The sequence below is a fragment of the Lissotriton vulgaris genome, chromosome 7, assembly GCF_964263255.1.
Source record: "Lissotriton vulgaris chromosome 7, aLisVul1.2, whole genome shotgun sequence".
Lineage (NCBI taxonomy): Eukaryota > Metazoa > Chordata > Amphibia > Caudata > Salamandridae > Lissotriton > Lissotriton vulgaris.
The window spans coordinates 25,617,099-25,689,187 of NC_141695.1; the positions used below are offsets into that span (position 1 = coordinate 25,617,099).

The 72,089-nt window shown below is 46.9% G+C and overlaps 3 pseudogenes; all 3 read left to right on the forward strand.

Moving 5' to 3' along the window:
* Nucleotides 1–417, forward strand: part of LOC147700561 (18S ribosomal RNA) — a 1,914-nt pseudogene extending 1,497 nt beyond the window's left edge.
* A 27,174-nt stretch (nt 418–27,591) lies between these two features.
* Nucleotides 27,592–27,738, forward strand: LOC147700562 (5.8S ribosomal RNA; annotated as a pseudogene).
* Nucleotides 27,739–28,121: 383 nt separating this feature from the next.
* On the forward strand, nt 28,122–36,053 carry LOC147700563 (28S ribosomal RNA; annotated as a pseudogene).
* The last annotated feature ends 36,036 nt before the right edge of the window (nt 36,054–72,089 follow it).

Genomic DNA, 72,089 nt, shown 5'->3' on the forward strand with positions numbered 1-72,089 from the left:
AACTTCTTAGAGGGACAAGTGGCGTTCAGCCACACGAGATCAAGCAATAACAGGTCTGTGATGCCCTTAGATGTCTGGGGCTGCACGGGAGCTACACTGAACAGATCAGCATGTGTCTACCCTTCGCCAACAGGTGCGGGTAACCCGCTGAACCCCGTTCGTGATAAGGATTGGGGATTGCAATTATTTCCCATGAACGAGGAATTCCCAGTAAGTGCGGGTCATAAGCTCGCATTGATTAAGTCCCTGCCCTTTGTACTACTACCGATTGGATGGTTTAATGAGATCCTCAGATCGGCCTCGCCGGGATTGGCAGCGGCCCTGGCGGAGCGCCGAGAAGATGATCAAACAGGACTATCGAGAGGAAGTAAAAGTCATAGCAAGGTTTCCGTAGGTGAACCTGCGGAAGGATCATTAACGGTGGAGCGGCCCGAGCGACTGACGGCGCCAGCCTGAAGCCCTTGGCCATCTCCTGCAAGCACGCATTGTAGGAACAGGGCCCGGCCCTGCCCTTGCACGCCCTGGCTGGTGGAGCGGACCGCGGCCGCATGGGGCGCTCGGGTGAGGACTGGGCCTTCAGTGGGCTTCTTCCTCTGGAGAGAACCCGACTGACGCGTGAGGGACTGGGGACGGGCGGCCCCTGTTTCCTGTCCCTCTCTGGGAGGGGCACAGCGGTAGGCCCTCCTAAGATGGAACTTTAGCTCACCAGGCACCACCCCCGCGGTGGGGGAAACCGAATGGCTGTGGGCTGGTGCCACCTGTAGGAGAGTAGGGTCTGCTTTCCTATGGTCACCCTACTTATTGCTTTTTGCTTCACTGGTTTTAGACTTAATGTGGCTGTGGGCCTGCTAATCAGACCCACAGCCCAGCTGTTCTCTCTCTAAATTCACTACAATGTACTTTAGGTACCAATTGGATACTGGGTCACCTTATGAGCCCCTGTACAGTGTACCATAGGTACCCAGGGCATAGGTGCATCCAAGGCCTACCAGGGGCTGCAGCATGTAATATGCCACCCCTGGCTGGCCACCCAAATCGACACAACTGGCTGATCACTCAGCTGGGGCAAGGTGGTGTAATCACCCCTTGCTTAGATATAGTATACCTATATCTAACCTTATGTCTGGACACATATACACCTATAAGTCACTCCTATGGCAGGCCTTAACAATCCTGAAGGCAGAGTGCTTGGTTTTATGTGAGATGGTGCTCTAACATGAGCTGAGCCTGTCTGCAGCTTTCGGAACCATGTCCTTTAGCTGTTCTGGGATATTGCCATACCATATACTCTTAAATGCATTATAATTAAGTATGGGCGAATTTTGCGAATCTGGCGTTCGCGAATTTAGCGGATTTGCGAACTCGCAATCCGCAAAATCCGCGAATTCCCGCGAATTTGCGGATTTTTTTTTTTGTGTTCGCAAGTGTTTCTGCCAGTTCGCGAGGATTTGGTACTAGTTCGCAATTGCGAACTTACTTGTCGGCTCGCAACGGTCGCGACTATGTTGTTTCTACGTCTGGTTCATCATCACAGCCTCCCAGCACCCTCTGTTTCACCACTGCCACCCTCTGTTACATCAATGCCACCCTCTGGTTCATCATCACTGTAGAAGATGGGGGGGAAAAGCAAGCCCACCTGCCCTGCTTGAACTGACATGAATTAATTTGGGGTTAGTTTATTAACAACACCTGCCCTGCCCCAACTGACAATAATGAATTAGGGGCTAATTAATGTGTCACTGAATTTGAAGTTCCAGCCTGGCACCTGCTTGTCTGCTCCCTTAGCTGTAAATCAGGACCTTTGTGGCATACAGTTGAGGTCAGAGCAGGGTCACACAATAGTTGCAAGCAGGCAACCGAATTCTGGAGGGCCCCCTCAGGAAGCACTACAGGGAATCGTTACAAATCATGAGGTTGACCTTTTGCACCTGCTCATTGCTTTTGCTTTTGCAAAAATCGTTTTTCGGTTTTTTCGCGCTATTCGCGAGGCGCGGCGTCGTGCGAAACCGACCGCGGAAGCCGCCAATTCGTGCGAATGAGCTTTATATTTTTTTGCGGCTTGTTGTTTCGCGAGTTTTTTTGCAGTATTCACGAGCCGCTTGCAGCGCAACACGCGAATTTACCCCAAGGTCGAGTACGGGCGCGGCCATTTTGTTTGCGTGACGTATTTCCGTTTCCGCCCGCTATGTATAATCTCGCGCAGTAAGCGCATTGCGAGTACAAGTTCGCACGAGATCGCGAGGAAAATCTCGTGCGAACTTACTTTCGCGCTCGTGAACGGGCGCCGGCCATCTTGTTTTTCATTCATTTCCTGTGTCTGGGCATGGTGTTTAATCCTCTTGATATCTTTGCCATCCTTTGCTTGTTTTCAGTTTTTTTGAACGATTTTGCTTCTTATCTATCCCTCTCTTTTCCTAGCTGTATATTTTTGTCTTTTCTGCTATTTTTCTTTACTTTTAAACTACTTTTTTAAACTCTTTTCTTTTCTTCTTCCCTATCCTATTCCTTCTTAATTTTCTACTTCCTAGTCCTACCTTACCTGCCCAGACCATGGTGAAGCCAGGCGCCGTGAAGCTGCCCAGGCACTTGAGGGACGCAGCGGCGGCGGAGAGGAGGAGCCCTGGACCCAGTGCCAGGAGGACAGCATGCGGGCGATTGAGGGGGGAGCAGGTGACGCGACGGGAGATTTTCAGCCCGGAGGAAGTGGGCGCGCTGGTCTACTTCGTCCAGCGCCGCCTGCCCAGGACCATCGCGGGAGGCGGCAGGATCGCGGCCGGCGGCTACAACATCCGGGAGCACCGGAAGCGGTGGGAGAAGGTGTGCTGGGCCATGTCCCAACTCTACGGGGTCCAGCGCACCTACAGCCAGGCCACCCACCGCTGGACGGACCTGCTGGACCGGGAGCGCGACCTGCCTGACCAGCTCGGCTTGGAGATCCCCGGGCTTGGTGAGTAGTAGTAGCTATTTCATTACTCACTACTATGTTTTCTCCTGCTCTGTGTTGTTGTATTGCAAATATTTGTTTTTTACATGGAGCAAGCCAATAATGCCGCTGATGACGATTACATTGTAGTTAAATTATATTTCAAAATCTTCTGTGCATTTCAGGTGCACTGCTCTCCTTCTCAGTGGCGTTGCTACTATGCTTATTTGTTTTCTATTTTGTGGTCTCATTGGCCTGAGTAACTATTATGTATGAGTGTACTTTACAGAACTGCGTAATGCTAGACACTAGGGGGCAGATTACATTTACAAGCCCCTTGCGCCACGTTTACGTTGCCTTGCGTGACGCAACAGCGGCGTAAACGTGGCGCATCCCTGAGAGTAATTATAGCATGACGCATCTAGGGAGATGCGTCACGTTATAAAGCCATGGGCCTGCACCACAATGGGTGCGTTCCTAGTACGCAGGGTGGGCGGTCCGGCGGCTGTGCGCCTCGCAAAATTGCCTGCGTGAAATCTACAAGATTTAACGCAGGCACTTCTGCGACGCTGCTACGTCAATTCAATTCCTTATGTCTGCTCGAAGCAGGCGAAAGGACTGACACAGCATGTTAAGTATTGGGTGGCCCTGAGCATTACTAGAGTTGCATTGCGTTGGCGACGTGACTCCAGCGATGCGCCGCTCTTACGTGACGAGATGCGTCACGCAAGTGCCTACCCTTGCGCCAGGGCGTGCCGCATTGTAAATGAGGCGCATCTGCCGTGTCGCAAGGGTAGTTTTGCGTGACGCATTTGATCTGGCGCATCTCTGGAGATGCGCCAGAACGCGTAAGTAAGTATGCCCCTAAGGGGCAGAATTGCAATTACCGTCGCATCCCTGCAAAGTAGCAGGGATGCGCCATTAATTGTGCGGCCCGCTACCACCACCAAACATGGTGCGCCGTATTTGCAATGCGGCGCACCATGGGCCCAAAACGTCACCGAAGCTTTACTGCTGGAGTTGCGTCGCAACGATGGCGCAGCTCCAGCAATGCTCTGGGGTACCCTATCTCCCCAATGCTGGGTCAAGCCGTACGTCTGCTTCAAGCAGGTGCAGGGTTTGTGTGACGCATCATTGTCCTAAAGGTGACTGATTGAAATTTTGTAGATTTCCCTCAGCCACTTTTAGGATGTGTTCCAGCGCAGGAATGCCCTTCCTTGCGCCGGAACGCCCCTGATGGCGCAGGGCTTTATAACGGGATGCATCTCCCAAATGCGTCACGTTGTTATAATATTATACGCCGCACCATGGCGCCTCTTTTGTTCAGCTGCTGCGTCACAAAAGTCACGCAAGAACAGAGCAAAAGAGCCGCAAGGGGCTTAAATCTGCCCCTTCCTTTGTACCCCTGACAATAAGAAAAATAGTGGCGGTGGATTGATAGTTTGACTATTTAAATGACTGGTTATGTAGCAGGCAACTGTTAGTGTTGTCACTGATCTGACTGAAATCACAATGGAGTTTGTCTGTCACTTTGCGTCTTGCCTGCGGACTGCTGCCTGCCAGTCCTAGGTGAACCTTTCAGTACTTTGTTTAGTGAGTTACGTGACTTTCGAAGTCGCAGGTCCGCAAATCAATGAAAACTAACCCTAATCAATATAATTTTGCAGAAATATTTTGTTATTGTTGTTTTGAAATGTTTGATTTGGTTGACGTTGACAAGCAACAATCATCCATGTTTTCTGTTCTTTCTTTCATGTTGTACTTCAGCTCCCCCCAGGGGCGAGGGGAGGACACAGGAGCAGCAGGCGGCGGATGCTGTTGAACAGGGCCAGGATCGGGCAGGCGAGGGCTCCTTTGCTGGCCCCAGTAAGTTTTCATTTTAGACTAGTACCTATTTTTCCTAGCGTTCCTCATTTGATTTTTTCAAAATCGTCTTTGATCTTCTTGTAGACTGTATCTAAATTCTTATCCTGCCTCTACTATGACTCCCTGTGGTATTACTAGATTATTCTTATTAGTCTGTCTGTGTAGCTAACTAAGATTGCACGGTTGGCGAAACTCCCATTCTAGTCAGCAATAGCTCTATCAACTTAGTGCAGTGCAGTCCTCTGGGATTGTCCATAATGTCTTTTGAAGTGTTCTATCTGCTTTGAAAATTCCCAACTATAAAATGTGAATGACCACCAAGAATAAGATACTACCTTTTGGTTTGGATAGGAGGACAATCCATACCACTACTGTTGAGGGGACAATTCTTCTGCAGAAACAACTATGGACAATAAATAGTGCATTGCTTATCAATTATAATAGGCGCTGTTAGAGTTTCCACATACCTCTGTGATAACAGACTTTGAACCCCCAATGTCCTTACTGAGTGACAGTGTGGCACAGTCATTTACCTCCCGAATTCATCCATGATTGATCCCCAGTCTGGACCAAAAAACACAGAGTCTATTTAAGTTTAAAAGCTTTATTAAAAGTAAACACATTTATTAAAATGAAGTCATAATAAAAAAACTAAACGTTTAACTGAGACTGGAAAAGTGGTTAGTGCTGACGATTAATTGAAGACATTTCTTGTGGTCGAGCCGAGCTCTCACCTTGTTTCAACTTGATCTTGTTGTTAGAAGTCCATCTTCTGTCTGTGTGGAGAAAAATGGTGCGTGTTAAAAAGCCAGCCTTCATCAGTTGTGCCAAAAAGTGCAGCAAGACAACACCCTTCCCTGGAAAAAGGGACATTTTTTTTTAATTTAGAGTGCACAGTCACAAATTACATTGTTTTCACATGTCTTCATTCCTAGACCAAATACTAGTGAGTGGTTTATTCTAACATTCTTAAATGTACTTTGTAGGTGGAACATCTGGTGGCGGGGCCAACGCGGAGGTGGTGGTGCTCGACACGGAGGCGGAGGGCAATTCCTCAGGGGAGGATGCGGCGGTTCCAGTGCCGGCTGTGAGAGTTCAGACGGTGGTGGTGGCGGGCAGAGGTAAGCTCTTATATATTCCTTACTTATTGAGATTGAAGACGTGGCTGGGAAGGAAAGAATATGAGATGCATGGCTGGGTGAATGATGAAGCAATGATTGGTGGAAGGACAACAGCCTGGGTGGGTGACACAGAAACTGTATGTGTCCATAATATACCTGGATCATGCTACTATCTGACTCTTAGATAGCATATGTGTATCTAGAGCAGGGGTACTCATAGTACGGCCCGCGGGCTGGTGGCGGCTCGGCAAGCCTTCCTTGGCGGTGCGCAGACCTTGCAGACAATCACTGCTCCCCCGGCCCCCACAGAGCAGAGGCTTTGTTGTATTTCACCTGTTAGCGCCCCTGCATCTCCACTCTGACAATCACTGCTCCCCCGGCCCCTACAGAGCAGAGTGGAGATGCAGGGCCACAAAGAGGTGAAATAGAACAAAGCCTCTGCTCTGTGGGGCCGGGCAAGCAGTGATTGTCAGGGTGGAGATGCAGGGGCGCTACAACAAACAAAGCCTCAATAATATGTTAATGGTCTTTTAAAGACCTGTTAAGTACTTTGGTGTGGCTGTCTGTGTGTGCGCGTTGAGGAAGCTGTCTCAGCCCGGGCTGAAGGCTGACACAGACAGACACACACACAGTGAGATGACAGAGGGGGAGGGAGAGGGAGGGCAGGAGGGAGAGAGAGATGGAGAGGGAGGGCAGGAGGGAGAGCATGAGGGAGAGAGATGTATGTAAATGCTGGGTCTGGTGGCTCAGTGGATGAAGGCATCTGCTGCAGGGACCTGTGTGCAACCTCATGGTCACAAGTTTTCGTTTTGCTTTAGCCCCGCCCCCTCTGACTCCGCCCCTACCAGTGCGGCCCTCGGCCACAAACTACACTGTAAATTTAGCCCCTGAGAGAAAGTTTGTGAGTACCCATGATCTAGAGAGAGTAGACGGTCAGTGGATGAACTAAGTGTAACTTTGAAGAGCATGTAACACTGCACCCGCACGTCCGTTCCAGTGTAGGAAAGGCAAGGAAAAGAAGTTTTAATTTTGTCCAAATACTACCATCAATAGTAGCAGTAGTTTGTATTGCAAGCACAGCATAGATCCGGTTATTACGGTGGCCACTCCCTACCTCTCTTAATAAGTTTAGTAGTACTCAGTCATTCATGTGTGGATGTATCACTGGTCACTCAATAAAAAGCAAAGCACCTAAAGTCATCCCATATATAAGCAAAAACATCCCATGTGAAGTGATAGATAATCAAATTATTTATCTTCTTCAATTTTCCATTTCTAGTACTCATTTGCACTGTAGGGTGAAAGTTAAATTAATTAAGCAGTAGCCCTTGTAACAGAGTATTCTCAGTGCCACCCGTAATAGAAAAGTAAGAGCTTCACCACCTGCATGTACTGGACGGGTACAGTAACTCAACGCAAGTCTAGGTCACTCATCATGGCGTGCGTCTCTTTTTCTCGGGTGCAAGTTTACTGCGCTGGCATTATGCCGGCTTGCAGAAGATAACGTACCAATTTTCCTAAACAAGAGACAAGAAGAAGAATAAGACTGGTGTACTTTCATAGTTGACTCCAATGGAAGTCCATAGTGCTCTTAGAATTTGTTCCTTAAACTCCCACTAATGTTAGAGCAAGGATGAAGAAGTGTGAGGTTAGATAGATACTGGCCACAATAGTTATGTAATGCGCTTGCAAGTTGCTAGTTGTACTGCAACACAAATTTCTGCTGAATGATTGAGTTAATCTTAAAGAGCATTGGTTACAGACTATGTCTTTCTTTCTTCATATAGATGCTCCTTCCAAACAAACAAGGAGGAAGGAGCTGGCTAGAGCGGCCCGGCAACGGAGGATCGATGCCACTGTGGCAGAATATCGGCGGCTGGTGGCCCTGGAGGACGAAGAAAGTGTGCAGTCGACCACAACAACAACGTCGTCTGCATCGGCCTCCGTGCCCCCACGGGCTGCCACCCAGCACAGTGGTCCACCCAGACTGAGCCGGGCTGCCAAAGCCAAACGCCACCGCCAAGCAGCAAGGACAACAGCTTCCTCACACAGCCGTTGCACCTGCAAGGCAGTGAAGGCACGCCTGCGCCACAGTACCCTGATGGTGTCCCGCCTTCGGCAGGAGCTCCACCACTTTACAAACGTGTTGGAGGGGCTCCGCGTAGAGCACGCCTTGCTCCGCCAGGAGCATGATGCCCTGGCCCAAAAAGTAGACAGCATCCACCCATAGTGTCCCTTGCCCCTTTTTTAGAGACTTTTGGGGGGTGGGAATTGGGAGTTGGGTTTTTGGGGACTTTTGAAGGACAATCGTTGGGGTTAGGCAGGGTCTTGCAGGAGATTATTTTGTTAGGGATATAAATATACTTTTTCAAACTTTATCTGAGCATACCTGTTTTTTACTGCTTGCCTGGTGGGTGGGGGTTTAACAGTGACTTTGTTTTCCTGAAAGTTTAGTTCCATTTTCTTCCTTTAAGTGTAAATGCCCAAATGTTTTCAACACTAAGTGCCTCTCACAGAGTAAGTGAAGTGAATTCAAGAGTCCTAGGACTTTAGTAGTACTACCGTCAGTCTCTCATCTCTCCTCCTAATACTCCATTATACCCCCAAACCACCAAACGCTTATCTTACCTGTAATTTGTGTTTGAAAGTAGGGCTAGACCAGGGCTGGCTCCACGGGAAACAGCGAATAAGGTTGGCAATCCTGGTCGGATAAAATTTCCTCATAGCGGTGGTACTAGTGGTGTGACACAGTGGCAGTTGCATGCCTATGAAAAAAAAGAAAATTAAATCTGGTTTGTCCTCCTGAGCAATTCAACGGTACAATAGAGAATATAGCAGGTGACAGAAGTACACTAGAACAGTGCCACATTGTAGCCTAACAAATGGTAAAGTATAACTACTAATTCGGTTGAAGTTCTTTGACATTAGCCATGGGTCTTTGTCAAGCAGAGTAAGAATATATCCTCAGATTTCTTCACCAGCCTGTTGCTATCACCTTATCCTCCCCAGCAAGTGTGTGGATTTATTGCTGTAATTTAGTCACACATCAATCAAAACCACACAGCCCGGGGGAAGAGGGTTAGGGTTTGAAAAATGGATGGGTACGGGGGTTTTTGGGAAAGGTTTTGGGAGACAAGAAAAAATAGCACAGCATGGACAAACAATTGTGAACATAAACAAATCTTTGGGTACAAACCTATCCATCAATCTTTGAAAGTGCATGCACTACTGCATGCATGTCAGTGAAAAGTAAGTAGTACTTTCGACAACTGTGGAAGAAAGAATGCGACAGTACAGGGTGTGTGGAAATATTGATAACTATATTCAACATAAGGTCTCTGTTGCCAGATACCTGAGAGCCTTGCTGGTCACTATAAATCCATTCACAACACTCAATGGGGTTGGTCTGGAAGGTATAGTAGATAGAAAAGGAGAAATTGCTCTTTTTCTAGGTGTCCCCTCACTCACCAGGGTTGCCCCTTGGTGACATGCTTCATCATTGGGGCCATCCCAGTCCTCTACGGGCTGGGGCGTGCTGCGACTTGCGAATTACGTAGGAGCACTTACAAATGACTATGTGTGGTGCAGATGTGATTGTGGAGTGGACTAAGTGATGTGTTAAGGGATCAATTTAGAAGCAGAGAGAGATCCAAGAAATGCAGTCACAGTCAGAGAAAAACACAAGGGATACTGTATCTGTATGTTGTTGTAGTTGTCCTGTTGAAAGTGTTAAGTAAGTTGCCTGCAGAAAAAAAATCCTCTTATTAGCGGCACTCCTCCATTGCAGCCGACGCTTCGTCCATCGATGTTGGTCACCAGAAGACACCCTGTAAAAAAAGCACAGCATGGACAAACAATTGAACATAAACAAATCTTTGGGTACAAACCTATCCATCAATCTTTGAAAGTGCATGCACTACTGCATGCATGTCAGTGAAAAGTAAGTAGTACTTTCGACAACTGTGGAAGAAAGAATGCGACAGTACAGGGCGTGTGTGGAATTATTGATAACTATATTCAACATAAGGTCTCTGTTGCCAGATACCTGAGAGCCTTGCTGGTCACTATAAATCCATTCACAACACTCAATGGGGTTGGTCTGGAAGGTATAGTAGATAGAAAAGGAGAAATTGCTCTTTTTCTAGGTGTCCCCTCACTCACCAGGGTTGCCCCTTGGTGACATGCTTCATCATTGGGGCCATCCCAGTCCTCTACGGGCTGGGGCGTGCTGTGACTTGCGAATTACGTAGGAGCACTTACAAATGACTATGTGTGGTGCAGATGTGATAGTGGAGTGGACTAAGTGGTGTGTTCACTCCACTATCACATCTGCACCACACATAGTCATTTTTCCTTTTTCCTGATTGCATCTCTCCTGAGGCGGAAGCCGGGAGGCCAAACCCACGCTTACAAAATATTGCAACTCGCATTTTACAAGCGCCGCTTTTAATAGCGCTTCGCGCCTTTTAAAATTATTTCACTCGTTTATTGTGTCACTGCTAAATTCTGTGTAAAATTGTTGTTGAAGTTAAAATTCACCTTCTGACCGTAGCGAGCCGCTTCCTCATGCAGAATAATTGCATGACTTGAAGCTTCTCAGGCTCCCGGTCTCCCAGAGCAACACCCCTCAAGGCGCAGACTCCACGGGCGCCATCTTTGAAGGGGGATTGGACAGCGCTCTAGTGGCTGGGCGACTTGGCCCCAACCACTACAAAAAGAGCTCCCAATCAGCATATCACCTTTCCCTGATTGCATCTCTCCTGAGGCGGAAGCCGGGAGGCCAAACCCACGCTTACAAAATATTGCAACTCGCATTTTACAAGCGCCGCTTTTAATAGCGCTTCGCGCCTTTTAAAATTATTTCACTCGTTTATTGTGTCACTGCTAAATTCTGTGTAAAATTGTTGTTGAAGTTAAAATTCACCTTCTGACCGTAGCGAGCCGCTTCCTCATGCAGAATAATTGCATGACTTGAAGCTTCTCAGGCTCCCGGTCTCCCAGAGCAACACCCCTCGAGGCGCAGACTCCACGGGCGCCATCTTTGAAGGGGGATTGGACAGCGCTCTAGTGGCTGGGCGACTTGGCCCCAACCACTACAAAAAGAGCTCCCAATCAGCATATCACCTTTCCCTGATTGCATCTCTCCTGAGGCGGAAGCCGGGAGGCCAAACCCACGCTTACAAAATATTGCAACTCGCATTTTACAAGCGCCGCTTTTAATAGCGCTTCGCGCCTTTTAAAATTATTTCACTCGTTTATTGTGTCACTGCTAAATTCTGTGTAAAATTGTTGTTGAAGTTAAAATTCACCTTCTGACCGTAGCGAGCCGCTTCCTCATGCAGAATAATTGCATGACTTGAAGCTTCTCAGGCTCCCGGTCTCCCAGAGCAACACCCCTCGAGGCGCAGACTCCACGGGCGCCATCTTTGAAGGGGGATTGGACAGCGCTCTAGTGGCTGGGCGACTTGGCCCCAACCACTACAAAATGAAGTCCTCATCTCGTCCGCGCAGCGGGCGGGCGCAGCGGGCGCGCCGATGGCGCGCCGGAGGCGCGCCAGAGGCAAGCCCGTCTGGGCCTGTCCGGACCAGGCCGGGCACAGGGCCATCCACTATGTCCAATTTCCATAATCATCGCATTGTTCATTCCCGGGACTACCTCCTACAATTCGACACAGCCACACCTACCTCTACCCCATCACTCCCGCTGCCGGGCCAACCTCCACAGAAATCCATCTGCCACTCACCTTACCTTGTTAGCCTTGCTCTCCTCAACTGTAGATCCGCGTGCAAACACTCTCTAGAAATTAAAATCTTAATCCAAGATATCAATTTGGATATACTTTTCCTTACGGAAACCTGGTTTACTCCTCATTCAGAGGCTGACATGGTTAATATGCTACCCTATGGTTACCTAATACAACATCTTAACAGACCAAAAGGAAAAGGAGGCGGTATAGCGATTGTTTACCGTAACTCCTTTACATGCAGGATACAAGAAGGAGGAATCGATGACTGCGAAAGTGCCTTCTTTTCCCTCCAAATTAATCCCAACAAATCTCTCTCGGGTACCCTCGTATACCGACCACCTGGCAACCTAGGAAACTTTGCCGGCTCTCTTCTTGACTCAACGATCTCCCCCTGCACCTCAACCTCTAATTTTATCCTGCTGGGAGACTTGAACCTCCATTTTGAGGACAGATCAGACAGCACCGTAAGCGACCTCATCTCTGAACTAAAAGCACTGGACTTACACCTCTTAAATTTGGAGGTAACCCACACTAAGGGTCATCTTTTAGACCCTATCTTCTCTAACCTGTCGAAAATAGAAACACGACCAACTCTCCCGTTGCCATGGTCGGATCACTTCCTTATTCCTTTTTCATGGCAAATCGACCCTAACACCCCCCAAACTGTATTATCAAGAGAACATGACAGAATCTGGTCCAAACTCTCATTCGAGCGTTGGACCCAAGAATTGATAAGCTCTGCCCCCTCTGCTCTTCCGGACCCCATAAAAGCAGACGAAAACTTCACTAAATGGCTCACATCTACTCTTGATATAGTTGCTCCCAAAAAAAACATAAAGAAAAAAAGCACTTCCTTCAAATCCCCATGGTACTCCCAAGAACTGAAAAACCTTAGAAAAATCTGTAAGATCAAAGAGCGGAACTGGAGGAAAAACTGGGACCCCATCATCAAAGATGAACATAAAAAAGCTATGAGAACCTACAAATTAGCACGAAAATCAGCACAAGCATCCTTCTTTAATGAAAAAATAAAAAATGCATCCAATTCATCCAGAGAGACTTATAAAATATTCAAAGAGTTACTCAAACTCCCCAACCCACCCTCCACTGAGCAACCCACGATTTCCAGATGCAACCAAATAGCATCCTTTTTTCAGAACAAAATCACCAATATTTTACAAACCCTCCCACCCACCACGATCAATGAACCCCCTGAGGAACGAGTACCCTCCATAACTGGCCCGATTTTAGATAGCTTTCACCAACTGTCCAATGAAGACTTCCTGAAAACTCTTTCAGGTATGAAAAGTGGCTCACCCACCGACCCAGCCCCCATCCGTATCCTCAAACAAATCGGCCCTATCATTTCACACCTAGCAACAAATCTTATCAATGCCTCTCTTACTCAAGGAGTAGTCCCTCCAAACTGGAAACACGCGATTGTCAAAGCCCTCCAAAAAAAGCCAGGCCAGGATCCCTCAGACTTTTCTAACCTACGCCCAATCTCTCTCCTACCAGGCATGAGTAAGATCGCAGAGAAACTGGTCAACCAGCAACTATCTAACTTTCTTGAAAGTAACAATCTTCTACGTCCATCACAAACAGGTTTTCGTCCCGGACAGGGGACAGAGACCGCCTTAGTAAAGGTAGTCGAGGAAGCCAGATGCATCTTGGATTCAGGGGGATCGGTCTTACTGATCCTCCTGGATCTAAGCGCTGCATTTGACACGGTGGACCACAAGATCCTGATCCAGCGACTACTCAACTTAGGAGTGAGGGACAAGGCACTCAGCTGGCTTTCATCCTTCCTGAAGGACAGAATCTTTCAGGTCTGTGAAGGGAATATACGATCAGACCCATTCCACCTCCAGTGTGGGGTTCCACAGGGCTCTTCACTGAGCCCCACACTATTTAACACCTACATGGCCCCCCTGGAGGATGTGGTAACTCCCTTTGGGATAAAAGCTGTAACATATGCTGACGACACCCAAATGGTTGTGTCCTTTTCCCTTGAAGGTGAAAAGATAAAAAACCTTCATGACTGCCTTGAGGGAATCTACGAGTGGATGTCCAAATCAAGGTTGAAACTCAATGGCTCCAAGACCGAGCTCATGCTGCTGGGTCACCAACTGTCGCCTCTCCCGTCCGCCATGTGGCCCTCATGCCTAGGTCCCCTTCCTCAGCCCAAGACGGAACTCAAGAGTTTAGGCTTCTGGCTAGAACAGGATCTATCTATGAAAACACAGGCCAAAAAAATTGCCTGCACCTGTGTCGGTCTACTCCGCTCAGCCAGGAAGATTCTCCCTCTACTCCCTGCACAATCACAAAAGCTGCTTATACAGGGCCTAATACTATCGAGGTTAGATTATAGTAACACCCTCTTCCTGGCAGCTCCAGAAGCTACCCTTAATGTTCTCCAAAGAACACAGAATGCCGCTGCTCGGATACTGACAGGAACACCCCGGAGATCTTCTGCTAAACCAGCACTAAAGGCACTCCATTGGCTGCCGATTCGAGAAAGAGTCAGATTCAAGGCCCTATGCACCACTCATAGGGCCCTGCAAAACCTAGGACCACCAATGTTGAGGGCCATAATTTACCCATACAAACCCAACAGGCCCCTCCGTTCCTCCCATAGGGACCGGGCTACTGTCCACAGAGCAAAGAAAGCCCGCACTGGAGGTCGCCGTTTCTCGGTCACAGCTGCTACTCTATGGAATGCCCTACCAATTCAGCTTCGGGCCGAACCCAACTACATGAAGTTCCGAAAACTACTCAAAACACACCTCTTCCCACAATAAAGCTTTTCTTTCCTTCTCTATCCTTTGACCCCCCCCCATTCCTCCCCTCAGCTGTTTATGCAATCTCAGCGCTGGGACGCTTTCGGGCAGCCATGCGCTATATAAATACTGCTTTCATTTCATTTCACTAAGTGGTGTGTTAAGGGATCAATTTAGAAGCAGAGAGAGATCCAAGAAATGCAGTCACAGTCAGAGAAAAAGACAAAGGATACTGTATCTGTATGTTGTTGTAGTTGTCCTGTTGAATTTGGTAAGTAAGTTGCATGCAGAAAAAAATTCCTCTCATTAGCGGCACTCCTCCATTGCAGCTGACGCTTCGTCCATCAATGTTGGTGACCAGAAGACACCCTGTCCACTGCCTTCCTGATGCTGAATTGTGGCTCGCTAATGTGAAGCCTGACTCCATCCTTTTTTCCCCATTGCACAGACTGAAACCCGGCCTGTAATTATTCAACGAAAAACAGGAAGTGATATAATATTACAACACCACTGATAAATAAATATAAGGTATGTAGGCTGTGGAGTGCAAAAAGTCACACTTTGATTTTCCTAGTAGACAGTACAATATTTTTGAAAGTGCGTACTCTGTCTGAGTCAACTTTTGAAGGATAAATAAGTATGGGCAAATTAATGTAGCGGATCTTTCCCCTCAAGCTAGGTGTACTGTAAACTGTGTTTTAGAACAAAATTAGATCTTCCCAGCAGTGCTCCCACCCAGACCCTTACTAAAGCCAGTCGCAAAAATGTAGAAGACCCCCAATCAAATCTCAAAAAACGAGGCCTAGCAGAAAACTGGTGACAAAACGTACTTTGAAAGTAAAAGTAGGCCCAAGTACCCCCTTACCCACCGTGGATTGCATTCAAACCACTTGCAAGCAACCAAGCAAAAGTATCCATAGCCAGCATCGCTCCAAGACTCGAAAACCCCCCCACCCAAACACATGCAATAGAAATACTGCTAACCCTAACGAACCCTAAGTTAAGAATAGTGGCAAAGGCTTTCTTTAACTATGCCAAATCACCCCTTTCCCACCATGGATTTTCTTCAAATGACTTGCAACCAAAATTACACATTCTCACGAGTGCTCTAAGACCCCAGAACTCAGTTGCAAAAATCTAGAACATCCCGAAACACATGCAATCCTGCTGCTAGGGCTAACCCTAACGAACCCTAAGTTACAAAAAGTGCCAAAAGGCTTTTCCGCGAGGATTTTGTCCCAACCACTTCTACCCGGTATTAGACCTTCCCAGGAATGCCCCAAGACCCGCCAACCCACCCGCCAAAAAGCATAACACCCCCAAACAGGCCAAAAGCAAAATCTCATACTTGCAATATTTCTCGGCCTTCGGTCCAAACGCGCTGCGTAGCTAGGCCATAGGTCCGGTTTGCCACCACGGATTTCCTGAAAAGCAAATGCAATCAAGATTAGAGTGTCCCAGCAGTGCTCCCAGAGCCCGAAACTCACCCACAAACACCAGGAAGCCCCCCAAACAGGCCCCCGAAAACGCTACATTGAGCAAAATGTCAGAAATAGCAACAACAAAAAAATCGGCGTGGATTTTGTCCAAACCACTTTTATCCGGTATTAGAGCTTCCCAGCAAAGGCCCCAGAGCCATCAACCCAGGAGAAAATGAGTAGAAGACCCCTAAACAGCCAAAGAGCAAAAGTACAAAAATGGGGACTTTGTCATTTTTTCCAAATTTCCCAAATCACTCTGCGCGCGCTCTGCAGCTAGGCCTTAACTCCCCTCTGCCACCATGGATTTGCTTCAAACCTCTTGCAAAGTAAAGTATATATAGCCAGCAGTGCGCCCAGACCCCGAAACTCACCCACAAACACCAGGAAGCCTTCCAAACAGGCCCCCGAAAACGCTACATTGAGCAAAATGTCAGAAATAGCAACAACAAAAAATCGGCCTGGATTTTGTCCCAACCACTTCTACCCGGTATTAGACCTTCCCAGGAATGCCCCAAGACCCGCCAACCCACCCGCCAAAAAGCATAACACCCCCAAACAGGCCAAAAGCAAAATCTCATACTTGCAATATTTCTCGGCCTTCGGTCCAAACGCGCTGCGTAGCTAGGCCATAGGTCCGGTTTGCCACCACGGATTTCCTGAAAAGCAAATGCAATCAAGATTAGAGTGTCCCAGCAGTGCTCCCAGACCCCGAAACTCACCCACAAACAGACGGAACCCCCCCTAGGAGCACCTCAAAGGCAAGCAAGTCAGCAAAAACACAAAACAAATTCCGCCTAGGGTTTGGTCCAAACCACTTTTATCCGGTATTAGAGCTTCCCAGCAATGGCCCCAGAGCCGTCAACCCAGGAGAAAACGAGTAGAAGACCCCCAAACAGCCAAAGAGCAAAAGTACAAAAATGGGGACTTAGTCATTTTTTCCAAAATTTCCCAAATCACTCCGCGCGCGCTCTGCAGCTAGGCCCTAACTCCCTTCTGCCACCATGGATTTGCTTCAAACCTCTTGCAAAGTAAAGTATATATAGCCAGCAGTGCGCCCAGACCCCGAAACCCACCCACAAACACCAGGAAGCCCCCCAAACAGGCCCCCGAAAACGCTACATTGAGCAAAATGTCAGAAATAGCAACAACAAAAAAATCGGCCTGGATTTTGTCCCAAACACTTCTACCCGGTAGTAGACCTTCCCAGGAATGCCCCAAGACCCGCCAACCCACCCGCCAAAAAGCATAACACCCCCAAACAGGCCAAAAGCAAAATCTCATACTTGCAATATTTCTCGGCCTTCGGTCCAAACGCGCTGCGTAGCTAGGCCATAGGTCCGGTTTGCCACCACGGATTTCCTGAAAAGCAAATGCAATCAAGATTAGAGTGTCCCAGCAGTGCTCCCAGACCCCGAAACTCACCCACAAACACCAGGAAGCCCCCCAAACAGACCCCCGAAAACGATACATTGAGCAAAATGTCAGGAATAGCAAAAAAAAAATCGCTGTGGATTTTGTCCCAACCACTTCTACCCGGTATTAGACCTTCCCAGGAATGCCCCAAGACCCGCCAACCCACCCGCCAAAAAGCATAACACCCCCAAACAGGCCAAAAGCAAAATCTCATACTTGCAACATTTCTCGGCCTTCGGTCCAAACGCGCTGCGTAGCTAGGCCATAGGTCCGGTTTGCCACCACGGATTTCCTGAAAAGCAAATGCAATCAAGATTAGAGTGTCCCAGCAGTGCTGACAGACCCCGAAACTCACCCACAAACAGACGGAAGCCCCCTAAGAGCACCTCAAAGGCAAGCAAGTCAGCAAAAACACAAAAAAATGTGTGCCTCGGATTTGGTCCAAACCACTTTTAGAGCTTCCCAGCAATGGCCCCAGAGCCGTCAACTCACCTGCAAAGAGGTAGAACAACACCCCCACAAGTGCTGAGTCTTTCTTCATTGGGCGTAAACCAGCCCTCTGCTTTGATGGAAATAGGAGTCTGGAGGAGGAGGATATAGAGGAGCATGTTCTTCTGAACTTGTGAACCTGAGGAATGCAGACTGCGGCACCTTCAAATCAATTAGCAAACAAGTGAAGACAGTTCTGCTGATCGGCTTGTTTTTGTGATTATCTGATTAAAGTTTGAATTTTATTAACTGTGCACAACAAAGAAAGACAGACACACAGGAATAAAAGTGAATAAGGACGAAAAAGAAAGTTATTGATTCGTTGTCTCATTTTCAGGGCTCGGTATCACGGTCCAGGAATAAGAATAAGGCTTCGTCATCATACTCTGCGAATTCAGACAGGGTGAGCTCAGTGTCACCTGACAGAGTAGAAATTCCCTCATCTATGTTGCTGGCCACCTCGTCTTCATCCGGCACGCTTTCTCGTACTCTGAAATCTGGTGGTATGAGGTGCTGATTCATCTTGATCATTGTTAACCTCTTCACATTTTTGGGCGAGAGGCGGCTCCGTTTGGAAGTTACAATGCCACCAGCAGCACTGAAAACACGTTCTGAAGACACGCTTGAGAGTGGGGAAGACAAGTAGTTTAAAGCCAGGTTGGTGAGCTGTGGCCACAAGTCTTTTTTCCCATGCCAATACGCCAATGGGTCAGCATTAACATAGACCTCTGTTGAGTCATTCAGATAGTCCTTGACCATCGAATCAAGGTTCTCCTGCAAGGTTCCTCCTCTTTGCTTAGCTGTTGCTGTGACCTTTTGAGAACCAAACCCAAGCCGAGCTAGCCAATCCTCTTCAGCCTCCAATGTTACTGTTGCGTCTGGTGGTGGTGCAGATGATCCGGTTGCCGGTCTCTTTAACGGCTGAGAGGTCACTTGTGCCGCAGCCACAGGTGCAGAAGAGGATTGTTGTGACTGGGGATGGCCTTCTGATGCTGATGTACTGCCTTCTCCTTCAATTTTCTGCCGTTCTCTTTCAAACCTCTTGGCTGAGGAGGCTATCCACCGTTTGTAAGTTGTAACATCTTCATCAGCAAAAGGAAAGAATGCTTGGCCTGCCAGCCCCTTTTTGTAGCGTGGATCCAGAATAGTAGCACAAATGTAATGCTGCTCTGAGTGGATACTTTTAAGACGTTCATCACCTTGTAGGTGCTCCAATAATTTCTCAGCCAGAACAAAAGAGTCTTGGTTGTTTGGATCTTTTTGAAACACAGAACACACCTCCTTCAGTTGGTGCTCCAGCATGTACAACAATGGGATAGCTTTTCCCAAATTACAGTCCTCCTTGCTGACTGCACGCGTGAAGAACTCAAAAGGACGAAGCATGCGTATCAGGCTTTTAACTATGTTCCATTGCGCCGCACCCATCCTCAGGTCCTCCTTCTGAGCTGTACCCTCCTGTGTTAAGAAATAGTGATCGAGTACCGTATACTGCTCATACAGACGCTCAAGCATGTAGAAGGTTGAGTTCCAACGTGTTACCACCTCCTGGATGAGTGCTTTCACTGGCAATTGACGTTGATATAGCAGGGTCCTCAGCTGCTTCCGGGCCTTAAAAGAATGGCTGAAATGGTTGCACATTTTTCGGCAGGTGTCCGATACTCTGTACGCTGCACTGGCTTTATTACCCAAGAATTTTTGGACAACTTGGTTTATACAGTGCGCCAAACACGGCACTCTGAAATAGTAACCCTGCTTCATGGCCTTAACTATATTGGCGCCATTGTCCGTGGAAACATAACCAACCTGGCGTTTTTTTGGGGACAGCCAGTTAAGGACCTTTGTGTTAAAGACCTCCAAAATGTTTTCTGCTGTGTGACGTTTCTCCAAACCAAACATGGCTAGTGTTGCATGTTTCCGAGCAGCTTTAAAAACAATGTCCGCGTCAACACCTGAGTTTAGCTTTGCTTTAGCCCCTGAAAAAGAGACCCAGTGTGCAGTGATGCACATGTAATCAGCGCCTGCGCCACTGGTCCACATGTCTGTTGTCAGATGTATAGTGTGAACAGCACTCTTCTGCAAAGCTGCCCCAATCACCTTCAGAACATCTTCATGTAGTGCTGGAACCGCAACTCGGGCAAAATAGAACCGGCTAGGAACCTTCCATTTAGGGCAGAGCGCTGCCACTAATTCTAGAAAACCAACCCCTTCTACAAAAGAAAAAGGGAGAAGGTCCAGAGCTAGCATTTTAGCCAGCTTAGTGTTATACAGACGCGTCAGTGGGTGGTTGCGTTCATATTGCGCTTCTGTAAACAACATCTTTTTAATGTTGACCTGGACCAAGGATTTACGGGATGATGATGATGATATCTTCGACCCAGTTACGCTCGCTGATGACTTTTGCGCATTGGTGTCTCACTCTCTCCCACACTCTTAGTGTGGCTCACATGGGGTGTGCTGCTGACAGGGGTACTGGGTGTAAGTGAAGGGTTTGACACGTCTTCTTCCTCCTCGTCATCATCAGATGAAACAGCATTACGTGCAATTCGGGCTTCCTTGATCGCCTGTAGGTGCGCAAACCATTTGACAGCGTGCTTTCTTTCAAGATGACCTCTCTGGCCTCCGGTACCATAGTTTGAACCAAACTTACCACGACTAACTCGAAGCTTACACATGCTACAAATGACTACGTTTTCATTTTTGGGGCAAACACTAAAGAAGTCCCAAACTGCAGACTTGAAATGTCTTTGGGGGCCGGAGGAGACGGAGATACTGGTGGTGGTGGTCCTGCTGCTAATGCCAGATGAAGTGGAGGATGTGGATTGCCGAACTTCAGTACGTTTTGCACTTTCACCACCACTAATTGAGGTCGAGGTGGATGGAGGTCCCTTCTTGCGAGAAAGAAATATGGAAGCGGTAGGTGTTGGTGTACTAGTTAACTCCAAATCCAATGATTGTTGTGTTTCCATTGCCTCCTCGTCGACATCATCATCACGCTCAGCAGCTTCTCGGGATAGGGTCAAAATGTCTCTTTGCTGCATGCCCGCTGGGGCTGCAGTGACCTTTATGATGACTGCCTCGTCATCGTGAGAGGCTTTATCAGCAGGAGTATCCGTCACTTCTTGTTGAGCCTCACCACACTCCATAGCTATGAGTTTTTCGACGACCTTCCTTTTACGCTTAGGTATCTTTGTCAGATCATGGTCTGCCTCACTCTGAGACTGCCGTGATAATGGTTCCCAATCTTCATCCAGAACGGGATCATCAGAAGGAGGTGGGCTTGAAGAAGATGTAGACACCCTCCTTGATCTTTTCCTTGCTAGGGATGTGGAAGACAATGAATGATTATCAGGAGGAGTGGCTTCCTCAAATGATACCTCAGTTTGATTGTCAATTTCCTGATGTGCCCCTACTTCGGGAGGAACAACTATTGTGGGCACTTGTGACCCTCCATGCACCTCTGCTTGCGCATCTCCTTGCGCTGCCTCTCCTTCCACATGTACTTGGGCTTGTACTTGCACATGTTGTTGTTGTTGCGGCTGTGGTTGTTCAACACTTGTCAGATGAGTTACAACAACCTGTGTTGATTCAGGGACATTGCTGCTACTTTCTTGCGATGAGCCAACATCACTGGTCGATGGTGATTGAAGAAGTACACTGACTGCCTCTGAAGCAGTCAAGGGCTTTGACTTAAGTTGGCGTGGTGGTGGAGGCACTGACCCCAATGGAGCGGGGGTGCTGCTCCCAGCTTGGTCCCCAGCAGATCCCGCTGCTGCTGCAGGCGTACTTTTTTTTTTACTCCCAAAAAACGCGGCGACCGGCACACCAGCCTCCTTGGTAACTTGCTTCTTCTGCTCCTTACTAGCAACTTTCTTGCTAGAGGAGCTACGGAGACCTTTTTTTGGGGCCATCTTCTTCAGAGCAGGTCAGAACAGCAGGCCGCAGTTGCACGAGTTAGTTGTCTGAGGCCAGACGTGACGTCGCGTGACGTTATGCTGCACACACACCGCTGCAGGACTTCTACCTGGCACTGGTGGTTCTCTTGAGTCTTGTGCAGCTAAAAGCAATGGAAGACAGAGGAACATCAGTTCAGTTATACACCCCCCAAAAAATCGAAAAAAAGCAGAAAAATCAGCACAATCCCATGCCCTCCATGATGTTTAAGTTCAAGAGACCCCACAGAAAGACTAGGCCCATGCAAGACTCACTACCCCTGGGCATAAAGGTTGAAAAGTAGGCAAAATGGTTGCAGGCCTAACAACACTGCCTGGATTCAAAATGGCCACTTGCCTCCCAGCACATGCCCAGGGCCTGTAGCAGCACTCAAAATGGCCCCCACCCACATGGCCTGTCCCCATGAACATCCCCAAAAATCGAAAAACACAGAAAAATCAGCACAATCCCATTTCATCCATGCCCTCCATGATGTTTAAGTTCAAGACACCCTACAGAAAGACTAGGCCCATGCAAGACTCAATACCCCTGGTGACAAGGCCACAAGTGCAGCCCCAAAAAACGAAAATCACTGAAAAATCAGCACAATCCCATTCCATCCATGCCCTCCATGATGTTTCAATTCAAGACACCCTACAGAAAGACTAGGCCCATGCAAGACTCAATACCCCTGGTGACAAGGCCACAAGTACAGCCCCAAAAAACGAAAATCACTGAAAAGTCAGCACAATCCCATTCCATCCATGCCCTCCATGATGTTTCAATTCAAGACACCCCACAGAAAGACTAGGCCCATGCAAGACTCACTACCCCTGGGCATAAAGGTTGAAAAGTAGCCAAAATGGTTGCAGGCCTAACAACACTGCCTGGATTCAAAATGGCCACTTGCCTCCCAGCACATGGCCAGGGCCTGTAGCAGCACTCAAAATGGCCCCCACCCACATGGCCTGTCCCCATGAACACCCCCAAAAATCGAAAAACACAGAAAAATCAGCACAATCCCATTCCATCCATGCCCTCCATGATGTTTAAGTTCAAGAGAGACACCCTACAGAAAGACTAGGCCCATGCAAGACTCAATACCCCTGGTGACAAGGCCACAAGTACAGCCCCAAAAAACGAAAATCACTGAAAAATCAGCACAATCCCATTCCATCCATGCCCTCCATGATGTTTCAATTCAAGACACCCTACAGAAAGACTAGGCCCATGCAAGACTCAATACCCCTGGTGACAAGGCCAAAAAAAGTACAGCCCCAAAAAACGAAAATCACTGAAAAATCAGCACAATCCCATTCCATCCATGCCCTCCATGATGTTTCAATTCAAGACACCCCACAGAAAGACTAGGCCCATGCAAGACTCACTACCCCTGGGCATAAAGGTTGAAAAGTAGCCAAAATGGTTGCAGGCCTAACAACACTGCCTGCATTTAAAATGGCCACTTGCCTCCCAGCACATGGCCAGGGCCTGTAGCAGCACTCAAAATGGCCCCCACCCACGTGGCCTGTCCCCATGAACACCCCCAAAAATTGAAAAACACAGAAAAATCAGCACAATCCCATTCCATCCATGCCCTCCATGATGTTTAAGTTCAAGACACCCTACAGAAAGACTAGGCCCATGCAAGACTCAATACCCCTGGTGACAAGGCCACAAGTACAGCCCCAAAAAACGAAAATCACTGAAAAATCAGCACAATCCCATTCCATCCATGCCCTCCATGATGTTTCAATTCAAGACACCCCACAGAAAGACTAGGCCCATGCAAGACTCACTACCCCTGGGCATAAAGGTTGAAAAGTAGCCAAAATGGTTGCAGGCCTAACAACACTGCCTGGATTCAAAATGGCCACTTGCCTCCCAGCACATGGTCAGGGCCTGTAGCAGCACTCAAAATGGCCCCCACCCACATGGCCTGTCCCCATGAACACCCCCAAAAATCGAAAAACACAGAAAAATCAGCACAATCCCATTCCATCCATGCCCTCCATGATGTTTAAGTTCAAGAGAGACACCCTACAGAAAGACTAGGCCCATGCAAGACTCAATACCCCTGGTGACAAGGCCACAAGTACAGCCCCAAGAAACGAAAATCACTGAAAAATCAGCACAATCCCATTCCATCCATGCCCTCCATGATGTTTAAATTCAAGACACCCCACAGAAAGACTCAGTCCACCCACCACTGAGTACCCCTGGGCAAAAGGCCCCAAAACAGCCCAAAAATCGAAAATTCCAAAATTGTAGTTGCAGCAACTGTAATGCCCCAAACAAACTTACTTGTGAAATTTCTAATCCAAAAGTGATCCAAAGAAAGTCAAAAAGGCCTCAAATCCACATATCCAGCAGCATCCACAAAAAGTAATCCTTCCAGCTCCATCTCCAAATGAAAAGTGACCAGGAGATGGACAAAGCACTGGGAGGAGCCTGCTGGACAGGAACAGGAAGTTGGAGACTGTGGGGCACTTCCTTCCTCCCACCCCCCCTCCCCAAAATGGACTCCCCGCAAAACAAGTGCAGGCAAATGTCAACCTGAGGAGTTATTCAGAGAAAAATCATCATTTCCAGAAGGTTTATGCTGCTTGCTGGTGGATTTCTTGTGCAGAATTGCAAATTTTATATTTTCGCGAGTGCGAGATTATTCCTGCGCGCCGCATCTATAAAGTCGCAATTGCGAATTGCCGCGATACTTGAACACGGCGTACTAGCGTTGACAAACTCTCGCGGCAAGCCGCGATGACGTAATCGCGCTCGCCAAATTCTCGCGGGATCCCGCAGCAAGATCCAAAATGGCGCAGCACCCGCAAAATATCGAGAAAAACAACTCGGCAAACGCTGAATGACGGTAAGTGAACGCCGCGCGCCGCAAAAATTGTATCACCCAGAAAAAAAATCCGCTGCGTGCGAATTTTGCGGATTTTGCGGGAAATCCGCGAATCTCACGGATTGCGAATTTCCAAAAAATCCGCAAAATCCGCGAGCGGAGCGGATTTTACGCCCATACTTAATTATAATCCCCGCGGTTAGATGCTAACTATGGTTTGGCTTTATCAAAACATGTCGAGTAAGGTGTCACACGATTTGGAATACTACCCCCAGTCCTGGCGACGGGGGTAGCATTCCACCCTTCTAAAGGGAGAAGACATGTTGTTCTAACTATTCCCGGTTAAAGTTAACCAGAGCCTCAGCATCACAAAATGGATGCTGCTGCCACAGACACAAGTCTGACCTCCTGCTGCTGGGAGTCCTTCCAGCGAGGGAGGCTTGGACAATAGGTTTCCTGCCTTGGGAGGTGCTAGCACCACCCCAGACAGGACTTTGTGTATTGGGACAGGGAGGGCTGAAAGGATTGAGACATGCCTGGGGCACACAAGGTGTCCCATGCATAGTCCAGTTCAAACCGGTGCTGGGGCTTCCCTGCCCCAGCTCTGGCGCGAAACTGGACAAAGGGAAAGGGGTGTAACCGCCTCCTTCCCTGGTCCCACCCATAGGAGGGACCTAGCAGGTAATCCAGCCCCTAAGATCAGTATATAGGTAGGAGCTGAGTCACTAGGACTTTAGATTATCCTGACTGAAACTTTGAAACGAAACTCTGGACCTTCATCACTCTACTTTGGAAGAAGACGACTGAAGAATCTCCCTTGTGGTCAAGGAGTGACTACCCTGCACAAGCAGGCACCATCCAGCGATCGACAACTTGCTTTGCCGCCGCCTCCTGCCAGAGCCCGAGCCCAGAGCCTGACAAGAACCAGATTCCCAGACATCCAACAACCTGATCCACAGTCCCTGCAAAGCTGAGACCCGTGGAGGCGACGTGAGACGTGGGACCGGCCATCTTGAAAAGTCTGCGACCTGCTAACTGCGCAGCCCCCGAGGCTCCCTCGAAGCTGTGCATTGGGGATTGAGAAGCCCCTGCCCCGTGCAGCATCTGCACCGAAGATCAGCCTTGCACATTCAACGAGTTCTGCGTGGGGCCCTTTTGCATTTTCCTGCTTGACGCGTCTACCCGGTCACTTGCCCATTGGCTAGTGGCAATCTTGGCGACGATTTTGAAAAACTACACTATTGGTCTGGTTGCTCCAGACTGACCCTTGCTTCCCTGAAAAGAAGCAGCCCCTCAGACCTTGCTGGTCTGAGTAAGAAGCCTACATCGATTCCTGTGTGGGTTGACTTTGCCAAGGCTTGTTGCCTCTAATCTTGAAGCCGACACCGCCGACAGCGAGAGGCTTTTTGGGACGCTCGTGACTCCATCCTGGTTGTTGTCGATGAGTCCCAGACCACGTGGCTGCAGAGACAAGCTTCCCATCAGCACCTGATCGCATCCCGACATCGCCTGGTTCCATCCTGGTTCCACGCTGGTCACTGGCTAGTGACCCAGACTCTGTCCCCTCTGCTTTCAGGTCCTCTACATCTTCGATCCACCCTTGGATACACCTGGACTCTTCTCTTCTGGCCGCCTGCAGCATCTTAACTCCAAGGCTCCATAGATCTCCACGACGAAACCCGACACACTTTTGGACCTATGCACCCGCTTCCTGTGGGTTAGGTAACGCGAGTACTACGGTGCTCCTGTAGAGGTTTACATCCCTAGTGTCCTAGTTTCAAGTGGTTAAGTTCCATTCCCGTCGGAAGACTCCTAAATCTTTAACTTTATAACTTTTACACACCCATTGACTTCAATGTGTACACTCGTGTGCTTTTAGACACTGCACACGCATCCCGTGGGCCTCCTGCTCCCTAACCATTGTTAGCTCAGTGTAGCCCCTGCGATTACCAAGGCCCTAGGCCTTACCATTGTTCGTGTTATGGTACTTATACCACTTTTTTAATATATGGTTTAGCGGGCCACTCCGGCCTATCCATAATTGTGCAACTTTTGTTTATTCTATTAAGTTACTTGTTTTGCGCTGGTGCTTCTGTGCTCATAAAGAGTTCAGGGGTTTGTTTAGAAATAAATACATATATATTTTCAATATATATCTTGTGTGGTGTCCTTTCATTTGGTATTAAAGAGATTTCATTTGGTAAAACAGCTGGCTTCACATGCCCTCTTGAGTTTAGCCTAAGACTGCTTTGTCCATGCTACCCCTAGGATAGCTAGTCTATAAGGTTGACTTTACAACCATCACCATAAGGGTTGTTTGGACTGGTGCAAGGTGCTCACTAGAATAGGGAACATCATATACCAGGCCAACTTCTCATACCACCCCCCCTGGAAGGACCTGCTGCTGGCTGTGCCCTCCTGCACCCAACGTCCTGGTCTGACCGAGATCCCGGCGACTGAGGTTGAGCCCTTCTCGTGTGGCAGGGCAGCCTGGAAGATAAGGGGCCGAGGAGACCCCGGCTCCTCTTGGTGGGAGGCATGTGGGATGGGGAGCTGCCTGGCTCTTCCCTTCCAGCACCTCTGGCACGTGCAAGGGTGGGGTGGGCTGTACAAGCCAGCTTGGTGCACAGCTCGAGCCGCCCTGCGACGGACAGCTGAGGTGCAGGTGGGACGATCCTTCCTCGATGCCAGGTACCCGGTTTTACCCGGTCCTGTGCAGTCCCTCCCAGTTACTCCGGGAGGGACCAGCGGCTGCGGGGCTGCCTGCTCCTGATGCACCGGAAGCCCCCTTCCTCGCCTGCGAGTGGGTGGGGGGAACTCCTGGGCCGAGCGCCTGGCAATGTTTTTTTCTCTCAACGGTGCAGTCTGACTCTCAGAGGGGAAGCCTTGAATGGGGCGCCTGGTCCGTCTCACTGCGCGGGCAGCAGACGGATGGCATCACCTTCCTCACGCTTCTCCTGCAGGTGGGCGAACGTTTTTGAAAAGTTGCCGGTGACTCTTGGAGGTGGATCACTCTGCTCATGCATCGAAGAAGAACGCAGCTAGCTGCTAGAATTAATGTGAATTGCATTGATCATTGACACTTCGAATGCACCTTACGGCCCCGGGTTCCTCCCCGGGCTAAGCCTGTATGAGGGTCGCTCGATCGTCAATCGCCCCGGGGCTTCCCCGGGACGTGGCTGGGGCTGTCGCGGGGTTAGCTCAGCTTCCCCTTCATCCCCCCACAAGTTCAGATGCCTCGATCGCCCTTGGCAGGGTCCCTCCCCAGGTCACGCCACAGAAGTACGCCACCGGCGCGTCTGGCCCCGAGAAGTTGTCTGGTCTGTGGTGTCCCACCGGCTGCCTGCACGCACATGCCTCTGGCACCCACCTCCGCGACCGGCTTCCCAGTGTGGGCAAAACCCCTCCAGATGCGATCTGGGGAAAGAGGGCACGCGCTGCCGGGAAGCCAGGGCCCCGCTCCGTCAGGGGCCTGGCCTTCACCGGCAACCCCCTTGACGCTCCGGCATTATTCTTCTGACTACGACCTCAGATCCAACATGGCGACCCACTGGATTTAAGCATATTACTAAGCGGAGGAAAATAAACTAACCAGGATTCCCCCTGTAACGGAGAGTGAAAAGGGAAGAGCCCAGCACCGAATCCCCGCCCGGCGGCGGGCGCGGGAAATGTGGCATACAGAAGACCGACTACCCGGCGTCGCTCAGGGGGCCCAAGTCCTTCTGATCGAGGCTCACCTCGCGGATGGTGTTAGGTGGGTAGTGGCCCCCGGCGCACCAGAATCGGGTATTCTCGGAGTCGGGCTGCTTGGGAATGCTGACCAAAGCTGGTGGTAAACTCCATCTAAGGCTAAATACTGGCACTAGACCGCTAGCCAACAAGTACCATAAGGGAATGTTGGAAAGTACTTTGAAGAGAGAGTTCAAGAGGGATTGAAGCCGTCGAGAGATAAATAGGTGGGGTCCGTGCAGTCTGCCCGGAGGATTCAACTAGGCCGGAAGGTCGGTGGCCCGGGAGTTCCGGATCCCCTCCCCTCTGCAGGGCGCATTTTCTCTGCGGTGGTGCGCCGCGACCGGCTCCGGGTCGGCTGGGAGGCTTCGGGGTGGCAGGTGGCCCTCCGCTCCAGTGGAGGGTGTTACAGACCCCCTGGCAGCAGCTTTGCTGTGTCCACAGGTCAGAGGGAGATTCTACCTCTTCTGTGCCCTCCCCCGGGCACCCTTTCCCAGCCACCCCTCGGGGCGCGCTGGGGCGGTTGAAGGGGGGATGGGCCCCCTGCTCCCGGCGCGACAGTAGACTGGGGCAGACTGTTCTCACTGCGCCCGACCGGGTCGCACCGCCGGGTGGGGAGGCCTACACCGGGTGCCAGGGGTCTGCGGCGTTATCGGTTACCCACCCAACCCATCTTAAAACACAGACCAAGGAGTCTAACATGTGCGCTAGTCGGAGGGCCGAGCGAAACTCTAAGGCGCAATGAAGGTGAGGGCTGGCGCGCGCCGGCTGAGGTGGGATCCCGCCGCGCTTCCAGCAGCTGGCGGAGCAACGGCCCGTCTCGCCCTCTCTGTGGGGGAGGTGGAGCATGAGCGTGCATGATGGGACCCGAAAGATGGTGAACTATGCCTGGGCAGGGCGAAGCCAGAGGAAACTCTGGTGGAGGTCCGTAGCGGTCCTGACGTGCAAATCGGTCGTCCGACCTTAGTAAAGGAGCGAAAGACTAATCGAACCATCTAGTAGCTGGTTCCCTCCGAAGTTTCCTTCAGATTAGCTGGCTCTCAGAGCCCCCAGTTTTATCTGGTAAAGCGAATGATTAGAGGTCTTGGGGCCGAAACAATCTCAACCTATTCTCAAACTTTAAATGGGTAAGAAGCCCGGCTCGCTGGCATGGTGCCGGGCATGGATTGCGAGTGCCTAGTGGGCCACTTTTGATAAGCAGAGCTGGCGCTGTGGGATGAACCGAACGCCGGGTATAGGCGCCCGATGCCGACGCTCATCAGACTCCAGAAAGGTGTTGGTTGATATAGACAGCAGGACGGTGGCCATGGAAGTCTGAATCTGCTAAGGAGTGTGTAACAACTCACCTGCCGAATCAACTAGCCCTGAAAATGGATGGCGCTGGAGCGTCGGGCCCATACCCGTCCGTCGTCGGCACTGAGAGCCGCCGGGGCTAAGCCGTGATGAGTAGGAGGGCCACTGCGGTGCGCCCGGAAGCCCAGGGCGAGGTCCCGGGTGGAGCCGCCGCAGGTGTAGATCTTGGTGGTAGTAGCAAATATTCAAACAAGAACTTTGAAGGCCAAAGTGGAGAAGGGTTCCATGTGAACAGCAGTTGAACATGGGTCAGTCGGTCCTAAGAGATGGGCGAGCACCGTTCAGAAGGGACGGGCGAAGGCCTCCGTTGCCCTCGGCCGATCAAAAGGGAGTCAGGTTCACATCCCTGAACCTGGAGTGGCGGAGACGGGCGCCCTTGTGGCGTCCAGTGTGGTAACGCAAACAATCCCGGAGAAGCCTGCGGGAGCCCTGGGGAGAGTTCTCTTTTCTTTGTGAAGGACAGGCCGCCCTGGAATGGATTTGCCCCGAGAGAGGGGCCCGAGCCTTGGAAAGCATTGCTGTTCCGGCAGCATCTGGTGAGCTCTCGCTGGTCCTTGAAAATCCAGGGGAGATGGTGTAAATCTCGCACGGGGCTGTAGCCATATCCGCAGCAGGTCTCTAAGGTGAACAGCCTCTGGGGGCTGGGTCGGTTGGGCTAGGGCACGAAGCGGGACTGGGCGCGCACCACAGCTGGACAAGGTGCCTCCCTCCAGGGCGGCGGCACCTCTGGATGAGAGCCGGTCCCTTCCTGTGAATTGCCCCAGCTGCGGTGGCTGCCTCTCCCCGTGCCCCCTCCCCTGGGGCGCGGGGCTGGCGATCTGCCTCGGCTGGTGCCTAGCAGCTGACGCGGGTAAACGGCGGGAGTAACTATGACTCTCTTAACCTATTCTCGGTTGTAGTGGCCTTTACCTCCCAGTGGTCCCACCGGTAACTGCCTCTATGGTGCTAGATTCTGCGTAGAGAAGCATATAGAGACAGGCCAAACAAGGTTCTATCATGGCAGCGAACGTGATAGTGAGAAGTGATGAAGCAAACAAACCCAATTCCAGATGGGGTAGTTCCTGGGGAATAAAAACCCCGTTAAGATGGCGTAAGGAGGTGCTGTCTTTCCCAGAAATCCTTAACCTCCTCACCGAATTTGACAAACCAGCACTAGCTACAAACAATGCAACAAGCAACAACGATTCAGATCACGATATAGGCCTTAGTTCACCCTCTATAGCAGAAGATGACACAACAGTAGACCTCAGCAAATCCATCGAGTTTGTGGCCACCTCAGCCAAGAATGACATTGGTACAGCAAACTTTCAAAATCTTCCCAATGTTTACGAGGTCAGCAAAGACGTAATAACAAAAAAAAAGTGATTACACCAAAAAGTCACTTATTGGAAGTACACAAACAAAAAATATAAACGTGACTTGTGTGGAGACATATTGGGAACTTTTAAAGAACTGAGAAAACATGTTTCCAACAAGCACAAAGGTTTCTATCTCAAAACGTACTGCTCAAAATGTGACAAAGAAGCTGAAAACCACAATATTGCATGCCATTATGCCAAATGTAAAGGAAGATCTCAAAAATGAGAACTGCCATTCCTGTGCAGCTTCTGTGACCTCAGATTTGGAACAACATGCTCGGCATGCGCATCCCAGAGACCAAAATGAGGCTAGACTAGCAGCTCTAGCAAGCAGCAAACCGTCAAAATTATGGTCACAGGACGAAATACTGCCACTAGCAGAATTGGAAAAAGTATAAGAAAATAAGAGGAATATTAATGCGCTGATGGTTGCACATTTTGACAATAAAAAAAGAAAACAAATTGCAGAAAAAAGAAGAGATAGAAGAGATAAAAGCAAAAAATCCACAAAAGATGTACTGCAAGCATCAAATATTTCTGATAACGACTCTTGCGATGAACCAGAGGTTACAGTGGAAGTAACAACAGAAAAGCGCAGAGACTTTATCAATCGAAAACGTGCGCAAAAAATCAAAAGCTTTGATGAACTGGAAGACAGAATCAATGAAATCGAGAAGTACCCCAAAAACGTACAGCAACACAATGCTGCTATGGATCTGATGGATGAAGTAGTGATTTATATCGCCGAAAACACCACTGATATAAGTCCTAGACTAGCAGGTGTACCAACAAATGAACCAACAAGTGAACTCAATAATGAGCCTATGAACTCTGCTCAAGATGAGCACCAGAATGCCTCAGTAGGGAACAAGATAACAACAAAAGACAAGAAAAACGGAAGGCTTAATCGGACGCACAAGAAAAATTATGCCAAAGTAAAGGGCAGCTATAAAGAATACCAGGCAATGTTTAAAAAAGACAAAAAGAAAATTGCCAGGATTATCACTGATGGGGCAGAAGATGCCACTTGCCAAATCAGTGCTGATGACATTTTTCAATACTACAAAAACATAATTGAGAAAGAAAACAAGAAAAATTCTAATTTCATGCCGATTGATCGGATACCAGAGGATTACGAAATCAGAAATCTATGTAAAGAAATAACACTGCTCGAAGTACCTTATGCCTTCGAGAACTCCAATCTAAAGAAAGCAGTGGGGCCTGATAAGATTAGTCTGAATGACTTGTATAAAGTGCATAGCAGGCAACCAAGACTGCTGCCCAGAATTCTATCGTCTTGGTTGTTGATGAGAAGAGTACCAGAAATTATTAAAAAGAACCGATCAATTTTGATAGCCAAGAATGTACCGATTAGTGAACTTAAGAAAATCAGTAACTGGCGTCCAATTATCATCGGTACTGCATTCATGAAGTTATTCACAAAAATATTAACTAAAAGACTCTCATTTTTTGTTGAATTGAATATGAGACAAAAAAGGCTTCATGAAGGTGAGAGGTTGTCTCGAGAATCTGACTCTACTGCAAAATATCATAAAAGGGGCACGAAAAAACAGTCACTCATTAGCAGTTGTGTTCATTGATATATCAAAAGCCTTCGACTCTGTCCGCCATGGTCACATCATACAGAGTCTCGCAAGGCAAAAAGTTCCATCATACATCAGAGACATAATAAAAGACTTGTACACTGACTCAACAACATCTTTCAAGGGAAAGAACAACAAAAGAACTCCTGAAATAACAATGAAATCTGGGGTCCAACAAGGTGACTCTCTATCCCCACTACTATTTAACATTGCCTTGAATCCTCTGATCTGTGATCTTCAGAAAAATGGCAAGGGCTTCACATTTAGATCAGATGGTCTTATTGAACAAATCACCTCTCTCGCCTTTGCCGATGACATCGCAGTACTCAGCAGTACCTGCGAAGGAATGAGTACAAATCTGAAAATCATTGAAAAGTTCAGTAAAACTACAGGATTAAAACTTAATGTGAAAAAGACACATGGATTTTACATCAGTCACCATAAAGATAAAATACTGATTAACAACTGTAAACCATGGCAATTTGAAAAAGAAGATATTGAAAATATTCATCCAGGAGAAAGTGAGAGATACCTCGGATTGAACTTTGATCCACACACTGGCCATACAAGCAACAACAAAATGAATGAGGTTCTTGTCAATTGGGCTCAAAAACTTGACAATCTACCACTTAAGCCAACGCAGAAAATAGAAATCTTGTGTCAATACTTGGTACCTAAACTATCATTCAAATTGGAAATGACAGGAACAGAAGCAAAAACTTTAAATGTTCTGGATCAAACAATAAAAAAGTATGTCAAACAATTTCTACACCTTCCTGCATACACATGTGATGGTCTCCTATATTCGAAAAGATCATTTGGGGGCCTCAGTATACCAAAACTATGTACACAAATTGGTCTCAATAAAGTCAATAGTTTATTGTATCTCAGGGACAGCTCCAGACCTGTATATAGCACATTCATTCATGTATGCAGGAGAAGATGTGAATGAAAAAAATGATAGCATTATCAAAACACACAAACTCAACATTTTAGACAGTAGGTTTCTGAGCTATGATTTGAATTTGTTAGCAACATATGATTGGAGAAAAGAAGAGTTTGAGAAATGGGCAAATCTCCCTGTCCAAGGTGATGGTATTAAATACTTAGCAAGTAATCCAACTTCAAACTTCTGGATCAGCAAGCATAACAAAATGAAAGAAAACCAGTACATAGTTGCACTGATGTTAAGAGCAAATGTTTTATATACCAGAGAAACCACCACTAGGGGAAAAAATCGTGCATTTGCTACATGTAGGTATTGTAATGATGTTTGTGAAACAATTTCTCATATTTCAGGCGCATGTCCTAAAACTAAGGACATTAGGATAAAAAGACATAACAAAATTCTGGAATTGCTCATTGATAGAGCAAAAAGGTGTGGTTGGATGGCATACAGGAAACCTCATGTTAAGAATAATCAAGGAGAACTACGAAAACCAGATGTGGTGTTTACGAAAAATGGTACAGCTGTAGTGATTGATATCTCAATTTGTTAATCAAATTCTCAGAATTCCCTTGAAGTAGCGTTTGAGAGTAAAGTGAAATACTATCAGGATCTGTCACAGCAAATCAAAGATCTCACAAAATGCAACGGTGTTAAATTTCGTGGCTTTATCATTGGATGTCTTGGTATTTGACCTCAATGTAATGATGTTGTTCTGGCTGATTTAGGTCTGCAAATGGCATTTCCATTCAAGAAAAATATTTGCCTGACTACTTTAATGGACACTCTTAAAATGTGCCAAGTATTCATGGACAATTGAGTATCAAACTTATACTGAGATGTACACTTTCTTGCAGCACACGTCACCCTTATAAAGCATAATGTTTTAACATATAGGTTATAGTTGACACAACAGTTAGTATTTTATAGATGGGAATTTTTCTAGATGTGCTTTTTTCTAATTAGATGTGCAATTTGTAGATGTGTATTTATTTATATATGTGTGCTTATAATAATATAGATATAGTTGTGTACATCATACTTATTGAAATGTCTTTAATGATGAATAGGTCTCAAATAATCGCATACACATAATTATCACACATTGATTATTGATGTCCTGCTAATCATATTCTAATTTCTCAGGACTGTTCGTAGACAATCTTAAAATTGTTGGAATAGTACTGCAGGGTGTACTATCTCCGGCCTATATGTGATCCCAGTTCCAGTGAGGACAGCGTTCAGTGTGGCTGTACTCTAGAGCGAAAGAATGTTGTATTGTTGGAAGTAAAACCGAATTGATGCTGATGGGCAGCATAATAACCCAGAATGAGCCACCGCGAGGTGGTACAGATAGCCAAATGGCTCGTCATGAACGAGATTCCCACTGTCCCTACCTACTATCTAGCGAAACTACAGCCAAGAGAACACACTTGGTAGAATCAGTGGGGAAAGAAGCCCTGTTGAGCTTGACTCTAGTCTGGCACTGTGAAGAGACATGAGAGATGTAGGATAAGTGGGAGGCCCTCAGGTCGCCAGTGAAATACCACTACTCTTATTGTTTTTTCACTTGTACGGTGAGGCGGGTGGGCGAGCCCCGTGGGGCTCTCGCTTCTGGCTCCAAGCGCCCGGAGCCCGCCGGGCGCGACCCGCTCCGGGGACAGTTTGACTGGGGCTGTACACCTGTCAAATGATAATGCAGGTATCCCAAGGCGAGCTCAGGGAGGACAGAAACCTCCCGTGGAGCAGAAGGGAAAAAGCTCGCTTGATCTCAATTTTCAGTATGAATACAGACCGTGAAAAGCGGGGCCTCATGATCCTTCTGACTTTTTGGGTTTCAAGCAGGAGGTGTCAGAAAAGTTACCACAGGGATAACTGGCTTGTAGCGGCCAAGCGTTCATAGCGACGTCGCATTTTTATCCTTCGATGTCAGCTCTTCCTATCATTGTAAAGCAGAATTCACCAAGTGTTGGATTGTTCACCCACTAATAGGGAACGTGATCTGGGTTCAGACCGTCGTGAGACAGGTTAGTTTTACCCTACTCATGATGTGTTGTTGCAATAGTAATCCTGCTCAGTATGAGAGGAACCGCAGGTTCAGACATTTGGTGTATGTGCTTGGCTGAGGAGCCAATGGGGTGAAGTTACCATCTGTGGGATTATGACTGAACGCCTCTAAGTCAGAATCCCCCTATACCTTAACGATACTGCAGTGCCGTGGAGCCTCGGTTGGCCTGGGATAGCCGGCCTCTCTCGGGGAGCCGGTGCGTAGAGCCGCTCGCTTGGGGCCCGGAGCGCACACGGAAGGGGGCCGCCTCCATCGGCCTTAGTGCACCGCATGTTGGTGGGGCACCCGGTGCTAAATTATTCGTAGACTACCTGATTCTGGGTCAGGGTTTCGTAAGTAGCAGAGCAGCTACCTCGCTACGATCTATTGAAAGTCATCCTCTGAGCCAAGCTTTTGTCTCTCCGTGCGTGGGTGCCCGCGGACGTCTTCCTCCACCACACCCAGGGGTGGATCCCTCGGCTGCCGGGCTTGTGGGAGGGATGCGGAGTGGGTAACATGGATTTGTGGGAGGCTGCCTCCCCCACGTGCCTTCTGGCATGGGGGCCTCCCCCTCCCGTCCCTGCCCCACAGGGGTGCAGGGATGGGGGCCACCATCCCTTGCGGGTCAGCAGGGTGACCAGATGGCCTGGGCTGGCCGGGCCTCTCCTTCCCACTGCCCCAGTCGGGCAGGGGGGTGAGCAGCAACCCCAGGGAAGGAGCCTCCCGAGTGACTGCCTCGGTGTGCCTGGCCACCCCTCGCCGGACTGTAAGGGCGAATGGGTACGGCACCCTCCCAGGCCATCTGGGTGCTGGGTCGTCCCAGGTCATCTGGTCACCTGGCTGCATGACCAGATGGCCTGCGGGCCGGGCACCAGATGGCCCTGCGGCCCGGGCACCAGATGTCCCTGCGGCCAGGGCACCAGATGTCCCTGCGGGCCGGGTGACCAGATGGCCCTGCGGGCTGGGTGACCAGATGGCCCTGCGGGCAGGGTGACCAGATGGCCCTGTGGGCTGGGTGACCAGATGGCCCTGCGGGCTGGGTGACCAGATGGCCCTGCGGGCTTGCAGCTGGGCTAACTCCAGCTTTTGTCCTTCCCCAAAGTTCTGTGGGGGCTTAATAGTTGAGAAAAATGGGCTCGCGGGGCAGCCTGTCAAGGAGAGGACATGGCCTGGGCTTAACCCTCCATGGTTCTCGTCAAGGGTCCGGGTGCTGGGGACAGGGGGGTCCACCAGGGGCTGTCCCCGGCCTGGCTAGGGTTCGGAAGCTGGGACCAGGCCCGGCGCTTGAGCTCCGTCTGGCAGGCCCCGGGGTACATGAGCCCCCTTCCTGCAAGCCAGTCGAGGGTCCGGGCACTGGTGACAGGGGTCCACCGAGGCCCAGGGAAGGCTTTGCCCGGCCCTCCCCAGCCTTGCTAGGGTTCGCAATCCGGTACCAGGCCCGGAGCTTGAGCTCTGTCCAGCAGGCCCTGGGGTGCGGAAGCCCCCATCCTCCAAGCCAGCCGAGGGTCTGGGCACTGGGGACGGGGGTCCACTGGGCCCCTGGGAGGCTCTCCCGGCCTGGCTAGGGTTCGGAAGCTGGGACTGTGCCCAGGGCTGGAGCTCCATCCCAGGGAGTGGAAGCCCCCAATCCTGCAAGACCGCCTAGGGTCTGGGCCCTAGGGACGGGGTCCACCGGGTCCCGGGGAGGCTCTCCCCAGCCTGGCTAGGGTTAGGAAGCTGGGACCGGGCTCAGGGCTCGTGCTGTGTCCCAGGGTCCCAGGCTGCAGGAGGCCCCCGTCCTGGAAGCCAGCCCAGGGTCCGTGCGCCGGGGACAGGGTGGTCCACTGGGGCCCAGGGAGGCTCTCCCTGGCGTGGCTAGGGTCCGGAAGCTGGGACCGGGCCGGGGGCTCGTGCTGCATCCCAGGGTCCCAGGCTGCAGGAGCTCCCCATCCTGGAAGCCAGCCGAGGGTCTGGGCGCTGGTGACGGGGTCCACCGATGCCGAGGAGGCTCTCCCCGGCCTGGCTAGGCTTTTGGAAGCTGTGACCAGGCCTGGGGCTCATGCTCCATCCAGTGGGCCCCGGGTGCTGGATCCCCCTGTCCTGCAAGCCAGCCGAGGGTCCAGACGCTGGAGGAGGGTGTCCACCGGGTCCCGGGGAGGCTCTCCCCGGCCTGGCTAGGGTTCAGAAGCTGGGACCAAGCCTGGGGCTCGTGCTCTGTCCGGCAGGCCCCGGGGTGCAGGAACCCCCCTGTCCTGCAAGCCAGCCGAGGGTCCGGGCGTGGGTGACTGGGGTCCACCGGGGCCCAGGGAGGCTCTCCTCGGCCTGGCTAGGGTTTCAGAAGCTGTGACCGGGCCTGGGGCTCATGCTCCATCCAGCGGGCCCCGGGTATGGTATCCCCCCATCCTGCAAGCCAGCTGAGGGTCTGGGCGCTGGGGAAGGGTGTCCACCGGGTCCGGGGAGGCTCCCCCTGGCCTGGCTAAGGTTCTGAAGCTGGGACCGAGCCCGGGGCTCGTGCTCCATCCGGTGGGCCCCGGTGTGCGGGAGCCCCCAGTCCTGCAAGCCAGCCGAGGGTCCGGGCGCTGGGGACGGGGGTCCACTGGGGCCTAGGGAGGCTCTCCTGGGCCTGGCTGCGTTCAGAAGAAGGGACCGGGCCGGGGAGCAGGGGTGGCTGGCTTTATCTGCTACGCTGGCGGAGCGGATTTCTCTGCTCACCCCTAGCTGCCACACTTCTGGACTTCAAACAGACCCTGCCAGTGGGCCTGGGGGGCGACCGTGACATTCAGTGAAGAAGACAGCACCCACCAATAGAAGTGAGAACAGCAACCAACAACCCACACTGTGGTGTCTGAGCCAGACTAGAGGGCATTTAACACATCCAGCAAAGCCATTGGAGGCCGAAGGGGTCACCCTGGGGAGGCACCAGGCACGCTCCTCCCCCGGGAGTGTCCTGTACATGATCCCCAAGCAGGACTTTGCAGATCTTAACAAGGATTGCAGCAGTTCATTAAAAGTGAAAAACACTTTCAAACAGTTTATCAGCAAAGGTGACTTTTCATACCGTGTACCTGGAGTGTACATGTCCGCCAGAGGCCTGAAGTGACTTTAGGGGGTCTTCCTGCGCCAGAGGCCTGAAGTGACGTTAGGGGATCTTCCTGGGCCATAGGCCTCCTGAAATGACTTTAGGGAGTCTTCTTGGGCCAGAGGTCTTCAGTGACTGTAGGGGGTCTTCTTGGGCTAGAAGCCTTCAGTGACTGTAGGGGGTCATCTTGGGCCAGAAGCCTTCAGTGACTTTAGGGTGTCTTCCTGAGCCAGAGGCCTGAAATTAGTTTAGGGGGTCTTTCTGAGATAGTTGCCTGAAATGACTTTAGGGTGTTTTCCTGGGCCAGAGGCCTTCATTGACTTAAGGGGGGTCTTCCTGGGCCAGAGGCCTTCAGTGACTTTAGAGGGTCTTCCTGGACCAGCTGTATTAAATGAAAGTGGTGGGTAATGGGCCCTTCAGAGCACAAAGCTGGCTGTAAAGCAATGGGGGTTATACAAGAGGTGGGTAAAGAAAGGGCAGCCCTGACAGGTGGTTTCATCTGTGTCCCTCTCTAGTCACCCAATCACTGGTGAGGTGGACCAGCCCAGTGACACCTCACATAATCAGGCAACTGGAGCCTATTATAAGACACCTGAAATCAAGATGCCTCTCATTCCTTACATCAGCCCCCAAAAAAGTGCACAATGATATATCTTTGAAATGTAAAGACCCGTGAGGGTAGAGTAAGAGGAATCCATTCACCCATGCCTGTGTTTTAGGTGATGTGTCACATGTCCTCTCTCTGTCTCAATGCCCCTTCTGATATCCGAGTAGTGTGCCTCAACAGAGGCGCAACACACACTGTCCACAGACACTGACCCGGGGCATCAGAAAGTGCAGAGTTGGCACTCTCATGTTGTAATCTAGATGTCTTGGCTGCACAGTTGAGCCTGCAGTAGAGAAATGCTTTGGGGGCGCAACGGGCATTTGCACCCACTTTGGGTGAGCCGTGGCACTTTGAAATTACAGAAGGGGCTGCAGACGCTTGTGTGGTCCCTTCTAAAATACAGATAGTGCTGGTGCCCATTTTGGTGCACTTTTTCAAGAGGGCGTTCCCTCATTTGCATGGGGGCGTGGCCCATGCAAATGAGAGAATCTTTTTACCTCTGTGCCTACAACATATCATGGATGTAGGCGCAGAGATAAAAAAGCTGTCAGGTGGTGCACTGTCAGTGCGTCCCCTGATGACAGCCCTCTGGAGGGGGGTCAAATGGGGTCTTATGGCCCCCCAGACATCCCCTTGTAGGAGGGTGCAGTCAGTCATTGCACCCACCTGCAACCGGATCTCTGTCTCTTCCTTCAAGTGTAGGCAGTTATTGCCTGCACAGTAAAACAAGGAGAGGTTTTGAAGCACCTTCTCTGTATTTTACTTAAATGTGTTGCCTCGGGGCACCACGAGTTTGTGGCTGTACTGAGGGCAGACCATTCAACCTAATGTGTGCTTGGCACACTTGTTTGAATATGTGCCATGGCGCAAACAGGGAAAGTGTGCCCTATAGAAAATTGGAACCCAGGGGCCTCATTAAGAATACAGCGCACTTAACTTGGTTGCGCCACGGCACCTCTTTCAAAAGGTGCACCCTGTGCAAACAAGGAAAGGGTGCTGTATCAGAATCAATAGGCTGCCCCTACGGCAGCTCCAAACTCGTGCCCTGGGTGCAGTGCATTCAAGTGAAATATAGCACAGCTGTTTAAAAGCTGCTCCGTGTTGCACTGTGCAGGCAGCAACTCACCTGCACTTTTAAGGGGGAATACAGATCCACTTGCAGGTAGGTGCAGTGAGTGACTACACCCACCTACAGGGGAATATCTGAGGGGTCCATGGGACCCCGTTCCTCTCCCCAGAGGGCTGCCTTTAGGAGGCTCACTGAAAGCGGGCCATCTTTTTGTGACACACTTTCAGTGCACCTCTTACGAGCATGTTAGCCTCTGCACCCATGTTGGTAATATGACACGGGCACAGAGTCAAAGCAATTACCTCATTGGTATGGGGCCATGCCCCCATACAAACAAGGGAACACCCTCTTGTGATAGCGCTGACACAACATGTGCACCAGTATCATCTGTCTTACAGAAGGGGACGCACAAGCATCTGCGGCCCCTTCTGTAATATCAGTGTGCCCTGGGGATGCTCAAAGTGGGTGCACACTCCCTTTGAACACCCAGGGCACAATGTATAATATGGGCCCAGATGTGCTAAAGTACTCACTGGACTACTGTGCAAGATCATCCTAACTTGCTGCAAGGTGCACAATGTCACCTTTCATCGGGGCATAGATATAGATCAACATCAAGCACTATGGCCACATCCAAGTTCTCAAGCTGGTCCATGACCGAGAGGTAAAGGTCTGCATGTATGCAAACATTCATTGGTTTCACCCTTCACCTGAACCTCTTGTATGTTTTGTACGTCACGGTGATAAGTCAAAGATGAAAGGTGGATCTTACCTCTGCCCACACCGAACATCATAGAACCCCATTGGTGGCTATACCATCATGCAAATGCTATAAAAGGCCATGAGTAAACACAAAACAAAGGGATGTAGTGTAGTTCCTATTTTGCCAATAGGCTCTGCGCATTGGAATAACACAAACGATAGTTTAGACGTAGGACTGAGGTCAACTAGGTCTCTATTGAATATGTTAGACTTAATTAGGTTTGCCAGCTAGCTCAGAGGTCACTAGAAACTTTCTCGAATGAACAGGGAGAAGTAAACTTCCCTGATTAGACAAGAAGGGATTAGCTTCTGACAACCGCATAAACATGACAACTTTGCTCCCCCAGAATAAGGAGTATATCTCCAGAGTCGTGTGAAAACAATAGATAGCTATTTCACTCAGTCAATCGTGCATACTTTGTTTCACCAGAGTGCAGAGAAATAGAGAGACGGGCGATTTCAATAAAAGGTGTTATTTATTGAGCAGTCTTCTTTCTCATGCAAGAGAAGTGAATTGCTATAATTGCAATACTTGTCATAAAGTAAAGTGCGTACAGTAAAAGGAGTATTATGAAATAATACTGTAAAAGCATTGCTATGGTTTCTGAGCCATATGATACTTAAAATGTATAAAATATATACAATTACATACAATGATAAAAGTTGACTAAACGTACTCAACTGATGTTTCTAAATACGCCTACCCCAGTGTACCTAACCTAAGCCAAGTACGTGGAAGGAGTAAAGGAGTTTTTAAGTTAAGTTAGTTTTGCCAAGAATCTGACTCAAGAATTCTCTAAGGATCTAATCAGCTCTGTACCTTGGTTTTAGAATGAAGGAGGTCTTGTATCTCGCTCTCAGGACTCGTTCTCCCAGTAACCCGCAAGGGTGACTGGAAACACTGGAGCTGGATTTTCTCGGCAGGAGAAAAAGACAGCGTCTTTCTCAGTGCGTCAAATGGGAGGGACGGCTTCCTTCGGCACTTGCATCAGCTGGGCTTCGGATAAGTAGATAGCCGCTCTGCTCCAAACCACTGTGTGTTGCTTAAGGAAAACATTGGCATATTTATACCTGGAAGGTGCCGTGTTTGACGTAAGGTTGGACATAAGACGTCAATAAAGGATGTCACTAAGAAGTGGCCGTTCTTTCGGACTCACAGGAGTTCTAGGACAAATCAAAACAAAAGCATGGTGAATTCCCAGGTTGCTGGAGGTTTGTTTTGTTGAAAGAACTCGTTGTACGTTCTAGGAGTCTAAGGAAGTAGCCTTGCCGTATTTGGACTGCATTGGCTATGACTAAATATGGATATGATTTGTATGCCTTTATAAGGATATGATTTGTTCCCAGAGGGCTACAAGATCGTCCGGAGGGACCGAAACGTCAACCAGATGGGAGGAGGCATCGCCATCATCCACAGGAGCACCATCCGTCTCACGACCAGCACCGACAACACCCTGACCAGCGCCGAACACCTGCATTTCCAGATCCACACCAACCCGAACACCACCCTCAGAGGCACCCTGATCTACCGACCCCCTGGACCACGCACGCAATTCAGCGAGGACATCGCCGACTTCGTCAGCCCGCATGCCCTCCCCTCCGCTGACTACATCCTCCTGGGAGACCTCAACTTCCATCTGGAGAACAACAACGACCGCAACACCAGCACCCTGCTCGACAACCTCGCCAACCTGGGACTCAAGCAACTGGTGTCCACCCCCACCCACCTCGCCGGACACACACTCGACGCAGTCTTCTCTTCCAGCACAGACATCGACTTCAGCCACGCCACAGAGCTTCAATGGACGGACCACAGCTGCGTCCACTTCACCTTCAAGAGAACGACGACCCACCAACACCAGCAACAGGCCGCCCGCAGAAGCTGGAACAAGATCACAGCCGACCAGCTCGCCACCTCCCTGAGCCAGCACCCTCCTGCCAGCTCAGCGAACCCCAGCCAGGCCGCCGACAACCTCACGAAGTGGATCAGCAACTGCGCGGACGAACTCGCCCCACTGAGGACCCCGCCTAGCAGACCCGGCAGCAAGAAAGCCCCATGGTTCACCGACGAACTCAAGAGCTCCAAGAAGAACTGCCGAGCCCTCGAGAAAGTCTGGAGAAGGGAACCGACACCGGACAACAGGACCTCCTTCAAACTTGCCACCCGGAAACACCACCAGCTGATCCGCGCCGCCAAGAAAACAGCATTCAAGGACCGATTGGACAACAACGCACACAACTGCAAGGAACTCTTCAACATCGTGAAAGAGCTTTCCAACCCCAGCGCAGGAAACAACGACATCACCCCATCGCAAGACCTCTGCAACTCCCTCGCCTCATACTTCCACAACAAGATCGCGGACATACACAACAGCTTCAACAACCAACCAACGCACACCATGACCGAGCAACCACCCCCCACCACCACCCTCCACGCCTGGACCCCGATCAGCACCGAAGACACCATCCGCACGATGAACTCCATCCACTCCGGATCACCGACCGACCCCTGCCCTCACCACGTCTTCAACAAGGCCGACGCTGTCATCGCACCCCACCTGCGAGACATCATCAACACATCCTTCGACACCACCATCTTCCCTGAGAGCTGGAAACACGCCGAACTCAGCGCTCTACTCAAGAAACCAACAGCGGACCCCACCGACCTCAAGAATTACCGCCCCATCTCGCTCCTCCCGTTTCCAGCCAAAGTCATCGAGAAGACCGTCAACAAGCAGATGGCCGCTTTCCTCGAGACGAACGGATCCCTCGACCCCTCACAGTCCGGCTTCCGAGCCAACCACAGCACCGAGACCGCCCTCATCGCCGCCACCGATGACATCCGAGCCCTGATGGACAATGGAGAAACAGCGGCCCTCATCCTCCTAGACCTCTCCGCGGCATTCAACACGGTCTGCCACCGCACCCTAGTACGGCGCCTCAGCAACATCGGAATCCTGGAATGGATCATCTCCTTCCTCGACGGAAGAACACAGAGAGTCCGCCTACCACCGTACAAGTCAGAGGCCTCCGAAGTCATCTGCGGCGTCCCCCAAGGATCATCTCTGAGCCCCACCCTCTTCAACGTCTACATGAGCCCCCTCGCGGCCATCGTACGCAAACACAACCTCAGCATAATCTCCTACGCCGACGACACCCAGCTGATCCTCTCCCTGACCAACGACCCCGCCGCCGCCAGAGCCAACCTGCACGAAGGGATGAAAGAGGTAGCCGAGTGGATGACGACCAGCCGCCTGAAACTGAACTCGGACAAGACGGAGGTCCTCATCCTGGGCTCCTCACCCTCCGCCTGGGACGACTCCTGGTGGCCTCCCGCCCTGGGCACCGCACCCAAACCGACAGACCATGCACGCAACCTGGGCTTCATCCTGGACCCCTCCCTCTCCATGACCAGGCAAGTCAACAACGTCTCCTCGGCGTGCTTCAACATCCTACGCATGCTACGGAAGATCTTCTGGTGGATCCCCACCGAGACCAGGAAGACTGTCACCCAGGCTCTCGTCACCAGCCGACTGGACTACGGCAACGCCCTCTATGCCGGTACCACCGCCAAGCTCCAGAAGAGACTCCAGCGGATCCAGAACGCCTCAGCCAGACTCATCCTCGACATCCCACGAGCCAGCCACATCTCCGGACATCTGAGAGACCTTCACTGGCTCCCCGTCAACAAAAGAATCACCTTCCGCCTCCTCACCCACGCACACAAAGCCCTACACGACCAAGGCCCGAGCTACCTCAACAGCCGAGTCAACTTCTACGCTCCCAAACGCCACCTCCGATCAGCCAACCACGCCCTCGCCGCCGTCCCCCGCATCCGAAGAGCAACTACAGGAGGAAGGTCCTTCTCCTACCTGGCCGCCAAGACCTGGAACTCCCTCCCGACCGACCTGCGCCTGACCCAAGACCACCTCTCCTTCAGGAAGAAGCTGAAGACCTGGCTGTTCGAGCAGTAGCGGCACCCCCCTCCCCCCCCCCAGCGCCTTGAGACCCTACGGGTATGTAGCGAGCTTTATAAGTGTCACTGATTGATTGATTGATTGATTTGTTATAACCACATAAGGGCATGAATCGGGAATATTTAATTAGGGTCCTAGATACGTTCACAACACCCACTCCACGTATAATGTCCATCATTACTAAATACTAAGCAATATATAAACATATCGGTATGCATGTGTTTTCCAGCCCACCCCAAAATACATCAAATGCATTTGAAATGCTATAGATACACGAAAATGAGTATTATACTGTACGCTTTAAGCAGTGGTATCATTCAGATAAAGTTTTGTACATTTAGAATGTTGACTGAATGAATCACTAAATTTAGTGGAGAAGTGTGGCTCACTGGTTAGAGGAGGCAGACCCGGACGCTGAGATCAGACCCGGGACCAGGGTTCAATTCCCGACGCGGCAGGGTCTTGAGCCCAAAATGTCCACGGACTCGGTAATTCTCGCTTCGGTGCCTACTCGAATCACAGGTTCACACTCTGCAACTCTGGGCAATAGCTTGCTTAGTCTCCACAACGGCCCCCGCGGCGGGATGCCTGGCTTTCACCTTGGGGATGCCCAGTAGGGGCTATCTCACAGGGAAAAACCATGACGGGTTCCCAATGCAAAGCGCTTTGAGACCTGGCGGTGATATTGCGCTATATAAAAACCCATCCATCCATCCTAAATTTACATTCATGAATAGACAAGAAGGGATTCGTTTCTGACAACCGCATAAACATGACAACTTTGCTCGCCCCAGAATAAGGAGTGTATCTCCAGAGTTGTGTGAAAACAATAGACAGCTATTTCACTCAGTCAATCGTGCATGCTTAGTTTCACCAGAAGTGCAGAGAAATAGAGAGACGGGCGTTTTCAATAAAAGGTGTTATTTATTGAGCAGTCTTCTTTCTCATGCAAGAGAAATGAATTGCCACAATTGCAATACTTATCATGAAGTAAAGTGCGTACAGTAAAAGGAGTATTATGAAATAATACTGTAAAAGCATTTATATGGTTTCTGAGCCATATGATACCTAAAACGGATAAAATATATACATACTTAAAATCATTGACTAAACGTGCTCAACTGGTGCTTCTAAGATACGCCTACCCCGTTGTACCTAACCTAAACCTAGTACGTGGGAAGGAGTAAGAGAGCTGCAGTTTAAGTTAAGTTAGTTTTGCCAAGAATCTGAATCAAGAATTCTCTGAGGATCTAATCAGCTCCGTACCTTGGTTATAGAATGAAGGAGGTCTTGTATCTCTGTCTCAGGACTCGATCTCCCAGCAACCCGCAAGGGTGACTGGAAACACTGGAGCTGGATTTCTCGGCAGGAGAAAAGACAGCGTCTCTCTCAGTGCGTCAATGGGAGGGTCGGCTTCCTTCGGTACTCGCATCAGCTGGGCTTCGGATAAGTAGATAGCCGATCTGCTCCAAACCACCATGTGTTTGCTTAAGGCAGAGGCTGGTATATTTTTACCTGGAAGGTGCCGAGTTTGATGTAAGGTTGGACATAAGACGTCACTAAGAACTTGCAGTTCTTTTAGGACTCTCAGGATTTCTATGACAAATCAAAACAAAAGCAGGGGGAATTCCCGGGCTGCTGGAGGCTTGGTTTGTTTAAAGAACGCGTTGTACTTTCTAGGAGTCTATGGGAGTAGCCTTGCCGTATTTGGACTGCATTGGCTATGACTAAATATGGATATGATTCTTATGCCTTTATAAGGATATGATTTGTTATAACCTCATAAGGGCATGAATCGGGAATATTTAATTAGGGTCCTAGATACATTCACAACACTCACTCCATGTATAATGTCCATCATTACTAAATACTAAGCAATACTAAACATATAACGATGCATGTGTTTTCCAACCCACCCCAAAATACATAAAATGCATTTGAAATGGTATGTACACGAAAAATGAGTATCATACTGTATGTTTTTCAAGCAGAGGTAACATTCAGATAATGCATATATGGTACGTCGGCTGAATGCTTTGCTAAAATTACATTTATGAAATGGCTCTTAATACAGAAGAGAAGGTCGAGACCATTTCATCACATATTTATTCAAGATTGTACATGTGCTAGAGGCGGATTCAAAATATTGTCTCTAGAGTCTCTAAAATTAGAAGTTCTGTTCTTTAATAATAGTTCTACTTTAAGCAGAGTACCATGTGCCAAAAAAAAAGTAAATATTTTGGAAGTTGGGAAAAATACTTTCGCTTTCATGGGAAAAAATAGTTCCAAATGTTTTCAGCAGTGCTGTTTATAAAAACTGAAGGTCGAATTCAGAGTGCAGGGAACGCTGTGTGCTCACTGTTTCAAAAGTTATTCTCGTTGTTAGGAGAGAACATCAAATCAATTCCTCTACTACAGTAGGTGAAAGTTCTATCAAGTTTGAAAAAGCTGCTATAGTGCATATGTGAGATGCATTGCTATCATCAATGTCAGGATCAGCAATGTTCACAGAAGGTTGTACCTGTGTGGTGCCGCTTTCATCTCGTACTTCACCGCCACCTAATCGTAATGGTGAAGTCTCAACGAATGCCGTCATCAGAATCGGTAGCCGCTGGGGACAACACGTTGCATGAGTCGTTACCGGACGAAGCAAAGCATCGATATCCATTGGTACTGTTGATGGTAGTGTAAGACAGACGTCCAATGCGCATTCTTCTCCGCATAGCAGACATTGAAGCACAGGTGAGATGCAATCTTGCCAGAGTGGCCTGAATGAAAGAAACCAGGTAGTATTCAGATCTCTTAGCCGGGCCAATCCGAGGACCTTAGTGAAACGGTCTCGGTATCGTATTGCTAGGATCGTTTCTCCCATCGTAGCCTGAGTTTTGTCTGTGACTTGGCTTGCCATATCGGAGCAGAAGGAACAAAAATAAAATTCCTGCTACAAGTCCAAAAATAAGAGGCAGGCCGCCGAATAGCGAATACACAAAATTCGGGTAGATGCCCAGAACTGTTTCAAAGGGTGCTAACAGTCCCAAAAAAATTGTCTTAAATACATGTGCGATGCCACTGGTATCTGAAATGTTTAAAATTTGGCTTAACATTTCTATGAAATGCACGGGGCAATTTGTCGATAATAGGGTATATATCTCTGCCGCTGTCCTTGCAGCTTGCAGGTCATACGTCTCTTTGGACGAGGTTAAAGGCACAGTTGTCTGTAAAAGAATAGACTTCACTCTGCCTAAAGTATCAATTCGAATAGAAGAGATATTCACAGAAGGCCAAAATGCTGCCTCCATGTCTGGATTGCTGTTTGGATACAATACTTGCATACAACAAATGACCCTGGAAGTAACGCTCATGAGATAGGGTTTTTCTGGCATCATGCCACAAAAGCTGTGGTCACTTAATATAACGTAGCTACCGTTGGAAAGTTGTCTGAAAATCTGTGTAGCTGGGGTGCCGTGCAGATGACATGAAAGGTTGTTTGATGAACCTTCGCAGGCTCCATGCAAGTTTATACCTTGACACAGAAGTGTACCGCTTAGTGATTTTTTACAATTATTACCACTAAGAAATACCTCTTTCTTGCCCCCACTCCAACATCTATGTGTATAAGGTAAATTCCAGGTTGATTTGATGTATCCTTTACTCAACCTTTCATACAAGCCTTCTGGTATATACTTTTGGCAGTATTGAAACTGAAAAGTTGTTATCGGGATTGTAATGGTGCCATGTATTATCCATTCAATGACAGGTCTTTCTGACATTGTCAATGGTAATCTTTCAAGTTTTTCAATGCCCAGCACCGTATAGTCTGCTCCTTTTTGTGCCAACGAGATTTGTCTATCAGTAAGGTTAAAGATAAAAAATAATGACGTTGTGTTGATTAAACGCCATGGCACGTGACCTGAACGCAGGTTTTGTAACGTCCAGCCTAGCTGTACAATAGAACGCAATTGGGACTGACCATGTTGTAACATTATCATATCCTGTTCTATTATATCAATAGCAGATGATACAATGCTGTCCAGTGAATAGATTCTGGAGGACAGAGTCGTTAACCCATTGTCCACTACAGAAAGTGTTTTTTCCAAATGAATACGATCAATTTCTCGTATTTTTTCTGCAGTTTCAATTTAATTTAATTTCCAAGCTTCATTGTAAGCTGCGTATATACCGGCGTATATGAAACGTTTTTGACGCTGTTTGCGAGGTCCCAGTACGAAATCTCGCAAGTCAGCACCTTCTTTAAGTAAAGTTAAGTGTTGCTTAATTTCCGGAAGTGTGGATTTCTGTAGCCAGTCGAGGCAGAGTTTTCCTACACTGTATGTTGTAACTATCCCTGGATGTTGCCTTTGGGAATATCTTGGGTCTGGCCTGTTCTGTTTGAAACCCTGTAATTTGTTCAGGAATCTATCTTGACAGTTATTAGTGTCTGTGGGCCAGATCAACCATTTGTTCCAATCAGGAATTGTTCTGTTTTGTTTTAAAATATAGGCCGCGTCTAACCCCTCATCTGTAGTGGTGTTTCTATCAGGCATCGGCTTTGGTATAGACGGGTTGTTTAAATCTTTTATCTTGGCTAAACCAAGACAGGTTGTTTGCTGAATTGTGTCATTCAGGAACATTATTTGTTTTGGGATCATGCAGGCTCTAAACAATGCCTCTAAACCTTGTACCTGCCATTCTTTTGTACCCCAGATGGTTTTTGTCTCAATGTTGTTTTTCCAAAATTCAAAACCAAATGTTGACATTTTTTCATAACATTTTTCAGAATAAATCAGTTTAGTATTTGACAACATGTTTTTCATTCCTGTCTTAGACAAAACACTTTGAAATAGAATGTTTCAGGATCAGTGACATTAAACCCTGAGAAGTATGGGAATTTCTCATAAAATGTTTTTGAACTGCCTTTTGGCGGAGTTGGACAATTTTCCCATTGATTATAACTGAAAACATTTCCAGGATTTGCAGATTTATGCAGATAATGATGCCCAAAGTGATTGAAACAATACATTTCCTCATAATTCGACGAACCCTGTAAATAATCATGTTCTGTAAATTTTGCTGACATTTCTAAATCTGACATCATATTATTAATATTTTCAAAGTCCCAATCATCAGAGAAAGTACTAGGTGATACAAAGTCACTTAAGGAGATCTTGAATTGGTGTGGATATTTCAAGAGCTCAACAGGGCCATAGATTTCATAGTCAGTTTTGTCCCATGCTATACCACCAGGTATAGGCTTTGCTGTGATGTTGACTGATGACAGTTCTCTTTTTTCGATGTGTGAGGATCTGTGTGGTTTCAGGACCAAGTTGATGTTCTGACTTGCTGTGTCCATTGTACTATATTTTCCATCAATAAATCTACCCAAACTCAAAACCAAGATGAGCCATAGAAGGAGGAAAAGTACACCTAACACAATCCATAATTTAATCCATGGTGAAGTTAGATATGTTTCTCTCAGTTGATGAAAGAGCTCTGTGATTTTATTTTTGAAAGTTGTTGTTGCTGACTTGTCTCCATGTTCACTTGGATCATCGGAAAAGTCATCAAAGTTGATAAAGTAGCCAGATGCAGTTCTGTCAATTGGTGGGATTTCTTCCGGATTTCCATTGATCTTTGCATTTTCTTTTGTTACATTTGTATAGTCCGAGGCTACATCGTTGTAGACTGGTGTTTCTTGATGAATTGTTGCAATTTGGGTTTCAAGAGGCACAAATTCCATGGCTTTGTTGCATAGTCCTTTTTTAATCACTGCAGGGTTGTCAAATGTGATTAGTCTCTCAGTTTGAACCTCTTGGATTGTAGCAAGATTTGGTCTTCTGCTATTTCTTGGGAGTCCACTGGGCCTACTACTTATTATTGGCCACATGATTGTGGTTTCACCAGATCGATTGATACAACTCGGTTCTCCTTTTTACCAGCAAGGGGCGGTAGTACAACTGATCTTGTTCCGCTGACAGCTAAGACAGGTACTGCTTTTCTGTAAGAAGGCCCAAATTCCTTCTTCACCGCAATCTTTTCTCTGACCATATCCCCAATCTTTGGAATCCAGACTGGCCTTGCTGGGACAGGTGGTTTTTCTACAGTGGTAGTTGGCTTTAGCTTTTCGTTACTCAGACTTTTTCTTGCTTCATTTAAGTCCTGTAAAACAGCCAAACTATCTTTGATATCAAAGGCTTTTTGTTGCACCACTGAAGTCTGACAATCCAAGTCCTGGATGATCATTCTAGTACCAAAAAAAAGTTTGTACGGACTGATACCTCCTAGAGAATTTCTTGGCATATTATCAAGACTACGTTGGACACTTATTAGATGTTTGACCCACCCGTCACCCGAACCTAATACCCTCGCTGTTATAGATTGCTTTACGTCCCGTTTTTTTCTCTCCACTACCGCATTTCCCTCGGGATGGAATGGACTAGAATACCGCAATGCAATGTCCATGCTGGTCATGGTCTCCTTGTAAGCCCGAGAGCTAAATGCAGGACCCTGATCAGAATGTAGCATGCCAATTGCCTATGTGCCGATAAAGACTCGCAAATCTTTTATAACAGTTCTGGCATCAGCCGAACGCTGGGGCCACATCCAAATGAATCTCGTCTTAATATTTATGGGACCGCATTTGTCCGGTCAGACGTCTGCGTGTAGACAGTCTAATGCTGTCTAACAGTGGTGTCTGGGCTGGTATCTGGTCCGGTTCACAACTGCGATCTCTATTGTAGTCCTGACAGTCCATTACAAAGTTATAAACATGCACACTTATTCCCGGCCACCAGTATTGTGATTGTAATTCTATTAGAGATTTCAGGATCTCTTGGTGCCTCATACCCAATCCCATGTGTGCTTCTTGTATCAAGAAGATTCTCCGGTTCGTGTTTGGAATTACTCTATCCCCCACTCCAGGGATTTGAGCAAACAGAACGGAGTTCACATCAATTATGTATGTATTGCCGAGTGGATAGTTTAGAGGTAACGCCGCATCATTGCCTTCCATTGAGGCTTTTACTGCAAGCAGCGTTTCGCTATCTATTTGTTTTTTCGTACGCTTTTTTGTAGCTACGGAAGCCGAGTGATCAGCTGCCGCTGTGGCTCTGTCAGCCAATGAATTCCCTGCAACGTGAACGCCATCACGTTGAAGACTCTGCGTATGTATCACGTGAGTCTTTTGTAGTTCTTTCTGCAAAAGACCTACTTGTTCCCAAAGTTTTTTATGCTTTATTGTGGCACCTGTCTCATCTTTGTAACCGTTTTTTATCCAGGTCTGCATGGAATTATTGTAAGATCGGACGCAGTAATGCGAATCGCACACTATTAGTGTGGGGAATTCGCGATCGGCATTTTCAAGCGCCATTTTTAGAGATCTTATTTCAGCTCGCTGAGCTGTACAGTTTCTGAGTGATTCTGTTTTAGTGACCATCGGTCTGAATTTACCTAAGCGCCAGCGACCTTTAACAATCGCACATGCAGCATTGTAAATTTGTTTTTCCACAACGTAGTGTTGTGCAAATCTGTCCGTGTAAATTACACAGGTGTACTGTTCGAGAGGCAGAGTTTCTACTGACAGTGGGCATTCATATTCGTATTCCAGATTTTCGAGTTTTTTCATTTTCGGGACAAAAGCGTGTTTCACGTCTTCTGTAGCAAGAGAATTTTCCCATTGTATCCATTTTGGATCTAGAGCTATAGCATTTGGAATGCCTGGTCTTGTTACTGCCTCAAGGGCTGATACTGATGTCAAAACAGATATCCTCTTCCCTTGGGGTAGGGTTGTTTCTTTTGCTACAGCAGTTTGAACCGAGGTTAGAATTTTTTCAGTAAAACTGAATTTCATTTCAGCTTGTGTGTACAAGTGTGATTTGTAAGCTATTGGTACTGTTTCTCCCTCATTAGAGGTCATGTATGTGAATCCGCATCTTCCTGGGATGACTCGGATTACAAGGTTGCGTTCGTTTGCGCGTGTTTGCAGTTTTGTTTTAGTTAACATGTCTGTCCGTAATGATCTTAAAATTTCTGTGTGTTTTTGAGTCCAATTAATTGGTTTAAATTCAGGTTTTATTAGTTCGTAGAGAGGTTTGACCCTCTCTGCATAATTTAGAATTTATGTTCTTCCGAAATTCAGGAAACCTAGTATTGATTGTAAGTTTTTCAGCGTTTTTGGAGCTTGGAGTACTGCACACTTCTCTAAGAAGTTGTCTGCTAGGCTTTTGCCTTCTATTGATAATTCATATCCTAAAAATAGGACAGTTAGATGGGCAATTCGTGATTTTTTTAATTTAAATTTGTACCCTTCAGCTGTGAACCCAAGTATTATGGTGTTCACTCTTTTCAAGTGAGTCTCCAGGTCATCGTCTGTAAGATAGATGTCATCGACATAGGATAATGCCTCATCATCATATATTTGTAGTAACTCTGTTACCCTGGCTGAAAATAATCCTGGGCTATTCTTGAATCCCTGTGGGAGACGACAAAACTGTTTTTGGGTCCCCATGCTGGAGAAAGCGGTCAAATATCTGCTTTCAGGTGCTATGTTTTGACAGAAGAAACCATTTGAACTATCTAATGTCGTTTTATAGTTTTTGCGCACGATGTTATTCATTAGTGCTGCGCTGTGTGAGTTTTGTACTGCAAAAGTTTTACAGCAGGAGTTTAGATGTCTGTAGTCCAAAACTAGACGATATGAATCGTCTGGCTTGGAGACAGGAAACAAAGGATTATTCATTTGTGAGGTGCATGTTTCAATCACCCCCTGATATTCAAGTTGAGCTAAAATTTCTTTTACTTGTTTTTTAGCTTCTTGCTTAACAGGATACTGCCTCTGTGCAGTAGGTTGATTTTTTAACTGGATTTTATGGTGAGGAGAATCCTCATCCCATCCTACATGATTTGTATATAATGCAGGGGCCTGGGCCACTGCCCATTTTCTAGCAAGTGTGTATTTTTTATGAATTGGAATGTGATGAGAAGGCAGGCATAATCATTTCTTCGCCATGTGGGCACTCCCTGACAAACTCTGGTGGCCAGTCTTTCTCTGCTAGAAGGATATCATAGCCTTTAGATAGATTCTCCCAAAAGAGACCTCTTATTTTCCTAGTTTTATCTCCCTCTATACGTAATGTTATTTCATATAGTTTATAGGGCACGCTAACTCGGGTGTCTGCAGTTTCCACTGGAATGTATTCATTCGTGTCCACTGACTCCAGAAGATTCATCAGGATCTTGTGAGCTATGGTCACTTCCGCTGCGCTGTCTAGGATTGTCTGGGCCCACTCTCCGTTTTTCAGTTGTGTCCTCAGAATTCTCGGCATGTTTTATTTTAATACTGGCTACCTTCTTTCTGGGAAATTGTAATTTTTTACTTTGATGAGCAGGTTCCTTGTCTTTGGACTTGGCGTGCTCTTCTTTATGTTCTGACCGTCCTCTTCTTTCCGATTTCTTTGAGGAAGTCTGAAAAGATCGAGAGGGACGTGTATCAATATCTTGATATCTGTCAGGTTTTCTAAAATTGTCCCTATTTCTAAGGTTGTATCTTTTTTCAGAGGGCTCCCTTTGGGGAGACTTGCCCCCCCCGTTCTGGAGATTTATCTCTTTGTTGGGGAGACCTTCCTCTGGTCTGAAACTGTTTTTCTCTGGGAGTGGTTTATTTATTACCCTCCCACTTCTTCTTTTGAGAATTGAGATTATTTCTAATGAAAGTCTTTTCAGGATTTCCTATTAGTGTTTTTAGTTGGTAGGTTGTACCGTCAAATGTTAATTGAACTAAATCTCTATATGATTTTGTAAATTCTTTTATTTTAAGTAAGAGTTCTTCGCTTGACATTTTTTCAATGTCGGGGTGTGGTGTGTAGCTGGCTAGAACCGGTCATGTGGCTCCTGGTCTACCTAGTGGACGGAGCCTGGTAATGTGATTTTGATGTTTTAGGGCACCATTAAACCAGAGCAGGTGCTCTTGGTATGTTAGTGGAATTTCAACTTCCTCAAAAGGAGAGTATTCCTCTGGAGCTTCCGCTATTTTGTAGTAGTGGAACTCATGAGTTACAGCATGTGCATGTCCATGGACTCGACAATTCTCGCTCCGGTGCCTACTCGATTCACGGGTTCACACTCTGCGACTCTGGGCAATAGCTTGCTTAATCTCCACAACGGCCCCTCGCGGCGGGATGCCTGGCTTTCACCTTGCGGATACCCTGCCGGGGTTATCTCACAGGGGAATACCAGGACGGGTTCCCTAAGCAAGCGCTTAGAAACCGCTCGGTGATTTGCGCTATATAAATTCCTGTACATTTACATTTACATTTACATGTGCTGCTGGAAAATTTATCCAGGAATAGAATACTTCTGTCTGCCGAAATTCATGTGCCTCTTCCACAAATATGACTGTACCACCTCTGGATGTTACTCCATTTTCTATAAGTTTTATAGTTATGGTTTTTCTTATGTTGACCGGGATGATTATTGCATCATGGTCGTCTTCATTAAACCCTGTAACGTCTGCACCCGGTTGATTCGCATTTACTGCGGCTTCACCGGTTTCGTTGTTGTCGCCGTGATTTGACATTGTTTAATGAAAGTTTCTTGCAGAGCAAGTTTTGAGGAAACAAAGATTAGGTGCACAATATTTTGGAACACTGTATCCTTCAACGTTGACTGTACCGTAAACTAATACATAGGAATCTCTTCCTACTAAGTTTCGGTGGATATTAACCTTTCGCCCACTCCATACGTCTTTTGGAGTTTTTACGGGAAAAAGGGGTCTGTGTGAAAAAGCACGACTGAGTTACTCTAGTATCTTGCGTTAGATTATCGCCTTACCAAACGTTGGGCGCCATGTAGTGTAGTTCCTATTTTCCCAATAGGCTCTGCGCATTGGAATAACACAAACGATAGTTTAGACGTAGGACTGAGGTCGACTAGGTCTCTATTGAATATGTTAGACTTAATTAGGTTTGCTAGCTAGCTCAGAGGTCACTAGAAACTTTCTCGAATGAACAGGGAGGAGTAAACTTCCCTGATTAGACAAGAAGGGATTAGCTTCTGACAACCGCATAAACATGACAACTTTGCTCCCCCAGAATAAGGAGTATATCTCCAGAGTTGTGTGAAAACAATAGATAGCTATCTCACTCAGTCAATCGTGCATACTTAGTTTCACCAGAGTGAAGAGAAATAGAGAGACGGTCGTTTTCAATAAAAGGTGTTATTTATTGAGCAGTCTTCTTTCTCATGCAAGAGAAGTGAATTGCTATAATTGCAATACTTGTCATAAAGTAAAGTGCGTACAGTAAAAGGAGTTTTATGAAATAATACTGTAAAAGCATTGATATGGTTTCTGAGCCATATGATACTTAAAATGTATAAAATATATACAATTACATACAATGATAAAAGTTGACTAAACGTACTCAACTGATGTTTCTAAATACGCCTACCCCAGTGTACCTAACCTAAGCCTAGTAGGTGGAAGGAGTAAAGGAGTTTTTAAGTTAAGTTAGTTTTGCCAAGAATCTGACTCAAGAATTCTCTAAGGATCTAATCAGATCCGTACCTTGGTTTTAGAATGAAGGAGGTCTAGTATCTCGCTCTCAGGACTCGATCTCCCAGTAACCCGCAAGGGTGACTGGAAACACTGGAGCTGGATTTTCTCGGCAGGAGAAAAAGACAGCGTCTTTCACAGTGCGTCAAATGGGAGGGATGGCTTCCTTCGGCACTTGCATCAGCTGGGCTTCGGATAAGTAGATAGCCGCTCTGCTCCAAACCACTGTGTGTTGCTTAAGGCAAACGTTGGTATATTTATACCTGGAAGGTGCCGTGTTTGACGTAAGGTTGGACATAAGACGTCAATAAAGGATGTCACTAAGAACTGGCCGTTCTTTCGGATTCGCAGGAGTTCTAGGACAAATCAAAACAAAAGCATTGGGAATTCCCAGGTTGCTGGAGGTTTGGTTTGTTGAAAGAATTCGTTGTACTTTCTAGGAGTCTAAGGATGTAGCCTTGCCGTATTTGGACTGCATTGGCTATGACTAAATATGGATATGATTCTTATGCCTTTAAAAGGATATGATTTGTTATAACCACATAAGGGCATGAATCGGGAATATTTAATTAGGGTCCTAGATACGTTCACAACAGGGACATGTCTGCTATACGCTTTTCCGCTGATGCGTCCTGTTGTATATTGACAAGTGACATGAATAAAATAAGTGTATGCTCAGAAACCGGTTGTCAGTCAAAGTTTGACACAAGTAGGTAATTTAGTGAGTTTTGTGCTGTATGGCACCAGTGGGGATCCCTCTCCGAATCAACACTCTTTATCTCTCTTTATCTCTTCTGTCAACTGTTTTTTGGTGTTTTTCCGATCCTGTTATCAGACCCCATTCTGCTTACACAAAAGATCCAATGAGCACAATGCACTATTCCATCTCTCATAGCCTCCACACAAGCACATGCACAAGTGATAAGGTGTTTTGAATAAAACGCAAAATAAAATAACAAAGATGTGTAATATTAACAAACAGATTTTAACAATGAACAAAAATGCATCTTTATTAATGCAAATGTAGTGATTGGCCATACTCATAGAAACTATGCTTCAAAACTCTTTAAAGCAGCACTGCTTAGAAAGTGGTTCAACTAAAATGTGCTAATTCACACATTGAATGTTAAGTTCTTGACCTTTATGATAATACTTTTATTAAATACATGTTACACATAGTTCTGCAAAATGTTTCTTCTTATACGGAGAAGAATTATAAAATGCCTGTTTAGAATTTAATATGTTGTGTAACTGTGATGAATTGACCACATACAGGTAGTACATACATTTAATTTGTTTTCTTTAAACCTAAAGGATAAACTCTTGAAGAAAATGTTCTCTCTTTAATACAGATGTTTTGATTTCTGCATAGTCCATTATTAGCTAACATACAATTTGTTTTATTAGAATAATCGAAATTTAGTCCCATACATGAGAGAGGATGTCTAAAGTAAATAAACCTCATGCATATTTGGGTTCTGAAATTACAAAGTTGCATACTCAAAGGTTATTCGTCTGAAAGTTATGGCATCTTGTGTGAGACACCCAGGAGCGATCCTGTTCCTAGAGGAGGTTAACACCATTCTTTTCTTCATTTTTGGCATTCAGCAACTCTCCTGCCATCCCATATATTGTGTTTGCTACTGCTACTGCACATTTTCCCCTGTCCTATTCCTTACTGCTTTGAGACTCTACTCAGTTTCAGGAACCTCTCTTTATGGGAAGTTCTGTTTTGATTTGATTATTGATTTTGAAAATATTTGATCTTTATGCTTGATCTCACTCCTTTCGAGCTTGAACCCTTTATGGTTATGACTGACACCCTTTTATCCCCGTCTTAGAATAGGTATCTTCTTCCATAATAGAAGACTCTTAATGCATTGTACTTTATTTGAACTAATCTTTCTTTTTTCCTATCAATTCTGTAAAAGATTGATTATTTGAAACTAATATGCATAAAATGTATGACTCTGAATGGACAATTTACTAAATTTTGAATTAATAAAACCCTTAAAAACGTCAATGAGTGTTGTTATTGACCAAACTTAAATAGACTGTGATTAATAAGTATGTGGTGATTTGCCCCCGATTCTAAGATTCAGCATCCAAGGACCATTGGCCTGTTGGATGAAATACAGCACGGATAAACCGTGTTTTATTTAAAATGATTCCCTCTACAGCACAAGAATATGAGGGCGAGCAGTAAAAGCAAGGAAACAGGAGTGAGATAAGCTAGTAAATGTGATCACTGAACACCAGCACTCTGGCTCGTGACTTCTTTTGGGTACTGAGGACATCAAGATTTAGGGCCTGCATTTACATTTCTTAAGGTGAATTCTCAATGACTAACAGGACGGGTGTTCTGTCCGACTTATTACAAGTGTATCAGGATGGATTAAAACAAGATACCCGTCTGCAAAACTCTATAGCAGGCCTTTATAGTTGCTTTCCTGAAGACAATAAGAGATATATTTAGTAACTAGCTACAACAATCCGACATTGAAATGTAACATAGAATGGATTTGCCTTAGTGATATCCGTCTAGTTCCAATTGTCTTCACGGATTAACACCCACATGCAACAAGGTATTTAGGAGTCGCAAACGGTGTGAATCGGTAAATTCGGCCGTTTGCGATTCCTAAATATCTTTTTTGGATGCATCAAACCTTTTTTGGAAAATCGCTATTTTTAGCGAATTCCAAAAATGCGATTGCTTTTAAGGAATCGCAAATTTGCGATTCCTTAAAAGCAATGCATGATTGCATTTTAAATTGCGAATTCGCAATTAGGGGGTGCAAATTACCACGAGGTTGAACCTCATGGTAATTTGCGAAAAAGTTTAAAAATGCTCAAAATTGCATTTTAAACACTGTAATGTTACAGACACACATGTCCTTAGGACATGTGTGTGTGAAACATGCACTTAAAAAAAATGCATTTCAGGGGTGCAGGGGGGGGGTCATTTGGACACCCCCCTGCACCCATGTAATGCATTAACATTTTGCGAATCGCAAATAGAAATTCGCAAAATGTCAATGCCTTCCCATTGATTCCTATGGGCCTTTTGGCCCATAGGAATCAATGGGAATTGCGAAATCGCAATTTAGAATTTGCATAATCCTTGCCATTCGGTAAAAATTCGATTTTCACCGAATCGCAAAAATTATGCGAATAAATTAATGCATCCCATTTTGCGATTCCTTATTTGCGATTCCCTATTTTTCGCAAATAAGGAATCGCAAAATGTCCCGATGATGCATGTGGCCGTAAGATCTTGTTATTCCTGAACCTTAATATACCAGATGAGTAGCTTCATTCCTTCAATGTTCTCTTAGCATAAATATATATTACAAAGGGTGTCAACAGCAAAGTAAAGTAATACTGGTATTTCATGTTAAAATATCATTCTAAACTGGATTTGCAAAGATAGGGGCATATTTACAAGCGCCTATTGCCACCACAACGTCACTTTCAGGGCCTCGGTTGATTTACAAGGCAGCATTAACCAACTTAACTTGGCCTAACTTTGCCTTCTAAATAAGTCCCCCTTTCACGCTGTACTTAGCATTAAGGGGAGTGCAATGGGTGTTCGGGTAGGCGTTCCACCGCAACACCCATTAATTTGCATGCTGCCTCCTATTTACAAGGTCAGTGTTAATAGGATATAGCACCAACATTAAGACCAGGGAAAACATGATCTTAAGCAGGTGAAACAAGGAGAAATGCTTTATTTCCTCTCGTGTTTGCTGTTTCCATATGTGCTGCCTTGTGCAGCACACATAGAAACAGCAAATTGCCTATAATTGTTTATGTGCAGCAATGTTCCCCTTACTGCACATAACCAATCATTTAAAAAAAATGCTGTTTTGCAACTTCTATGTGTGCTGCATTAAACAGCACACATAGAAGTTATAAAACAGCATTTACAGTTTGATTATGTGCAGGAAGGATGACCTACCTGTGCATAAACAATCTTCCCTCAAACACAGGGACCCTTGCACTATGGTGCAAGGGTGCCTGCTTTAGCACTAAGCAGCTAAATTTAGCACCAGCGCAGGAGGAAATGCAGGGCTGCGCCACATACTAGTAAATATGGTGTAGCCCTGCATTTCTAAAGTGAGGAAGAGTGTCAATAGCCTTCTTGGCTTAATGACATGCTTTGACACTTTATTGTAAATATGCCCCCTAATTTCTCCACAATTTTGAATAATTATGCAAAAGCAGATTGCACACATTTTGAACACTCATACCTCAAATTCAGGCATAACATATAATCACGTTCAAGAAGCGATGTAGAACAAACCCAGACCTACAGCCTCACTGGAGATAGGATTACCACCATCTTGTATTCCCCCATTGTCCTTGCACAACATGTAGGCCTGCTAAGACTATATGTCTGGCCGAGATTGTGAGGTGCAGAAGTGGAAGCCGATGAAAAGGAAAAGTTTGGAGACTCACCGGTTTTTGTGTTGCACAGCCACCTGCACCTCACCAACAGCAATAGTAAAAGTAGCATTAGTAGGGGATGGATCTACAAGTTCCTCGCCGTCTCTTTCTTCCTGGTCTCTGGAGCCTTATATTGCCATTGAAATGAAGAGTCATATTTCAGTCGACTGACAAGTGCCAATCATGGTGAAACTGGTCTTGGGTTGCTTCTTTTCTAGTTGAGACCAGGCAGAGTAAATGCAATTAAAATGGTGTACTTTCCTAAAATATTATACTTATTCAGGGCAATTTGCCTAGAGTTCTCTAATCAGTGGTTTACAACAATGGAACGTACCTTTTCTAGATTTATATGGTCATACGCTCAACCCCGTCGAGCATATAAATATCTTACCCTTCCTAAGGACAGAGGTGGGTTAGCACTTCCCAATTTAAGGAGATATTACTGGTCATGTGTATTACTTTACAGTAAGGAATTATTGCAAGGGGGGAACAACACAGAGCTACATACCGCTTCAATCTTTCAGCTATTGGTGGGGAATTCCTGCTATGGCTACTTTTGGAGACACATACATGACAATTACCACAAAAAGGTCAAATTCAAGACTCTCTATAGCTGTTTTAAGGTATGGAAGGCGGTAAAAAAAGTACTAGGCTTAGGACGATTCTCATATTACACTCCGGTACTAAACAACCCAACTCTTCCTCCAATAATCTTTAAAGATAATTGCATTAATAAATGGTATAATTTAGGAATTACACAACTTGGGGATTTTTATACCAATCAGGGGATTAAATCGTTTGAAGTTCTGAAGGGAGAATTTGGTTTAGACTGGCGGGATTTTTTTAAATATCTCCAAATTAGGGACTTCCTAACTCACAAATCTGGAGCAAGGACACTCTGGGAACAATCTACTGTAGTGGAGACAATTATACATTCAAGGAAACAGTCAATAGGTGGAGTGTATGTGTCATTGCTGGACAGGTTCCTGGATGATCTAGATAAAACGGCAATGAGGTGGCAAGGCAAACTCGAGATTTCTAAAGAAGGATTTTTGTACTCCTATCAGCTAGCTCAAACTATTCTTATTTCGACTAGACTCCAGGCACAATTTTATAAAACCTGTTTTTTTCTTTACTATACACCCGATAAAATTGCAAAATGGGGAACCAGTAATGGGACTTGCTGCCCGAGATGCAATCTATTTAAGGCAGATTCCATCCATATCTTTGCCTCTTGCCCGGTGTTAATACCTTTAATACAAAGTATAGAGAGGTTTCTAACTTCAGTTCTTCACAGAAAGGTTGCCTTGTCACCAGAGGTAATGGTACTTGGGGTGGAGGATCCAGATAATTTTGAGAGCGACCACGATTTTATATTTGTTGCTATGGCTGTTTGGCGGCTATGCCTAGCCTCGGCTTGGCTAGACCCGCTACCACCTACTTTCCAACAGTGGCTAGCTAGGCTCTTAGCTGTGCATAATATCGAGACAGCTATTTATAAGCGTAAAGGCAGACGGCGACGTGAAAGGGGTATGAAAATCTGGACTCCTCTCACACACTGGCGAGCTCTACAAAACTGATTTAATATCGATACTGTAATGTATTCATGCTACTGTTTTAATTGGTTTTTTCGTGATGCTGGGAATATATTTTATTTTGTAAATTCTCTATAATGTATATTTATTTATGTCAAACACAACGAAAAGTTCATGATGTTAATGAACAGAAAGTCTGCCTGTCCGGGGGGGGGATAAATATGTAAAAATCAATAAAAACATTTAAAAAAAAAAAAAAAAAAAGAGACCAGGCATGGCAGTTTGGGCTAGACATTTGTAATGGTAGCAGTATCAAGACTGATCTGCATATGGAGGGTTCTAATCTGAGGTGACAGTGTGAAAAGAGTCAATGGGCTGGAATGCTACCCCGAGCGATTGCCAGTTAGTAGACTGTTTGCAAGCATTCCTCTCAGCAGTTTTTCAGTGACTGATGTAAAACGCTCTAAGTGACAAATGCAAAAAGAACAATTAATGGACAGAATGCAGAACATTGTTATACATTCACCCCAGTTCAGATATCTGCGCCTAAATAGGCACAGGGTCAAGACTGATTTGTATGTGGCTGGGTCTGAACTGGGGTGGCGAAGTTAGCTAAAGAACGATGATGTATTCAACCCAGATCTGTGACTGGGGGTGAGTGTCTGAAAAGTTTCAGCGCTCGGTCCATCATCTCCTTGTGTTTGCTTTGTTCGCCCTAAGTTGGCAGGATTTGCCCTGACGTGGGTCCCTTGCTCACTTTGCCACTGGATTCCAGCTAGCCTGGCTAATGAGGGGTGTTACCCCGAAACTGGTCCCAGGATGCTTGTTTCAAGTCCAAAGAAGACCTGGCTTGGCAGTTCGGTCTGGACTGTTCCCATGAGGCACAGGGTCAAGACTGATTTGCATATGGCTGGGTCTGAACTGGGGTGGCGAAGTGAGCTAAAGAATAATGATGGATTCAACCAAGATCTGTGACTAGGGCTGAGAGTCTGAAATGTTTCAGTGCTCTGTCCATCATCTCCTTGTCACATTCCAAGTGGCCAAGGGTATGCTCAAATGAGGGTCCTCAGCTCACTGTGCCACATGAACCAAGCTACACCCTATTGACAAGACCCCATCAGGGTGAGACAGGTCTTGGGTTTCTTGTGTTATGGTTCATGGAGAACATGGCCTGTCAGTTTGGTATGGACTGTTCCTGTTGGAGATGGATCAAGACTGATTTGCATATGGCTGGATATATTTTGTGGTGGGATGGTTGGCTAAAGAATTATGGGTTGGAACGCTTCCTCGAACGGTTGCAAGTGGTTAGACTATTGATAAGCATTCTTCTCATCACTTTTTATGGGTGTTTGATGGCAGATATAGGTTGAAACGAAAACCAAATTAATTAATTTACCACAGTCATGGGGTTGAGTAGGGTTGTCTGGGTTGGTGGCTGCAGTGGGCACTGGCATTAAAATTGATATTACTGAAGGCCATGTACAGGCTAACTGGCCCACATGTAAAGGGTGGGGGGCAGCGGAAATAGGTCATAGTCGAGGGAATTTATGCAAGATGTATACTAAGTGGGGGAGATTTAGTAAGCTTTTGCACCGTGTTTGCATCACGAAAGTGACGCAAAATCTTTTTTTGTAATTTACTTTCCAGCGCTAAACCTGTTTAGCGCTCGAAATAACGTAAAAGTAATGCAAAACAGTGCATTGCGCTGCTTCGCTTTACTTAGCTCCATGGGGGTGTACCATGGGTGGAGCATGGGCATTCCCATGCACCCCAGAGGTTTCTCAAGCTAAACCCAATTTACTAAAAACAGTAGATTGTGTTTAGCATGAGAAATCTGCGCCTTTTTAAACTAGGTAGAAGGAAGGAGAAATGCTACAATTTCGCATTCCTTTTCTGACTTTGCATGCGTGCTGCACTGTGTATCACACATACAAAGTGGGAAACTCTTTCCCTTGTGTCTAGAATAGTATTTTGTACAGGAAGGGTACCCTTCCTGTACAAAATGTATGCTAGTCTCACACACACACCATGGCGCTATGGCGCTAATGTGTGTGCATGGCGCACTGCAGCTGTAATCAGCACCGGCGCAAGGGAAAAGGGAGGAGAGAGCCATATCTTTGAAGATAAGGTGCTCTCCTGCTCCCTCCCTGTCACGCAACACAGCCCAGCCTCGCAGGAGGCTGCCTTGTGTTGCGGGGAGATTTGTTAAATCCCCCCCAGGTCTAGTAGTGGATATGTAAGGTACTTATTGGAATACCAAGACATGGGAATCCAGATCTCTTTATATTGTTTAGATGGCTAAGATTCAATGTATGTGTTGGAATGCATCAGGGATTAATGTACAGTCCAAGCGGCAATTGAGAGGAGGTTGGATATTACAAACCCCATTTGGTGGCTCTGATGGAGACTCACTTGGTATACAAAGATAGGGCCCTACTTAAGTAGCTAGGTTAGAATATAGAAATTCAGGGAGTGGTGGTTCTGTCTTACAAAATATTTCTGGGCCAGGTATTAAAGACTGCGGCTTACTCTAGAGGGAGATGGGTTTTGGTACACTTGCGTTTACACTCATTTAAATTTGTACTTTGTGTTGTTTACAGACCAAATACTGATGACCTCAAAATATTTGATACATTTTCCCGTGAATTACTGAGCTGGGCAGGAGAATTGATTCTAATAGGGGATTTTACCTATGTAACGAACTACTGTATTGACTCCACCAATCATAGGGTTACTGTTCGCAAACCCAGAACTAGGAATTCACTCAATGATTTAATTAAGTTATATGGCATTTGTGATGCTTGACGGACTTTATACCCGACAGACCCTGGCTATACATATTACTCCTATCCTCATAGGCATTATTCAATGATAAACATGGTCTTTATTAAGCGTATGTGGTTAGAAAAAATGGAAATGCCTGTATGCCCAAGGGTAGTCTCAGATCATAATCTGATCCATTTCCACTTTCTGCTTGATTTAAATTGTGACGGACCCAATATTCCTAGGTTTACTTTCACTCGCCACCTATTGAACAATAGTGAATACATTAATTCTATTTCAGGATTACTGAGGGAATTATTTTTCTAGTAATAGAGGGTCAGCTTCGCCCTCAGCAATATAGGGCACCATGAAAGCATATGTTCATGGTATAACGCTACAATATGTGGTCAAGGAAACTAGAACTTCCATCAAATAAGTTGATTCTCCATATCAAATGGTTCGCCAGCTTGAACTGCTCTTAAAATTTCTCAGGGGTGCAACAGATGAACGCCAGGTATTTGCCCAACTCTTAGAGATGCGGTCCCGTGCTGGACGCAGATTAAGAGAGCAGACACCTTTGTGATTTGTAAAACACAGGAGGTTTCCGTACAAATCCTGAGAAAGGGTTGGACGATTATTTGCATATCAAATTACAGAAATACAAATCAAGGGTAGAATTCAGGCCATTAAGTGAGTAGATGGCAGGCTTTATACAAACACAACACTCATCCTGCAACAAATTTCTCTGTTTTCTAGAAAGCTATACAGCCAGTCACAAGAGTTCAATCAGTATAAATGTGTAGAATATATTCAACAGTGCCTTCTACCATGTCTCACGGAGGAACAAACAGAGAACCTTCGGACAGATATTTCAAGGCTGGATATTGAGGCTGCATTAATGGCCCTACCCTCTGGTAGGGTGGCAGGAGAAGACTCGGTGTCTATGGAGTGTTATAAGACATTCAGAGAGATATTGAGCATGGAATTTGCCTTTGTCATTCAATTTATTCAGGCAGGAGGGCTAGTCCCAGAAAGCTGTAACATAACTAATATTGTGGTCTTAAAAACAAATGCTAAACCGGATGATGATTTGGGAACATATAAGCCCATCTCATTGATTAATATTGATGATGAATAGTTTGCTAAACCTTTGGCCTGCCTCCAAACTCCTGTAATTTCAACTTTAGTATCCCTACAGTGACACAGATTTGTCCTAGGTAGAGATACCATGCTCATATAAATTCAGCAATTTATGCATTTGACACTGCTGAGAAATGCAATATGAATATGAGCATGATATTACTCAATGCCGAGAAGGCATTCAAAGGTGTCGCGTGGGATTGATTATGGGTCACGCGGTCTGCTTTTAGTATAATGGAAGATTTTATTACATTTATTCATGTACTTTATAAGATCCCACGTGCTTGTGTGGCACCTGCTGGGAGCTACTCTGGATTCTTTCCGATCTATTGAGGGAAAAGACAGGGGTGTCAACTCTCCCCCCTTCTTTTTGCTCTTTATATGGAGCCGTATCTACAGTCCCTCCTTAAGAATATAGCTATTCAACCTTGGGCTCCCAAGGGCTGACAACTGAAATTAAATGCATATGCCAATGATGTGGCAATTTTCTCTTCTAACCCAGCAGCAGGACTCACTCAGATTGCTCTTGAAGCACACATTCTTGTCCAATTTTCTGGTTATATGTTGAATGTATCTAAAACTCAAGTTCTTCTGAAACTTACTCCTGATAGTACAATTCTAGGGACCTCTATCTCAGTGGTTTATTTAGGTGTCAGGCTTTGCTCTATGGTTTGTAATATTGTTAAATTAAATTATGAAACTTTGTTATTTACAACCGTTGCTACATTTAAATCATGGAATAAGTTACCACTCACTATTATCGGTTGAGTAAATATTATCAAAATTAATATTCTCCCTAAATATCTATATTTGTTTAGGGCAATTCCACTGAGGGTCCTAGATTCTTTTTTCAGAAGACTGGAAGGTGCGATTTGTAGTTTTATATGGAGGTATAGGCGGGCTAGCCAATTTTTAAAATCTCCCTATAAGAGAGGAGGGCTCTCATTTCCATATTTTAAGCGGTACTTTTGGGACAATTGCACAGTTTATTGACTTATAGGGAGTTAGATTCAACATCATTCTTCTACCAGCTTGCTCTTGGAGCAGTAGTCATACTTTTTCTTTATTAATTGAATGATCCCAACTACTATAAAAGGGTGCGTTTCAAGATACTTTGAGATATTATTTTTATCTGGAAGGGGATTTCCAAGAAATATTCTGTTGGCTTTATTAACAAAGACACTCCCATTTGGGACAATCCTGCTTTTCCCCTTATTTCTTGAGATGCAATCTGTAGAGTCTGGGCAGATTGCGGAATTATAACAATGGACAATTATTTGATCCGAATGGGTTGAGATCCTTTTCCGACCTATAAAATGCCTTTGGATTACCCCGTAATTCTTTCTTTTAATATCTTCAACTGAGGGATTACATGTGGATGTATTACAAAGAATGCTGGGCTGTTCCTCAAACTAATGAATGTATGCGTCACACTAATGTTTGGGTACTGTAAGGTCTCAATGAGTCCTACAGTTGTGCATCCATTTTGTTGGATCCTTAAACGACATTGGCAGATTCTAAACACATGAGTCCTTGAACTTGAACCACGGATGGACCTTCTTGCCCTTCAACACTCAGGCCCCTTGGATTCTCGTGCAGTTAGTGCCGCCCACAACTGTGGTATCTTCATCTCCCCGGGCTACTCGCCTGGTACATGCGATTTTGTTGTTCCGACACAACACTCTTTTTCTCCTACCATCTTACCTGGCGTAGGGTCTCCTGGGCCTCTATCTCTAGCGGTTGTATATCTTAACACTCGTTCGCTGGTGAAACACCAGCTTGAGATATTTCAGCTGTTGGACGATGATAAAGTAGATATCCTCCTACTCTCTGAAACCTGGCTAACGGAAGATTCTGCCCCGGATATCCTTGCTGCTATCCCTACTGGTTATTATATCTTACAGTCCAATAGGCCCGGTGGGAGAGCCGGAGGAGGGGTTGAAGCTATTATTCGTTCCCAGCTTAAGTTTACTACCCTGGAAACTTCCACCATTGCCAAAACTGCCTCACTCTTAAATTCTCCTCTCCTAGGTTTTCTTTTATTTGTGTCCTTGTTTATAGACCCCCTGACAGCATGCCTCTTTTTTCTCAACAGTTTGGCAAACTGGTCTCTAGGCTAGTCATCAACTCCGCCAAAATTCTCATTATTGGCGATTTTAACTATTGGCCAACTGACCCCCGGGAGAGTAATATCTCCGAGGATTTCACCGATCTCCTACTCGGTATGAATTGCAGTCAACATATCACTGTAGCTACTCATAGCAAAGGTCACATTCTTGACCAAGTGTGGACTACCAACCTGTTTATCTCCCCTCCATCAGTGTTTCCTTGCTCTTGGTCGATCATTCCTTTATTTCATTTTCTATTAACTTCACTTTGCCTGCCCTCCCCATCCCCATTACCAATTTTTCTGCCCGCAATTGGAAACGTTTTAATCCTGCAGAATTCCACGCCATCTTGGCTTCTACTGCCCCTAGGGACCAGGCCTCGTTGTTCGACCAGGCTTGCCTTCTCGAGCAATGGCTGGTATCTGCCAGTGACAAAGTAGCCCCGTTAAAAACTATAAAAACTAAACGTCCCCATGACGCTCAGCGCTGGTTTACAGATCAACTAAAATTGGATAAACTGTCCCTTCGCCAAGCGGAGCGCCGTTGGAGGCGCAATTATGACCCCATATCCAAAATTGAGTATATGGATTTACTGAAACAGTACAAAAAATCTATTTTATCGGCCAAAACTTCTTTTTTTTCCCAGAAAAGTTTGGACTCTGACTTTAAGGCTAAGGACATTTTTTCTATTGTTGAGGAGCTCACTTTGCCGGATCGTGTTACTGCCCAACCCCTACCCACCCAAGCTCTTTGCGATTCCCTGAATTCGTATTTCATTGAAAAAATTGTCACCATTAAAAATACCATCCCCTCCCCTTTCTCCTCCATTCCCCCTCCTTTGCCCCCTATGAACCCCTGTCGATTTGATGTTTTCCCTCCCATCTCCCTGGCCGAGTTCACTTCTTTGTTACATTTAGTGAGCTCCGGTTCCCCTAACGATTGTTGTCCCCCGCAAATTCTCAAAGACACTTTCTTGGCCTATCCTGACCCCCTTTTGTCACTGCTCAACAAATCGCTTGCCACTGGCATCGTCCCAGCTTCTTTCAAACAGGCGGTCGTATTGCCCATACTAAAAAAGCCGGGCGCCGACCCTTCGGTCATGAGTAACTTTCGACCGATTTCCCTTCTTCCCTATTTGGGGAAAATCTTAGAGACCTACGTCACTCGCTGCCTCAGTGCATTCATCGAGAGCTCTGCCTTCTTGGATAATCAGCAAGCTGGCTTTCGGCCAGCGCACTCCACCGAAGCTGTTATTGTGGCGGTGATGGATGTCCTGAGGCAAGGCGCCGACAAGAATATCGCCCAAGCCCTTGTACTGTTGGACCTGTCGGCGGCGTTTGACACGGTCGATCATGCCATCTTGATCAACCGTGTCAAGAACGCTGGTATCCAAGGCATGGCCCTCTCTTGGATCACATCTTTCTTGCACCAGCGCTCCCAAGCAGTCCACCTGTCCACTTATTCTGCTTCTTATTCCCCTTTATCTTGTGGAGTCCCTCCGGGCTCTGCCCTGTCGCCACTTTTGTTTAACCTTTACATGCAACCCCTCATGGCATCCCTTCGTCACACCCCTGTTACTATTTTTAATTATGCGGATGATTTACAACTGATTTTTCCTCTTAATCCCTCCCCTTCTTCCTCTACCAATTTCCAATCCACTATGCTTGTGATCTCTGAGTGGATGAACTATAGTCAGCTTAAGCTTAATTCTAACAAGACTGAGTTGGTGTTGACGGTTGGGCCAGCTAACCCCTGGAATTCCAGCTTCTGGCCGCCATCTTTTGGGCCTTCGCCCTGCCCCGTCAACACGGTAAAGAGTCTAGGCGGTATTATATCTAGCGACCTGTCCATGAGGCCTCAAATTAATGCAGTAACATCTTCCTGTTTTTTCCATCTACGCAGGATCTGCAAAATTCGTAGATTCCTCAACACTGCGGCACTCATTCTTGTCATCATGGCTCTTGTCACCTCGCGTAGTGACTACGCCAACTCCCTCTATGTTGGAATTCCTGCTTACCATCTCCATCGGTTGCAGCTGGTGCAAAACCAGGTGGCTAGACTGGTCTTCCATCAGCCCAAATACCAACATGTCTTGCCCTTGATGAGAAGATTGCACTGGCTCCCCGTGGCCTGTAGCTGCTTGTTCAAACTTGGCTGTACTGTTTTTAAGGCCCTTACAGACCAAGCCCCGGCCTTTACTACATCCAGCCTTCAGCGGTACACCCCCTCTAGAGACCTCCGGTCTGCTTCTCACAACCTGTTGTCGATCCCAAGGTTTAAACGCAAAAAGCATGGAGGGTTGTGTTTTTCTTTCCTGGCTCCCACTATGTGGAACTCCCTTCCTATTTCCCTTACGATCTGCCCTCGTTATGGTTGCTTTCGTAAACTACTCAAGACTCACCTTTTTCAGCTAGCCTACTGAGTTATCCTGCTGTCCTGTTCCCCCGCAATTGTTTTGAGCGCCATGAAACCGTCTGGTGACCGAGCGCGGTACAAATATTTTTAACATTATTATTATTATTATTATTATTAAGACGGTTTTATATAGCGCGTAGTTACCCTGGGGCATCCCAGCGCTTATCAGGACAGGCAACGCTCATGTGGATTCAGGGTCAGCAGTAACAGAAAAGGTGAGTTTTCAGATGTTTACGAAAGCGGAGGAGACAAGTCTCAGAGCGCAAGCTTAAGGGAAGTGAGTTCCAAAGCACCGCGACATTCACAGAGAACCTTCTTCCCCCTGTGCGGGCCTTTTTAACCCTAGGGGTTTTAAGCAGATGTTTTTGATTTGAACGAAGTGCTCTGCTAGCCTTGTACGGAGTAACCAGATTCTGCAGGACGGGAGGGCCTTTACCCTGCAGGATTTTATGTGCAAGGCAGAGAGATTTAAATTTCACCCTTTCCCGCACCGGTAACCAATGCAGTGTTCTCAATGCGGGTTTAGCCGACCGTGACTTGGGGATGTTATTGAGCATTCGTGCTGCAACATTTTGAATTTGTTAAAGTTTATTCAAAGTTGCCTCGGGGGCGCCCAGGTAGATAGCATTGCTAAAATCCAGTCTTGATATGATCAGCCCCTGGATCAAAAGTCTCCGAGATGGTAGAGGAAGAAGGGGCAGCACTTTGCGCACGGATCATATAACATAACATAACCCCGGTTTGCATTCAAATGAACCAAGAAAATTAAGGACATCCTGGTCCAGACTAGACCAAAGAAAAAACCCTCTGGGGGACAGGCCACTCTATGGCAATTACCCGCAGTTAAGGGACATTACCACTGTGGCATGTGTGACGCTTGTCCCTTCACAACCACGCACAGAACAATCAGGTTGACCGACTCCTTCACCTGGGAATTGAGGGGGTCACACAAATTGCAACAGCACAAATTGCATTTACCTCCTGATTTGCCCCTGTGAATTGTACTATGTGGGGATGAAACCTCGCCCA